Source organism: Onychomys torridus, chromosome X (genome assembly GCF_903995425.1).
Source record: "Onychomys torridus chromosome X, mOncTor1.1, whole genome shotgun sequence".
Lineage (NCBI taxonomy): Eukaryota > Metazoa > Chordata > Mammalia > Rodentia > Cricetidae > Onychomys > Onychomys torridus.
Window position 1 is genome coordinate 95,590,078 of NC_050466.1, and position 72,089 is coordinate 95,662,166.

A 72,089-nucleotide genomic window follows, 5' to 3' on the forward strand; every position below is an offset into this window, starting at 1 on the left:
GTAGACCTAAAGAAAATAATCGAACTATAAATACATGAACTGCCTCATGCTTCAAGTACCCTCAAACCACTTAGAAAACTTTCCTGTGGCCCTGTGAAACCATATAAGAAGTAACTTCATCACCTTCAAAGCCATATTCTGCTATAGTAATGGTAGGAGGAAGAAAGTGAGAGACAGACTTGTAAGAACATGTAGCTGTTTAAGCTTACATATTTTCTCAGTTTTTAAAGGATGTGGTCTGTGTGGAGGGGGGAAGGAGACTATATGGGCAAACTTTCTTGAACTTCACAGACCATTTCCTCAACAGAACTTCTTAGCTTTAACTATTATTTAATTTTGCCCAAGACCACATATTTCCTTACTGTTGTCTATATTAATTTCTTCTCACTCTTAACATCTGACCCATCTACAGGCACAACCCACATTTAAGTCCTGTACTTACCTTCTTGTGCACATTCAAAGAATAACTGAATAACATTTCCATTGGTAGACCTGTCTTTAGTCTTGGTCATCCAATTTCAATGGCTTTTCTTTTCTAAGAATCTTTTCAGTTTGATTTGGGAACATAATGATATGGTACAAGTTTTCAGACCTTTGCAATGTTTCATATCCAAAATTTATAAGAATACTAATAGTATTGAAAATAAATCAAGTAAGAGGAGCAAAAGTGAAAGTTTGAAAAAATTTTGTCCATGTTGTGAATTTAGGGAGTGTGAACATAAAATGGTTGTACTGTAAACTCCCCATTCTGTCTTTGAATAATGTAAAAGATATAATACTAGACAAAATGACCTGAGTCACACTACTGTCTACTTCATTTTACCATTCTGCTATGGAGAAGTTCAAACATGTTAAAAGAAGAATAGATATAATGAATCCCTATTATTCAGCTTCATAGAATATCCACACATGACACATATCTGTCACTGATTTTTATTCCCCAGATTTTGTTTACATTTCAGACATCACTAAATTCCATTTGACAACACTTAAATAAATAATAATAATACTTAAGTGAGCTATTTGATGTATTGCAAAAGGTAATGAATAGAAACTAATGTTAGATATTTCAGTAAGGATACCAAACACTAGATTCCAGCAAGTAAAATTCCCTTTTGAGGAATCCAAACCAACTCCAATGTATTAACCTGTTTCTGCCTAATTGATGTGGATCTTCTCTCTATTGCAGAAGTATGATGGAGACTATTGTTGAACCCAGTTCATGTATTCCTAGCTCCAAAAATATTATAATAGCAAACTATAGCCATCATGGGAAGTAGTATAATACTGTGAGGGTCATTGAATGTAAAAATACTGGTGTTGGCAGACTGTATTTCTACGTTTTAAGAAAAACTAAATGTTAGAATTTAGTTATGTAGATATACAACCTGCAATTTTTCTGAAACCTGTGGCATAGTTAGGTGAAATTTATGACCTCTTGCATTCCTCATAATCTATTCAGATAAAGGAGAATTAAGTATCTGTGGTTCAGAGAGTGTTAATAATTCTGTTACCTGAACTACACAAAAAAATAAATCTTGTTCATATAAAAGTCTTAATCAGTATGGTGGGAATTCAGACTTTTGTCTTGTGGCATTAATATTTTTTGACTGTTTCTCTAGCCTGAGTCATGCCAGATATTGTTCCCCCACAAATCATAGTTCTATACATTTATCTCTTCTCTCTGCCAATACTGCACTTCTACAGTTCTTTCCCTTATCTCAGTTTTTAAAGCACAGTGTTCAAGAAAGGTGATTAATCTTTGTCCCCATCAAAGGATAAAAAATAAAGAAAATGTAACATATACACACAATTGAATTATATTCAGTTACAAATAAAATTTCTACATCATTTGCAAGAAAATGATTGGGATTGGAGAGGCACTGGGACAAATAGCCAAATGAATGGAGGCACATGAATTATGAACCAAGGGCTGTGGAGCCCCCAGCTAGATCCGGCCCTCTGGATAAGTGAGACAATTGAATGACTTCAACTGTTTGGGAGGCACCCAGGCTGTGGGACCTGGACCTGTCCTTAGTGCATGAGCTTGCTGTTTGGAACCTTGGGCGTACATAGGGACACTTTGCTCAGCCTGGAAAGAGGGGACTGGACCTACCTGCACTGAATCCACCAGGTTTAAATGAATCCCCAGGGGAGTTTTGGCCCTGGAGGAGATGGGAATGGAGGGGAGGAGCTGGGCGGAAGGTGGGGGTGGGGAGGGGGAGGACAGGGGAACCCATGGCTGATGTGTAAAATTAAAACACAAATATAATAAAAAAAGTTAAAATAAAATGATTGGAATTAGAAATAATCATGCTGCCAGGCGGTGGTGGTGCAGGCATGTAATCCCAGCACTTGGGAGGCAGAGGCAGGTGGATCTCTGTGAGTTCGAGGCCAGCCTGGTCTACAGAGCAGGATCCAGGAAAGGCACAAAGCTGCACAGAGGAATCCTGCTTCAAAAGACAAAAACAAACAAACAAAAAAGGAATCATGCTAAGTAAACACTGCATGTTCTACCCTATGTGGGATTTAGAGAAAAAGGGAAATGAAAATGAAACAAAAACCATTAGGGATGTTGGATTGTAAGAGACAGGGGAAAAGGAACAGAAAAGACTAATATACAATAAATACTCTATATTGTGTAATAAATATTGTGTGTGTGTGTGTGTTATATGATAAAAACCATTTGTTTGTTTTTTCGAGACACCACCACCTCCTGGCCTATAAAAACCAATTTTTAAAATAAAAAGTAAAAGCTCTGACACAACATTATGAGTCAAGGAGCCATAATTGGATATTAGCCTTCTGATGGATTGTGGAGTTGGTAGAATTTTTTTTTCAATTTTGTAGGCTGCCACATTGTCCAAATGATATTGTCCTTTGACTTACAGAAGCTTTTCAGTTTGAAGAGGCTCCATTTATTAGTTGTTGATCTTAATGCCTATGCTAATGGTGTTCTGTTCAGAAGTCTTTTCCTGTGTTGATGAGTTCAAGGCTAATTCCCCACTTTCTCTTCTATAAGACTCAGTGTATCTGGTTTTATGTTCAAGTCTTTGATCCATTTGGAGTTGAGTTTTATAAAGGGTGATCAGTATGGATCTATATGAATTCTTCTGTACTCAGCTGTGCAGTTTTGACCAACACCATTTGTTGAAGATGCCTCCTTTTTTCCAGTGTATATTTCTGACTTCTTTATAGAAAAAAAATCAGGTGTCTGTAGTTGTGTGGATTTATGTCTGGGTCATCGATTTGATTCCATTGATCAATTTGTCTGTTTTTATGTCAATACCATGTTGTTTTTGTTACTTAGCTATGTAGTACAACTTGAAATTTTGGGTGGTGATACCTCCAGCACTTGTTTTATTAATCGGTATTGGTTTAGCTATTGTGGGATTTTTGGGTTTCCATATGAAGCTGAAAATTGTTCCTTCAAGATATGTGAAGAATTATGTTGGAATTTTGATGGAGAATGAATTGAATCAGTATAGTAAACCCATGAGCACAGGAGATCTTTCCATCTTCTGATATCTTCTTCAAGTTTTTCTTCAATGTCATAAAGTTTGCTCATCACTGCAAGGGGTGAACTAGCTAGCCAGGGCAATGCTTGAAAGCTCAATCTGGTAATAAGGACAAGGGAGAGCTGGAAGGCTGACCTTACAACTACTCAGGCCCAGAACTAGGGTTATGAGTTGGCCCACCCCAACATCTACCCCATCTATGATCTGCTGGAATGTGTGAAGGGGCCAGTCCTGCAGACCCAAAGCTGCAGGATCTCTATGACACTGAGCAACAACAGGATATCCAAGAGGAGTCCCAGTGAGAGCCCAGCAGAGATAGTGTAGCAGAAACCAGAGGCCTGAAACCAGACCAATGACTCTTTGCAGTGAACATTTGCAAGTAAAGCTATATAGTTAAAAGGGTTTTTAATCTCTGTGACTCATTGTATCACACTACAGCTTCCATGACTGGATTGAGTTTTCCGTTTTCTTCTTTTTTCTCTCATTTTATTTTATTTTGTTTGAGGGGAACGTTGCAAGGGCAGAGGGCAGAAATGAAGGGATGGGGAAATGGATGGGATGGAGATGCATGTTGTGAAAGACACAAAGGATAAATAAAAAAAAGTTTTAAAAAGATTTTCCAATTCAGTGGAGTACGGGCTTTTAAATTATCCTACGATTTTCTCAATTTTCTCGGTGTCTACTGTTTTATCCTCCTCTTAATTTTGACTTTTTTGAATATTCTCTGCCTTTTATTTATTTTAGATAAGGGTTTGTTAATCTTACTGATGTTCTCAAAAAATAACCTCTTTGTTTCATTGATTTTTTTTTGTGTTGTTTTTGTTGTTTTATTGATTTCAGGTCTTGCCATCTACTGCCTTTTGGGCTGTGATTTCTTCTTTTTAGTATAGATGTTTCAGGTGTGCAGGAATTTTAATATTATGGGATCTCTCCATTATTATTTTTTATGTAGGCACTTAATGCCATGAGCTTGTCTCTTAGAATGACCTTCATTGTGTTCCATACATTTGGATATGGTGTATATTCATTTTTTCATTCAATTCTAGAAAGGCCTTAATTTGTTTCTTAATTTTTGTCTTGATCCATTTTTTCATTCAGTAGTGAGTTATTCAGTTTCCATATGTTTGTTAGCTTTCTGTTGTTTTAATATCCAGTTTAACCTGTGGTGGGCAGATAGGATGCACAGTGTTATTTCAAATATCTTGTACCTGTTGAGAGTTGCTTTGCATTCTGAGCATGTAGTCAGTTTTGTAGAAAGTTCTATGAGGAGCCTAGAAGACAGTATATTCTTTGTGTTTAGGTAAAAAATTCTGTAAATACCTATTAGGTCCATTTGATTTATAACATCAGTTAGTTCCAGCATTTCTTTGTTTAGTTTTTGTCTGGATAATATGTCTATTGGTGAGAGTGAGGTATTGATGTCTCCCATTACCACTGTGTGAGAGTCAACATGTGATTTAAGCTATATGAACTTGGGTGCCCTTGTGTTCTGTGTACAGATGTTTGGAATTGTAATATCTTTTTTTAAAAATGAGTATGTAGTATCCTTCCTTAACTCTTCTGATTAGCTTTGGTTTGAAGTCTATTTTGTCAGATATTAAAATGGCTACATCAGCTTGGCTCAGGTCCATTTGCTTGAAGTATCGTTTCCTGTCTTTTTACTCTGAGGTGATGTCTATCCTTGATGTTAAAGCTTGTTTCTTGGATGCAGCAGAAGGATGCACCCTGTTTCCACACCCATTCCGTTAGTCTGTGTCTTTTTATTGTGGCATTAAGACTGTTGAGAGCTATCAATGATTCATGTTTGATGATTCTTTTTATATTGTTGTTGGTGGTGATGGTTGTGTTGGTGGTTGTGTTGTTGTTGTTGTTGTTGTTGGTGTGTGTATGTGTGTCTGTGTATCTGTGTGTTTCTCTTCTGATTTGCTGGTATGTGATCCTTGACATGATCATGTCCATGTCAAACAATACACATTCACTCAGGACTTCAATCACTTGCTACATGAACTTATGAAATTTGAATGTAAATGAGTAGAACTATAAAAAATTAAACTGAGTGTGGCAATACAGACCCAGAAAGATGAAAGCTACATGACCATTTTATATGTGGATCCTGGCTTCAAACACTGATCTTTATGTTTAACTTGAATGATATGTAGAAGCTAGGAAACTAGAAATGGTGCATTGGGGAAGACAATAGCATGCAAATGATATGAAAAAGTTAATAGCAAGCAAATGATATGAAAATAGAGAGAGAATGGGAATGGAGAGTTTAAGGAGGGATTGAGGAGGGTTAAGCAAAACCATGGGTACATGCCAAATTCATCTGGAGACATTCTATTTTGTAATTCAATTTAAAAATATAAGTTACAAAATAGTAATAAATTACAGTTAGAGGGAAATATCCTGCTTTACTGTATAATGCTGCTCTTAGAAACCATGGTCACTAAACAAAATTTCAGGCCCAGGTATAGAACAGCTCCTTAAAAGTTGTTGGTCAACTTCCTAAATGTAACACCAGTAGCACAGACACTGAGAGCAACAATTAATAAATAGCACCTCCTGAAACTGAGAAGCTTTTGTAGGGCAAAACAACAGCCTATAGAATGGGAAGACATCTTCACCAACACCATATCTGACAGAGAGCTGATCTCCAAAATATATAAAGAATTCAAGAAACTAGACATTAAAATACCAAACAGCCCAATTAAAAAACGGGCTACAGAGCTAAAAGAGAATTCTCAACAGAAGAATCTCAGATGGCTGAAAGACATTTAAGGAACTGCTCAACATTCTTAGTAATCAGGGAAATGCAAATCAAAACAAATCTGAGATACCATCTCACACCCGTCAGAATGTCTAAGATCAAAAACACTGAAGACAGCTAATGTTGGAGAGGATGTGGAGCAAGAGTAACACTCCTCCACTGTTGGTGGGAATGCAAACTTGTATAGCCACTATGGAAATCAGTATGGCGGTTTCTCAGAAAATTGGGAATAAGTCTTCCTCAAGACCCAGTTATACCACTTTGGGGCATATACCCAAGGAATGTTCAATCATACCACAAGGACATATGCTCAACTATATTCATAGTAGCATTATTTGTAATAGCCAGAACCTGGAAACGACCTAGATGCCCCTCAACATAAGAATGGATAAAGAAAATGTGGCACATATACACAATAGAGTACTACTCAGCAGAGAAAAACAATGATATCGTGAAATTTTCAGGCAAATGGATGGAACTAGAAAATATCATCCTGAGTGAGGTAACCCAGACTCAGAAAGACAAACATGGTATGTACTCACTCATAAGTGGATACTAGATGTAAAGCAAAGGATAACCAGACTACAACCCACAGCTCCAGAGAAGCTACCTAACAAGGAGAACCCTAAGAGGGACACATAGATAGCCCAGTAAGGAGAAATAGATGAGATCTACATGAGCAAACTGAGGGTGTAGTTGGAGTTTTTTCTGCCTGGCCCACAGTCAGGACAACTCTCTCTTACCCGCCAGTCCCACAGTTGCTCAGACCCAACAAAGAGACTTATATTGTTTGCAAACTGTATGGCCATGGCAGGCTTCTTGTTACCTACTTCTATCTTAAATTAACCCATTTCTATAAACTATACTTTGCCACATGGCTCGTGGCTTACCAGTACCTTATATCATGTCATGGCTGCGGCTGGCAGTATCACTCTCCCCAGACTTCCTGTTCCCATTTCTCTCCTCTTCCTTGTCCCGCCTACCTTATCCTTCCTGCCTGGCTATTGACCAATCAGCACTTTATTTATTTTAACCAATCAGAGCTACACATTTGACATACAGAACATCACACAGCACTTCCCCTTTTCTTTTCTTTTTTTAAAAAGCAAGGTTTTAACTTTTATATAGTAAAATTTCAGAAAATAAAAAAATTATCAAGAAGGAATTACAGTTACAATATTAAAGAGGATATCCTATCTGTCTTATATTTGTGAGTCTAAGGCTTTATATCTAACTTATCTTTTATCATAACTGAGGAAATTATAGCTATCTAGTCTTCAACCACATCAAAGACCTCAGAAGGATATAATATTACCTGAGAACCAGGAGAACGATGCAAGCAACTTTCAGGAGTCTTGCAGGGTAGACAGAAACAGCTGGCAGCCTGGACAGTCACCTAATGTTCCTTTGTAAAGTTGGGGCATTTGTCTTCAGCCCACAGGGCTAGAGTCTCTCGGTCACTTCTCTCAGTGTTCTGTAGAATGTCTGGCAGTTTCTTCTGCGAAGCAGGAATCTGAAGGACCATTTTGTCAAGCAAAGTTTAGTGGTCACCTTTCTGTGGGTCTTGCATGTCCAGTCGATCAAATAGTCCAGGCAAGGACAGTTTCTTGTCCAATGGCTATTTTTGATATGAAGTATCTTTAATGCCCATCCTCCTCTCTGAAGTAAATCGGTATTGCTAGGAGCAGACATGCCTCACTGTCCAGAAAGTGTAAATTTTAAAAGTATTTTAAATGCCATATTCTGTAGGTCTTTGAAATATTTGAAAATTACCTATCTATCTGAAATATCTCTGTGTATAACTTGAAGACTTAACGAACATGGCTATGAGCATGATTATCATAGATGACTAATTATTAATCTATTTTTAATTATCCATTACAATTCTAAGTGAGCTATACAAACATAATACCTTAAACAAGAGTAGAAATATACACAGTATAACAAAATTAACTTTAAGTTTGTATCAATAGACTAAAATCTATACCGATGTAAAACATTTTAAACAAGTTGCTGCTCTTTAGAAGTATGTTCCTTAATCTACCCTTTCATCCTACTATATCTATATCATATCCCCTTTTCTTCTTTAGAAAGAGATCGCATTTATAATCAACCTGTTTTAAATAAAAATATTGGTTTTTCTCTGTCCCACACCAGAGGGTTCTTCTGATTTGGGACACAAGAATATCTTAACCTTTTCTTCTAGCAATATGTCTGGGTTTAGAGAAGGAGTGAGCCAATTCCATCTCCAAAGCCAGCTGGGAATTTGGGCTTAGTTTTTCTTACTACTTCCTGCTGGAGGGGGGCGCTGTATCTTATGGGGACATAAAGAAAATTTTAGGATTATGGAGTGGTCCGTGAGGGTAAACTTCTGAGCCAGTTGCCTTGAAACCATTCTGGATGTTGGATCATCTGGGCCATGGTGTCATCGGAGACCTTTCAGGTGGTCTTGGCTGATCAAACCTGATGTATCTTAATCTGGAACAAATCCACTGCCTCTGGCTTTCTGTGGAAACAAAAGCAGAGACTCTTTTCCAAAGCAACATATCCTTATATCCAAATTTTGAAGTCAAGCTACCTTTAAAATTTACATATTTGTTTAACTCAACAGCTTTTATGATCAAATCTTTTTCTGTAGTTAAAAATCCCAAAGACAACGCAAACCAGATTCTCTGTGTAATATCCATATTTGTAAGACTGAAGCGCCACTGTGGCTGCTGGCTCCGCCCACCTCAGGTTCGCAAAGCAGCAGTGGTACAGTTTACTGCCAGCTCTGGGTCTGGAGCCATGTGTACCATCAACTATCAGAAGTAGTTCTATCAAAGTAGTGCATAGCCCAGAAACTTTTTTTTTAAACTAGCAAAGGCTAAATCCACCATGCAGCAGAGTAAAGTGCTGCTTGTAGATTCCTCATTCCCGCCACACTGCAGGTCAGATGAACCCGCCAGGAACCCTCCATAGTAGCTCAACATTGGGAGCCATTTGTAGTTAGAGTTTTCCCTGCCTGGCCCACAGTCAGGACAAATCTCTCTTACCCGCCAGTCCCACAGTTCCTCAGACTCAACAAAGAAAGCACACAGAGACTTATATTGTTTACAAACTGTATGGCCATAGCAGGCTTCTTGTTATCTACTTCTATCTTAAATTAACCCATTTCTATAAATCTATACTTTGCCATGTGGCTCGTGGCTTACCAGTACCTTACATATTGTCATGGCCACGGCTGGCAGTATCTCTCCAGCCTTCCTGTTCCCAGTCCTCTTCTCTTCCTTGTCCCGCCTACCTTATCCTTCCTGCCTGGCTATTGGCCAATCAGCACTTTATTTATTTTAACCAACCAGAGCAACACATTTGACATACAGAACATCCCACAGCATGAGGGTGAGGGGAGTAATGGAGGGCAAGGGATGGGGGATGAGAACATAATGTAATGGTAGGTTCAAGCTGGACAAGGAAAGAGTGGGAGAGCAAGGAGATACCATGATAAATGAAGACATCATGGGAATAGAGAGAAACAGGGTGCTAGGGAAGTTCCCAGGAATTCACAAGGATGACCCCACCTTAGACTACTAGCAATAGTTGAGAGGGTACCTGAACTGGCCTACTCTGGTAAACAGATTAGTGAATACCCTGTCATCATACAGCCTTCATTCAGTGACTGATGGAAGTAGATGCAGAGATCCATGGAGAGGTTCCAGGCCAAACTCCAGGAGTCCAATCAATGAGAGAGAGGAGGGATTCTATGAGCAAAGGACATAGAGATAGTGATGGGAAAATGTACAGAGACAGCCAGCCAAACTAGTGGAAACCCATGAACTGTGGACCAATAGCTGTGAGCCCCCATGGGACTGGACTGAGCTCTGTGGATAGGTGAGACAGTTGTTTAGCTTGAACTCTTTGGGGGGGGGGGGCAGGCAGTGGGATTGGGATCCATCCCTGGTGAATGAGAGGACTTTTTGGAGCCCAGTGCCTATGGTGGGACACCTTGAGCAGCCTTGGTGCAGAGGGGAGGGGCTTGACCTGCCACAACTGAATGTACCAGGCTCTGCTGACTCCTCATGGGAGATCTTGACGTGGAAGGGGTGGGAATGAGGGGTGGGTTGGGGGAGAAGGTTCGGGGGTGGGAGGAGGGAGGAGAGGGGGATTTGTGGTTGGTATGTAAAATGAATAGAAATTTTCTTTTAAAAAAGTCAAAAGTAAAGGAACAGAAAACTGAAAAAAAGGTTGTTGGTGAAGAAGGCCCTAGACATCACCAAACAATGAAGGTTCTTGGCATTCTTCTTGGTTACTTACCAGAACTAGGTACAAAGATCATATTACAGAAGTGAGCACACACCTAGGTTAACAATAAAGAGAAATCAGCCAGGCAGTGGTGGAGCACGCCTTTAATCCCAGCACTCAGGAGGCAGAGGCAGGTGGATCTCTCTGAGTTCAAGGCCAGCCTGGTCTCCAAAATGAGTTCCAGGAAAGGTGCAAAGCTATACAGAGAAACCTTGTCTCAAAAAACAAACAAAAAAAACCCAAAAAACAAAAGAGAGAGAAATCATGTTGGACCTAAGCTGGAAGCTCCTTTCATAATTAATGTCTAGCTTTCATAATTTTTGGAAGTACTTTTCAAGCTTCTGGAAAACAAAAGATATCAGCAATCTTACTTAGCTGAAAACACTACAAATTATAATGGCAGCTCATCAGGAAATGGGTGCCTATTTGTCCAATAGTGGCAAAACTGTTATGGGGGTTACCAATTTCTCACTGATTGTATTGAGGGCCATGCTACAGGAGGAAATTTTTGGCTGGTACTGTAAACACAGATCTAAAACCCCTGGCTAAGGAGGTCATAGGACTTAGGGAGCAACACAATCCTATCACTTAGTTAAATCAATATGCATTAAACTGCCTTCTAAACATACATGTTTATAACCATAGGCTACTTACAGCCTTAATCATAGAAGTTTTTCTTTACAATGAATCATGATGAATATAGAGAATTTTGGCTCCTCAGAGACTGTAGACTGCTCAGCTCTAAATAGGACACTTATAAGACCCCCTTTAAAGTCCAGATAATACAATGGAAGAAGTGACAAAAGATTATAAGCTCCAAAACATGGAAAGAAGGTCTGTGAAATGTCTTTTGGGCATGACACAGCCATTACAATCACAAACTCACAGCAAATATAGTTACCTATATCAAACTGTATAACACTGGGCTTGTCAATAGCTAGTCATAGATGGAGGGAAGGCTCATGGGGCCCTACTGTGGGGGGGCCAACCCCCACTTTTTCCCCCAGGGCACTCTTCAGTATGGAGAAGTGGGAAATATTTAGATAGAAATATAGAGGAGAGAGACAGCTAGAAACACAGGATAGCCTTGAGAGGGCCTGGGTCAAAACCCATCAGCCCCTTCTGTCTCTTCTAAAGGGCTACTAAAGGAATGCCAAGAGGTGGAGCAAAAGACCTCGCAGCACAGCCAAGTACAGACCCTTCCAAACACCTTATAACCATGCACATGATCAATCCATCCCTTTATGCAGCCCTGTTGTGTAAAGTAAGCTCATATTTCACTAGGAAACCTCTGTGTACCCCAACACCCTACCCTTCCCCACTGAGCTATTGGCTACTGATGAGTTCTGGATGTGGAGAGATAATGCCTTCAGATGTGTTCACACTGGTGACCCCACCAGGCTCAATTGCATAGTTCTATACCCCTGATTGTACAGATAGTCTTGGTTAAACTCACTGTTTAAAAAACAACAACAACAACAAAGGTAATGAACATGAGGGAAAGTTCTGTAGGAAGGAGGATTATGATAGGCATAGGAGGGGAATAAAGTTGAATGGGGAGTGAGAGAAATAAGGATGCATTATATTCACACATGAATTTAGGTGGAAATATCTCTCCCACTTGCCTGTTCCCAAATACTCAGCAGTCGCTTCCCAAATAATTGACTCAGAGGCTTAATATTATTTATAAATGTTGAACTGGTAGCTCAAGTTTATTACTAACTAGGTCTTACACTTAAATTAACCCATAATTCTTATCTATGTTTAGCCAAGTAGCTTGGTACTTTTCCTCAGTGTGTCATTCTTATCTTGCTTCCTCTGTGTCTGGCTGGTGACTCTTGACTCTGCTTTTCCTCTTCTCAGCATTCTTACTTTGGTCCCCTACACTTTCTTCCTGGCTACTGGCCTATCAGCACTTTATTAAACAAATTCAAGTGACAAATCTTCACAGTATACGAGAGAAATATTCCACAGAATTTCCCCTTTTTTGTCTAATTAAAAAGAAAGGTTTTAACTTTAACATAGTAAGATTATATACAACAAAAACAGTGATTAAGTAAGAATTACAGTAATACTATCTAACCTATTTGCATTTGACATAATTAGATAAAATACTTAATTATCTGTCTTATCTTAGTGAGTCTAAAGTTTTTTATCTAATTTATCTTCCATTATAACTAAAGAAAACTATAACTAGTCTTCAACTCTATCAAACACTCTAGAAGGATATAATTTTCCCTAATGACAAGGACATCAGGCTGCCTGGACAGTCACCCAAAGTTCCTCTGCAACATTGGGGTATCCATTTTTGGCTTACAAGCCTAGCATATCTGACAGACCTTTTTCAGAAATAGGAAATTTTGGAGGACTATCCTATTTTGTCTTGGCAAAGTTCACACTCACTTTCTTTTGTGTCCTACTTGTCTAATTTGTACAGCGTATTGTCAGCAGTTGAAGCAAGGACACTTTCTTTGGCCACATGGCTGGCTTTTGTCATAAAGAAAACAAACTTTGTGTAAAGTTTCTTCAATGCCCATCATCCTCTTTGAAGTAACTGGTGGTATCAGGGACAGATATGTCTCACTGTCAAGAAAGGTCTAAGTTAAAACATTTTAAATGCCATATTCTGTAGGTCTTTGAAGTGTTTGAAGATTGCTTATCTGTCTGAAATATATCTCTATTTAACCTTGAAAACAAACCTAACATTGACTGTAAGTTTGCTATTATAGATGACTATTAATCCATATTTCTTAACTATATATTACATTTTTAAATGAGCTGCATAAACATAATACTCTACACAAGAGTAGAAATATAAACATAGTATAACAAAATTAACTTTAAATTTGTATCAATAAACTAAAATCAATACTGATGTAAAATATGTAAAATTAACAGTTGCTGTTTTGGATTAAAGCAGACTTAATAATGTACTCCCTTTCCCCCAATATTTCTACATCATATTCCCCCTTTCCTTTTTTAGAAAGAGATTGACTATGACCAATAGCAATTTATAACCAAATACCCTAAACAAAGACAAACATCCATAATCCATTTTGGGGAAATGTGAGTATAGTTTTCTAGGCTACTTCCTGCTGATTGAGGTGCTGGTAATATTATGAGGATCTTGAGAAAATTATGGTCAAGTACTAACAGGAGTATTTTGTGTGCTTGGTCCATCTCAGCCAAAGGAAACTGCAACAGAGGTGCTCTGAAATGTTAGATCATCTGGGCCATCTGTCCCACTGGAGATGTCTTCCTCTATCAAATCTGAATTTTCTTAACAAAGAATGAGTCCACAGCCTCTCATTTCCTGTGGAAATAAAAACATAACCTCTTCTACAAAGTTTCGTATCTTTTGACTTAAATTTTCAAGTCAAGGCGTTTTCAAAATATATAGGTTGGATTAATCCAGCAACATTTATAACCAAATGTCTCTTAGCAGCTGTTGCTCATTCCTTGGCTGTCCAATAATTAAAAAACAGTACAATAACATTCAGTATACAGACTCTGTGTATTTTCTATCTTTATGTGGCTTTTTTATATTACTTTACTCCATTTTTAAGGACTTTACTTATTATTTTAAAACTATATATTTCCTTTTTATGACTGTGTATACCTTCATTTACTCTCCCAAGCCTACGTATATTTTAAAACGCACTGTAACCTGCTTAGAGGTTTTTGGTTTTTTTTAATATGTCTTTACTGTATATTTCTATCTTTTTCTAATGACATGAGCATTTAATCTGCTAAGCAGTTGTGGTTAGGATTAAAGCGACTGGCTCTACCCCATTCCTTAGGTTCTGAGAGTCTAGCTTCACCGCAGAGGTACTGGCAGGAGCCACTCGTATCACCTTCAACTCTGGGGAGGATTTAGGTCCATGCTGCCACCAAGTAGTTTGGTAGCAGGGCCTCTTAAAAGAGCCGCCTGGTTTTTGCCACTAACGCTGAGTTCAGAAACCATCTCTTAAAGAAGCTGCACCTCTGCTTTCTGCGAGGAAACAGAGCCAACTAGAGAAAAAGTGGTTACCAGGAAGCCGAGTTTGACTCTGTTTTTGTATGCTTAGAATCCCTTTTTATGCTTTCTCAGGTCTCATGTGGAAATTCTTGCCAAATGTTTGGGTACCACATGTAGTGAAATGGTTTTCTGTGTCCTGCCCTGTCCTGCAGCGGGTGTCCCAAATAATTGATTTGGAGGCTTATATTAATTATAAATACTTGGACAGTAGCTCAGGCTTATTACTAACTAGTTCTTACACTTAAATTAACCCATAATTCTTACCTACGCTTAGCCAAGTAGCTTGGTACCTTTTCTCAGTGTGGAATTTTCATCTTGCTTCCTCTACATCTGGCTGGTGACTCCTGACTCCACCCTTCCTCCTCCCAGCATTCTTACTTATTTTTATTAAGCCAATTTGGGTGACCAATCTTTACAGTGTACAAGAAAATTATTCCACAGCACATAAAATTTCCAAAGAACAAATTTAATTGATATAATGGAGCAACAACTTTGGAATAATCCTGAACTGGATTTTAACTTTGTTTTTGATGCTAAAGGTCTTCAGAAGCCTCATTTATGGAGGGAAAATGATACTAATTAAGTTTATTGTTTCCATATTGTTTCTTCCTCAGAGAGAAGGAGAGGGAGAGGGAGAGGGGGAGTGGGAGGGGGAGAGAGAGAAAGAGAGAGAGAGAGAGAGAGAGAGAGAGAGAGAGAGAGAGTCCTGATGAGTCTGTTTTGGTGTTTGTGTGCATTTGGTTTCAGGACTGACCACCCTTCTAATATTGTAAAACCAATAACAGGCCTTATCCATGGGAGAGACTAATTCTCTCTCTCTTTTTTTTAATGAATCATTAATTGCTTATTGTTCTTTGTCTATGGGTGGACTCCAAAAATTCTCCCATTCACATTATCATATCTGTTTATACTGCCATTGATCCAGTCTTGTTTATGCAATAATTTCTACAAGAAACTATTTCAGAGTGGCCTTTTTGATATTCTGGATGTTATGATCTTTCTACCTTCTCTTCCTAGATGTTTCCTGAGCAACAGATGTATGTGTGTATTTGTGTATTTGTGCATATATTGTTACATGTATATGATAATAATAATCAAAGAAAAAGAGACCATCATCAACTTGAGATCGGGTGAGGGTACAGGAAGAGTTCAAGGAAGGGTACATGGGAAGGGCTGGAGGAAAGGATAGGGAGAGGAGAAAGTGATATAATTCTACTTCGATTAAAAACATATTTAAAAATACTTAGCATCATTGACTCTGGTCGTGGTTAAAAGATTAATGAAAACAAGTAGGCTTTAGAGTACTAGAGAAATGGCTGCAGTGTTGAAAACACTTCTTCTCTTGCAGAGGACCTAGATTCAGTTCGCAGCACTCATAATGCAGTTTCAGGAAATCTGGTGCCCTTTCTTCACCTCCTTGAGCTCCTGCATGAGTAGGTGCACATAAATTGAGGCAGGCAAATTACAAATAAACATTAGATAAAAAGTAAATCTCCTTTTAATAAAAAATTATACTCTCTTGGTCTTGCTAACTCATCAAAGGCATTTTTACTCTCTGAAATTCACAAGCTTTCTGAATAGGCACTTCTCAAAAGAAAACTGCAAATCTCTAAGAAATACATGAAAAATGTCCACCATAATTATTGATCAGGAAACACAAAGTCCATAATGTGGTATCATCTTACTTGTGGTTGAATTTTGAAAATTTAAAACTAGCAGGGCGGTGGTGGTACACGCCTTTAATCCCAGCACTCGGGAGGTAGAGTCAGATAGACCTCTTGAGTCTGAGGCCAGCCTGGTGTACAGATCGAGGTCCAGGACAGGCACCAAAACTACATGGAAAAACCCTGTCTCAAAACCTCCCCACTCCTCAAAAAAAAAAGAAAGAAAGAAAGAAAAATTAAACTAATAGTGAAAATGCACCTTTTATATATTGTTAGTGGCAAAGTGGTTAAAGAGAATAGTATAGAAGTTCCTCAAAAGGATACAAATAATAGCTCTACCATAACATCCAATGATTAGACTGCTAGGTATATACATAAAGTTCATATATATATATATATATATATATATATATATATATATATATATATATAATAACTGTACCAAAAAGAATTATACATGCCTCTGCTTAATGCAACATGGTTTACAATTTCTAAGATATGGATAAGCTTAGGTGTACATCAACAGTTGGATGAATAAAGAAAACGTGGTACATGTGCATATGTGGTATTTTCTTTGAGAAGCCAACACTTATACTCTCAATTGCTCTTGCAGTCTTCTAAGAACCTATTTCTGGCTTAATTTGTGTTCTTAAGTGTATATTAGAATAACTTTGAACAATATTTCCAGCTCTGCTTATTATAACTGCAAGGCTTAAAATTCTTTTCAGTGTCAAAGCCATTCAATCACCCTTTGGCTTGAGTTTAAGTTCCTAAAAGTCTAAAGGAACTTCTTGGGCTGCCGAGGGTGGCAATGTGGAGCCATGTTTCTATCCCCTCAATACTGACATGTAGTTTAATTGAGATTAGGCATTGTGAAATTTCAGAGATTTTTCTTTCTGGTTATCATTGCAATGGATTATCAAGGTCTCCCCATGAATGCTAGGATTGTATTTTTTTAGTGTTTTTTGTTTTTTGTTTTTTTTTAAATGTCAGTGGAATTTTTGATGGTTGTTAGATAGACTATCTAGATCACTTTTGAAAATATAGCCATTTCACAATATAAATTCTAACATCAGCATTGGAGAGCTTTCTATCTTCTAGTGTTTGCTACAGTTTCTTCCTTCATTGTCCTAAAGAATTTGTTGAAGAGGCTTTTCATCTCACTGTTTAGATTTGTTTCTAGGTTTGTTTGTGGGGTTTTGGGCTATTGGCAATGTTAGAGAAAGAGGTAAAGACAATTAAATGAGCCCAGAAGAGACCTTCTCCACAGAGAAACAACCAGGATCATCTATCAACTGTCCTTCAACTGTACTGAATTTCTTATACCAAGCCAGGGTCACTGGTAACTGTCAAGAAAGTGCTCTCTCATATTGAACACATGACAAGAACATCCAGCTGGAGAATGACTTGGCTATATAGAATCAAATAGGGGGCGGTCACATCATGAGCATAGAGAAGGCCACAATAGTGCAGGTTGTGTAGATAGAAGAAGGAGGAAATCACAGGAGCCAGAAGCTCTTTCCCAGTCCTCTAGAGTGTGTAGCCTCAGAAAGAACCACATCAACCACTGCTAGGCTGGCAACGAGAATTGTGCCAAATGGTCTTTCTGAGGGCTGGGAGTAGATTTAGCAGTTGGGGAGAGACTATCCAAAGACTGATGTAAACACAAAATTTCAGTGAACATCAGTTGTAGAAATCCTTGTGTGGAAATTATGATCCCCCAAACACCAGAGATGAAGTTATAAGTGGAATTCTATTTTACTTGTCTCCTTTTTTTCTTTGGCTTTCTCTTATAGGAATACCATGTATTATTATATTTTTTAAGACTGGCTCTTTTTCTTCACCAGGTTGTGAATGGCCAGTTTCTAATCCATCAACTTATTCAAAATCTCTTTTTAATCATGTGCTTTGTTTTATATGTGCTTTAGAGGGCCTCACAGAATTCTTATTCATATAAATGAACTAGAAATTGAGGCAAACAACAAACACTTGCTCAGTTCCAAACTCTATATATCTCAGCGAAGCCCTGATTTATTATAAAATAACAACTAATTGGTTAAAATATGCCTGGGAGAACATGTATTCTTATCTCATATTCATATGTCTACTCCACAACTAATTTATAGATGTCAAACCTTTTTATTATTCCTACAATGCCCATTTTATATTCCTTTAACCATGTTCACTCATGTGACAATGAGAAATGAAGTGTGCTTCTCTACATTTTACATAGCTCAAACTAATGGCAAGGCAGTTTGAAGAATAGAGTCACACATACTGAATGTTTAATGACAATATCATCTGACATCATAGACTTGGTTAACTATAGGTCTTTGGTTTTGCTCATTTGCATAAAGAAGCTTGAGATATATGAGGGCAATTTATTGGAGATGGTAGAAATAATGAAAGGTAGTTGTAATTCTTGTTCACATTCCCTTACACAGTTATTAGCACCGTTTAATATATTCATGCATGGTTACTTTCATTTGGAAAGACCAGTAGATTGATCATAGCCAGTCATCTATATATTTCTGACAGTTAGGAAACATAAAAAGCAAAGGGAGGCAACAAGAAAAGAAATAGGCTATGGGTGATTCAGAACAGTTATCACTGAAAAGTAAATGCAACTATATTGTGTTAAAGCTAAGAAAAAAAGACATTCACTTTCTTAAGGGCATTTTTGTTCTAAGAGAGATTGATGTTCAACACACATTCATCACGTTCATAAGCAACTAGTGGTGATATTTTACCAAGAGCAAGTAAAATTGCTATGAACAGTTATAAATACTATATTTCTCAAATATCACCACAACATGCAGGGTATCCCATGCTTAATGTCACTGAAACCACATGATGATAAAGGCAGACTATGCTGCCCATATGTAGCTCCTTTTAGAGTTCTTTGACTTACATTCTTCTGAAGAAAGAGACAGAAGAACTTTTATGACAGAAAACCCACTATTCCTACAGATTGAGGCAACAACCAAAGCTGGATTCTCTTGCCTTCATTCAACCCGCATCATGGGGGCTGAAGATCTGAACTCAGGGCTTTACTCTTGCACAAGTGTTTTATTCACTCAGGCATCTTCCCAGTCCTTAGTTTTGTAAGTCTGAGAAAGAAAAGCAAATGAGATTTCAAATGCATTTCTTAAATTCTCAGCATCACTGCTTTCTTCACATAAGGGAGCTCTGGGTTTTTCTTTTTTGTGTGTCGTGGTTTGGGGGTGGGGTACATCCCTGCTATTCTTAGTTTTCGTGTTCTGTGTAATGCTCTCAGTCTTCGTTCCTTCCTTAGGAGTGGCTCCAAATCCAATTTAGGTCATTCTCTTTGTTTGTTTACTGTTTTCCTATCTCTATGATATAGTGCTTAACTCAGGGATGGACACATTAAAGCACTATTGTTAATTATAAAGATTGCTGGGGAAACGTTTTTCTAAACTTTAAGCTGGACAAACAGGAAACTGGAGTTTATGATTGAAACAATGGCAACTTGAAAGTGTAGAATGATAAAAAATGGCAATATGGTTAAGAAATTTCAAGCAAATTATAAATTTTATAATTCATATTTTCTCTACAGGTAAAATTTAAAGTATGTAAAGGGATGAATTCTGAACATGTTTTTTTAATGAGAAATATTCAAATGGGGCATGTATAACCACAAAAGTAGATACTCTTATGTGGAAAGAAAATATTAAATTCTCTATGTACATTTGTTTTTATTCTGTTTTACCTATATTTAAGAAAGGCATTTTACCTATATTTAACATACAAATTAACAATGCTGTGAGCTACAAATAAATATTTTTTAACTGACATCCAAGAAGCAGTCCTCCAAAACTCTGCTTCCTTACCCTCCCACTTCTGCCCCATTTCTGAAAATGCTCTGAGGATACAAAGCAGCATTTGCCATAGACATTAATGTGTTATATCCAGGAAGTGTTACTTCCATGTATCAGTCTAGGATATTTATATTCCCTCAACTAAAGCAATAATCATCTCAAACTCTTTTTGTGGGTTATTAAACATTTCACAATGGAAGATACTGAAAATTTAGTTGTTCTGGATATTCCAGTGTATATAAAAGGAGCATTAGCAGGGCTTGGAGGTTCTATTTGAGAGAGGACCTGGGTTTGATTCCCAGCACCTATATGTGAATGCACAACCATCTGTGACTCCAGTATCAGGGGCTATTTTACTGTCTTCTGGAGTCCCCTTGTACTGTGTATACATGGTGCTGATATACACATGCAGGAAAAATCCCCATACAAATAAAATCATAATACAGAAACATTTTTTTAAAAAAAAGTATTATCAAGCATACTCCTCTTTCAACCATAATAGAGTTTTCTTCAATAATCTGAACTTATAGAACAAAGTACAGTGACTTATTGGAAACTAATATTCTCTCAGGGATAATTGCCAGTATGGCTTCTGTTGTTAAATGCCCATGTTCCCATTTTAGTTACTGGTTTTAGTTGCCATGAAGAATGGATGAAGACCTTGTAGAGTTTCAGATCAAGTTTATCACTTTATGATGGAATAACAAACAGGAACTATCATTCTCTAACAACTGTAGAGATGTAGACAGTATACTAGTTTTCTACAGGCCGTAGTTTATGCTGTAAAATGACAATCCCACTACCTGCCATAACACAAAAACATGATAGACAAATAATCCTGACTGCTTTTCAATGAAATATTATTACAAAAAGAGCCTACCACAAAATAAGGCATTCCTTGAAGGCAGTCATTTGCCCACTCTTGCACTAGAGTCAGGAAAATTCTACTTCGTAAATATAATCCAGCTAATCATTTATTCAAATTGACCATCCTTTATTGAATATGAGGCCCTGAGCTCCAAATGAGCATTCGATAGTAATGTTAATATTAATTAATGATATGAAATGATAATAGTGAAAATACAATTTAAGTTTTATTTATTAGACAGAAAAGCAGAAGAAAAGATTCTGACTCAGCACAAAATACCTGGGAACTCTGTCCTTTTTACTTGATATTTACTTTAAACTTTCTCACCAGTTTATCCTGTTCTTACCCAAACAAGAAGGTTTTCATCCTCTGCTTTTCATTTAGCACTTGGGTCAAAGAGGGCAGAAGGAATGAGCAATGCAATAGTAATGGCGGGAAAGGCATGAACTTGGGAAATCTGTCTTTCTCTCTTTAATACCTGACATTGGATATTACAGAAAACAAAGCTGCCTTTGCATCTGTGAAATTGAAATGGAATTCCAGGTTCAAGGAGAAATATCACACTGACTGTAAACATCTCTGCTAGTGCCTTAACTGCACATGAGGGAGTCATTTTTTTCAGTTACCTGTTGTACTTGTTGTACACCCATAGATGGATTTGTATATGTATATGTTACCTGATGGAGAACCATGTTTTTTTTTTTCAAACCCATCAGAGTAACTGGTGTTACCAGTATATTTTGCTTCTTGTGAGAAGATCAGAGAGGACTTGAGGGATGAAATATGACCCAAAGTCTGGCTTCTTTTCGACTTTCCCACAGGCAATCCTGAGAAAAAGGCTCTAAAGTCATGCCTCTCAATCTGCCTCTCCTACTCAACAGTCTGCTAGCTGTCATATCTTCTGTGAACTGTGCAATTCCAACTGTGCCTATTCTGTTCTGCTTTTCATGCTTCTGTAATCAATTGCCCCACAAGCATTTGAGCTGAAGAACCATGAAAACTCTGTTCACGTCCACCTGGTGCTTCAGACCACCTGCCAGAGCAGAGATATGTACTGTGAGCTGTGTTATATTGCCAGCTGGGAATGAAAGCAAAGAGGCATAAAAGTTGTAATTCCATCAGAGTCTAGATACTTCAGTTGGTTAGAAGGTTCACTTTCCACTGGCACGTACACAACACCTGTGATGTCTAGCTTTCTGTTGAGCCAATAATGAAGGGAAAGTAGATTTTGAATGTTAAAAGCAAAATACTGGGAAACATAATGTTTTCTGCCTTAGAGGCACAAAAGCCACCCAGGGTTTTGTCATTGTCTTATTGGGTGGTTTTTTTTGCAAGTTCTTTCTCTTCTCTGAACCTCAGTGTTCCCAACTATAGCATGGAGATGTTGAAATATGTTTTCTCTGCAGCTCTGACAGTATCTGGTATTACATGTTCATTAAATTGAGATTGTGACATAATTTTATTTATCTTATAAAAGTTATTATGAAACATACAACTTAAGCAATTTAAACTTAATGTTTCCCATAATTTAAAGGCAAAGTCACCTTATTTATTCAGCCTAAGAAGTATGATAAGTAATGCTTTTGGGGGCCTTTACTCATAAATTTTCCATTCCTGCTGGACTCTACTGCTGTGGATATTGCTCTATATAAATAAAATGCTGATTGGCCAGTAGCCAGGCAGGAAGTATAGGTGGGACAAACAGAAAAGAGAATTCTGGGAAGAGGAAGGCTGAGTGAGGAGATGCCATCCTGCCATCCAGGGAACAGCATGTAACAGGCACACAGGTAAAGCCACAGAATATGTGGCAACATCTAAATTAATAGAAATGGGCTGAGTTTAAGTGTAAGAGCTAGTTAGTGGTAGGCCTGAGCTAATGGCCATAGAGTTTTAAATAATATTAGCCCATGTGTGTTTATTTGGGTCTGAGCAGGTGTGGAAACATAAGAATGCAGGAGCCGGGTGGACACAGGAAAACTTCAACTACACTCTACCACTATCTAGTTAAATATTTTGACACCCTGAATTTCTTTTCAATCTTTTGGCTTACTTTTTTCTTGGTAAAATATTATTGTGTCTCCTTTTTGAATTACTTGTGACCTTTCCCACCTTTATTCCCATCATCTCCTCTATGGATTGCCATCTTTATTCTCTTCATCTACTTTAATGGATCCACCCTCAGGAATAATACTGAAGTAAAGATTTTGGAATGCTTTCTTTTTCATAAAAGCAATTAAACAAACTGCAGATCTCTGAACATTAACAAAAAGATTTAAAATACCATAAGTGACGTTTTTTGTTATTTTTTATTTAATTTTTTTCAGACAATATATTCTGATCATGGTTTCTTCTCCCTCATTTCCTCCCAGATCTTCCTAATCTCCCCATCCATTTGACTCCCAATACAAATACTCTGTATTTTGACTTGATCTGTTTTCAGTGCTGTGTGCATTTCCTTGGTATGTTTCTTGAAAGTAGTAATTGTTTAACATTGCAGTGGCATGAGGTAACAATATCAGTTGAATGAAAAAGAAAAGCCTAATGAATGGGAACATCCAAAGAGTCCTTTAAAAATATTGTACTTATGTCTAAGAATTTATACTTCCATGTATATATGTAGTAGTGCTGTGTACCTGCTTGAGCTTGTGTTTATGCCCAATAAAGGCTATATGCTCTAGCATTTGGCAGATGTTCTGGCTATGCAAAAGCAGAAGGTAAAAACTAATACCAAAACCTAAGAAGTTTAATGAATCTACCTAGAGTAAGTTCAAAGATATCTAAACTGATACACATTATAATAAACTTACAAATGCCAAAGACAAAGAAAGAAACTTGCAAACATCAAGAAAAGTTGGTTCATCTTATACAGTGTCTCTTGAATAAGATTGTTAGCTAATAATTCATCAGAATCCAGAGACCAAAAAGCCAAAAGATTAGAAAATACTACGGAAAAAGTTCTGAAAGTAGAGACAAATAGCTATAATTAATATCAGATAAGATACATGTCAAGGCAAAAATTGTAATGACAAATAACAAATACAATTTATAGTGGTAAGACATGAAATCTACTGAAAACGTATAGAAAATTGAAACATAGTGTGCCTGTCAACACAGTTATACATAAAACTAAATTAAAGATTTGCAGGAAGAAATGTTCAAGTCCAGAATAAGTGTTAGTCATGTCACTAGCCCACATTCCAGCATGGGTAGAACAACTAGAGACACAGCAGACAAGAGAACTGAATAACCATTAAACCATATGTTTGCTATTTTCATAGTGAGGCTTGGGATCAAACTCTGGCCTTGCATATTCCAGACAGACAGTCATCACTGAACTAGACCACCAGCCATTTCAACAACACTGTCACTATAAGCAATTATAGAAAATTTCTGTCTAACAAGACAACATATGTATTTCTACATTTGTTATATTCTTCTCAAGGGATTTTTAAGTTTCTTCAGAATTTATTACAAATTAGACTTTTGAATGTTTTGTTATAAAATCAGATATAATATATTCTATGGCTCCATTGGGGTAAAATTATAAATTAATAACAGGGGGAAGCTAGTGTTCTTATGGGATTCCTGAGTGTGTGAACGATTAGGTCTCTGATTCTTGTGCCTTCTCTTGTTCTTTACTTTCTGTTGGCTTGTATTGTCCAACTTTGAGTTCATAGTCTTTTATCTTTTTGCATTTTATTTTGCTACATTTTTATATAATGAATGAATGAATGAAAGCTTAGCCACTAGGATAAAGGTTAATAGCTAACTGAACTGTCATTTATACCTGCTGGAAAATGGAAAACCACTTTCCTCCAGTACAGTGACACTGGGTATATCAACAACTCCAGGACAGGCCTCCATAGTTGACCAACATATATGGACTTCACAGGTTTGTTGTTGTTGTTTGTTTGTTTTGTGTGTGTGTTGTAGACTATTATTTCAAGGTGTGTTACTTTTGTTTATGCTCTGGAACGTTTGTTTAACGATGCAAAGAGGTGTTTGATTAAATAAAATTCACCTGCAGTCAGGAGGCTGAGTCAGCAACTAGCTGACAGGAAGTGGTAGGGAGGAGCCAGGTGAAAAAGGGTTTATAAGGAGGGGCGAGGAGATGTACAAGGGTTCTTTGGAAAACTAGAGCAAGGAGAGGAGGTGAGCTACTTGCTATTCAACCTCTCTGAAGAGCAGAATTCCACCTTGACCTTTGAATCGTGAGTTCTTTAGAGGGACAGAGGTTTAGTTAAGTTCCCTTGGTAGCTTTGCAAGAGTCGGAGCCAGAGGGAGCAGACTTCCCCCGGCCTAACTGCAGCTAGTAGCAATGGAGTTGCAGTTGCTGATTCAGACAGCTGTGGTTTAAAAGGCAGCAACAATTAAAAAAGGACGTGTGTATGCATTTATTTGAAGGGTTTTTTTTTCTTCTTGGGTGCTGTTTATTTTGGTTTTGGGGGGTGTTATATTGGGGTTTTGTTTGTACTTTGAGAAATAACTTAAAGTTGGATGGGTATGGAGTGGGGAAGATCTGGAAAGACTTGGGAGAGGGGAAGAACAAAGTTAAAATTGTTTAAAATAATAAAAATATAATAAAAAACAAAAGAGAAAAACAAACTAAAAAAAAAAAAAGATTCTCGGGGTTGGGGATTTAGCTCTGTGGTAGAGTGCTTGCCTAGCGAGTGCAAGGCCCTGGGTTCAATCCTCAGCTTAAAAAAAAAAAAAAAAGATTCTCTCCATCAGGTCACATGGCCACAGCTTCTATCTTGTCACATTACTTGGAAGTCAGTATCATATGATTTTTTTTTGAGCTGAGGACCGAACCCAGGGCCTTGCACTTGCTAGGCAAGCACTCTACCACTGAGCTAAATCCCCAACCCTATGATTTATTAATGCTTATCATCTGTTGGCCTAGAAACTCCATGAAAATAGGGATCAGTTTACTTGCTTTGTTTATCTTTTATTTTTTGACAGAGTTTAGCATCTTCAGTGTGCTAATAATTATTTGTGTATTAGGTTTGAGAAACTGAGGGGCTGGAGAGATGGCTTAGGGGGGGAATGGTGCTTGCCACTGAGCCTAGTGACCTGAGTTTAAGCCCCAGGCCCCAAATGGTAGAAGGAGTTGTCTTCTGATCCCTATATACATGCCATGGCATGTGTGAGTACACACGTGAACAAACAATAAGTGAATGTATTAAAATTTTTAAATAATTAACCATGATTCCAAGGTTAAAAGAAAGTCACAAATGTATGGAAAATAAACAATCTCTTACTGAATAGTCAATGGGTAAAAGAATGTATTACAAGGGAAATTTAAAAATTATTTGAAATGACTGAAAAAGCCATAAAATATACCTTTGAATTGAACATTGGAAATTTATAAGTAAGAATACATTTTAAAAGGAGTAGATTGCAATACTATCTTAACATTCATCCTTAAGAAATTATAAAAAGAACAAAAACTCTAATCAGCTAGAAAAATGAGAATAATATAATAAATATTGGACATAAATAATTTAAAAGAAGAATTGATAAAATGTTAATCAGAGTTAGTATATGGTGCAGCAGCAATCTTACTTGTAAGCATCTACCAAAAAGAATTGAAATTACATGTTCACAACACTTATAAATTAATGTTTATATCAGAATAATAATAGTCAAAAAAGTAGAAACACATCTATGATTCAGTATTTATTTCCATGTGGTTTATTTTATCATATTGTTGATCCCATAAATAAGATGTTTTCTTAGTTTCTTTTTCAGTTAGGCTGTATAAGATGCAACTATTTTTTTTTCACTTCTTTTACATACCAACCACAGTTTCCCCTCCCTCCACCCTCTATCTACCTTCCTTCCCATACACTCCTGCATCTCCATTCAGAAAGGGGTAGGCCCCGCATAGGTGTGAACAAAGCATGGCACATCAAGAAGATGCAACTATTTTTGTACATTGATTTTATAAAGCACAATTTCGCTGAATTTATTCATTTCTAATAAATTTTGTGAACTCAAGTTATCTTAAACATAGAATTAAGTAATTTGCAAATAGAAATAATCTTATTTCTTCCTTACTTTGGTATCGTTTGTTCTTCTGATGTAATTGCTCTTGCTAGTCTTATTTAGAAAGTGAGCATCCTGCCTTGTACTGGATATAAATGAAAGCACAAATATTATGCTGACTATTACCAAAAAGTCAAAACATGAGTGTTGTGTCTATGGAGAAAGAGGAATTCTTGAAGGCTTTTGATGTAAATGTATATTGGAATATGCATTATGAAAAAAGTAAAAAGTTTTACAAAGAAATTAAAAATAAGGCTGCAATACCCTATCTTGTTATATACACAAGACGAATATAATAATTACCTCATGGAAGCGAGGGTGGTTCATGAGGACCCACATCTGTCTTCGGGATTACTGACAGTTAATGGAGCTGAGAAGTGATATATTTTTTTTTCTTCAGTAGCATAATAAGTTACCCATGCCCTAGTAAATAACCTCCAACCCATGCTCACACAAGCATCCCGGATCTCCCTCTCTCTCTCTCTCTCTCATCCCGGATCTCTCTCTCTCTCTCTCTCTCTCTCTCTCTCTCTCTCTCTCTCTCTCTCTCTCACACACACACACACACACACACACACACACACACACACACTCACACACACAGAGCAGGAAAGTGTGTGTGGGGCACTTGATAACAAGAATGGTTTCATCAGAAGGAGGAGGAAAGGGTATGAGACAGTAATGGGAGGGGTGTAAAATGACTAAGCATCATTATAAACACATGGAACTGTAAATAATATATACTCAAATACCTGTAGACTCATGATTATTGTAATAGAATTCATAATGATGATATTGAAACAACATAACATTCATAAGTGGAGGAACTGATTAATAAACTGGTATGTGTATATACTAAGATCTTATTTAGCCCTTTAAAGTATAGAGATCCTGTCATTTGCCACAACATAGATGAATGTAGAATACAACAGTGCTGTTCTTAGTAGATTTTAGTTGCTATAGCCATAGAAAGTTAAAAATGTACATTGATGTGATGGTTTTGTTTAATCTTATATTTTATTTTCTTGTTATCTCTTAGAAGCCTGTTTGTTTTTTGTTTGTTTCTTTTTTTGTTTTTCAAGACAAGGTTTGTATGTTTAGTCCTTGCTGTCCTGGCTCTCACTTTGTAGACCAGGTTGACCTTGAACTCAGAGATCCACCTGCCTCTGCCTCCTGAGTGCTGGGATTAAAGGCATGCACTACCATGGCACAGCGTCCTGTTCTTTTCTGTTGAGAGTAGATCCAGATGGGAATGGAGGAGTAGAGGGAGTGTAACCTATAATCAGGATAAATAGAAAAAGAATATAAATATAAAAGCAAAACAGTATAGAATAGATAGCTTCCTTAATAAGTGGTACTGAGTATATTGGATATTCATATGTAGAGGGGCTTAAACCTGCTTCCTGCCCTATCAGCTAAACTGCATTAATATAATTTATATATTATTTATTTATTTTTATATATTATATATAACATAATTAATATAATATATAAATAATATATATAATATATATAAATCCTTAATATAAACCCTGAAACAGAATCAACCACAAGAGAACAGAAGAACCACTTTAAGAATCAGGTATATGGGGATATGCAATAAATTTCTGAACAGCGCTGTGGTAGTTTGAATGTAATTATCCCCTATAAGCTCATAAGGAGTAACACTATTAGGAGGTATGGCTTTGTTGGAGTAAGTATGACTTTGTTGAAGGAAGTGTGTCATTGTGGAGGAGGGCTTTGAGGTTTCCTATGCTCAAGATACCATCCAGTGTGTCAGACCACTTCCCGTTGCCTGCAAGATATAGGACTCTCACTACCTCTCCAGCACCATGTCTGCTTGCATGCTGCCATGTCCTGTCATAATAATAATATACTAAACCTCTGAACTGTAAGCCAGCCCCCATAAGATGTCATGGTGTCTCTTCACAGCAGTAGAAATCCTAAGACAAGCATACAAAGTAAATATGTTCCTCAAAAAAAAAAAAAAAAAAAACACTCAAAATTTGTACCAGGTTTGTTGTCCTGTCAAGACCATCTTTTTCTTCAGGCATTGCTTTTTTGATGTGTCCTCTCAAACACAGATATAAAAAGAAAGCTGGTTGCATTCTTTTCATTTAACAGCACATGGCAGAAAAAAAATCCATGGCCTCTTTCCATCTTCTGTAATAAATTTATCCTTTGACAACTTCATACAAGTATATAATGCATTCTGATTTCTTCTCAGTCCCACCCTCTTTTATCTCCATCTCTCTCTTGCCAAGCCCTTCTTCTCCTTCCAAGTCCCTTTCTTTTTCTTTTCTTTTTTTTTTCTTGGTTTTTTGAGACAGGGTTTCTCTGCATAGCTTTGCGCCTTTCCTGGATCTCGCTTGGTAGCCCAGGCTGGCCTCGAACTCACAAAGATCCACCTGCCTCTGCCTCCTGAGTGCTGGGATTAAAGGCATGCACCACCACCACCCGGCTCCAAGTCCCTTTCTTATGCACATAAGTTTTTATTTTGTTTTGCTACTCACTTAAATTAACCAGGGCCTCTCATACATGAGCATGGGTATTGAACTGTCCTTTGCATTATGGTACACTCAATAGAGGGTACACAATTGAAGATAATGAATGAGCCTTCCCCAGCATGCATCAATAACTAATAGTACTCCAGGGAGGCATATGGCCCCATAGGTCCCTTCCCCATCCATGACTGACTGTTGATAAGCCCAGTCTTGGGTAGACCCTTAGAAGGCAACTAGCTGCTATTGAGTTCATGATTACAGTGGTAATGTTATGCCCAGATAAAAAGTATTTCAGAGCCTTCCTTCCTATCATCTTCCCTTTTTAGTCTTGGCTCTCTCTTCCAAAATGTTCCCCAAGCTTTAGAGAAAGAAATACAGATGGCCTGTTTAGGACTGATCACTCAGTAGGCACTTATTCTTAGTATCTTGAGCAGTCAAGAGTCCCTTCATTACCCACTCTTTTCTGCAAAACAAACAAACAAACAAACAGTTTTTTTTTTTTTTTATCAGAGCTGACAATACTATTCTAAGGGTACAAATGCAAATATTTAGAAGGCATTTGACTACTTACCCATTTACATAACTGTGGTGATATATTGTGTACCCTAATAAATTTATCTGGGCATCAGAAGACAGAGCCAGCCACTAGATTAGACATGACATAGAGGCAAGACAGTTGTGGCACACACCCTTAATCCTATCACTGGGGAGACAGAGATAGATCCTCTGGATCTCTGTGAGTTCAAGGCCACACTAGAAACAGAACCAGGCATGGTGGCACACACCTTTAATCCCAGCACTTGAGATCTCATGCCTTTGCTACCAAGTATTTGGGAAGCACACATGCCTTTAATCCCAACAGCAGGAAGGAAGGAAGATGGCAGGATAAAGACAGGTATATAAGGCATGAGTAAACAGGAAGTCTCACTCTGGAGGCTGAGGAGTTGGTAAGATGAGGTTGGCTGTGGCTTGTTCTGTTTCTCTGATCTTTCAGCTTTCACCCCAATATCTGGCTCTGGGTTTTTTTTATTATAAGACCTTTTAAGATTTGAGTTACACATACTATCAATAGTAAGCTCTTTTCCAGGGCCTATAAGTGGTCCAGCCATTGTTTATTTTTCCCCTCAGGTTTAAGACCAGGTATGTATTCCTTCCTATGAAATGGGCTTATACAATCAAATAAACTGGTTACTCCAAAAATTGCCATGCCATTATTGTACCAGGGGGCACAATCTGGAAAGTTTGTGTTATATCACTCAGTGTTCACAGTTGGTCAAAACTACTGCTGAATTTCCTCTCCCAGGAGACAAATTTTCTGACACTTTGTGTGCTAGACAGCAGGGAAGGAACGTCCTGTTCAGTTCCAGCCTGATTTCCCTATGTCCTGCAACCAAGATGTGCGGCATCTCTAACAACAGGGATTTACCATTTAGTTATTGTGGGAAAGGAAAAACATTGGTAATAGGCTGTGTTGTTTTGGGAGCTTCTGGGCTTTCTTGACCACAACTCATAGGGTGGCATCCCACAACTGACATGGCTTAAGGGCTTTGTATTATGAACTAAGGCAGAACATTCTAGTTGTGTGTGTGTGTGTGTGTGTGTGTGTGTGTGTGTGTGTGTGTGTGTTTTATTATATATATATATATATATATATATATATATATATATATATATAAATAAATAATATATTAGAATACTAAGTTTTCATATGATTCCTCTTAATTTTAGCTAACCATCCTCCACATCCTCTTTTCCATACCCCCCAACTTCTCCATTTAAACCTAAATACCCCTTGTTTTTTTTGTATTTTCCTGTACCCCTCTTCAGGCTTATTCCCTCTAGCACCCCCCCTTTTTTTTATAATGGCAATACTTTTTATCATTGGGGGCATTATTTATTTTATTTTTTATTTCAAATTTTATTTTTTATATGGATATTTGTGTTTCAATTTTACATATCAGCCATGGGTTCCCCTGTCCTCCCCTCCTGCCCCCGCTCCTGCCTTCCCCCCAGCCCCTACCCCCCATTCCCATCTCCTCCAGGGCCAAGACTCCCCTGGGGATTCAGCTCAACCTGGTGGATTCAGTACAGGCAGGTCCAGTCCCCTCCTTTCAGGCTGAGCAAAGTGTCCCTGTATAAGCCCAAGGTTCCAAACAGCCAGCTCATGCACTAAGGATAGGTCCGGGTCCCACTGCCTGGATGCCTCCCAAACAGTTCAAGCTATTCAATTGTCTCATTTATCCAGAAGGCCTGATCCAGTTGGGGGCTCCACAGCTTTTGGTTCATAATTCATGTGTTTCCATTAGTTTAGCTATTTGTCCCTGTGCTTTTTCCAATCTTGGTCTCAACAATTCACACTCTTACAATCCCTCCTCTTTCTGGACAATTGGACTCCTGGAGCTCCACCTGGGGCCTGGCTGAGGATCTCTGCATCCACTTCCATCAGTTATTAGATGAGAGTTCTAGGGTGTTTGGCCATCCAATCACCAGACTAGGTGGGGACTTTTTTTTTTTTTAAGCTCAATTTCTTCTCTATGACTCCATCTCTACATACCATCACATTAGAGACTAAGACTAAATTTATGAATTCGGAGGGCACACAAACATTAAATCCACGGAAAAGGGCAAGGCGTTAACAGGGACCACATTTTCTTTGACATTAGTATGGGCTTTTCCAGCTGTTTTTAAATGATAACAACTCCTGCCCAATCATTGATATGTGTATGTGCAAAGTGAGGGAGTATATTTACCTCATCCATCATTCTCTAAAAATTTACAGGCTGTTTCCATTGGAAATGCAAGGCATTTAATTTCTTCTGAAGGCTGAAATATTCTTTAGTAGCAAATGAAGTATCCTTTGTGTGTGTAGAGAATGTTTCTACCCTCACAAATGTTACACACAAGTCTTATTGTTAGCTATGAGTTTTTATATTTTATCTTGAGTAACTTCTATGACTGAGAATAATTGCTGTGACCTCTAGAGGAGCATTTCAGATAAAATTCCTTATCATAGTCATTGTTCTATTGCTGTGAAAATACACCTTGACCATGGCAACTTGGGAAGAAAGGGTTTATAAAGGCTTACTCTTCTACATCAGACTTCATCCTTAAAGGATGTCAGGACATGAAAGCAAATAGGGCAGGAACCTGGAGGCAGGAGCTGATGCAGCGGCCATGGAGGAGTGCTGCTTACTGTCTTGCCCAGCCTGCTTTCTTATAAAACCCAGTACCACCCAAGAATGGCACCATGCACAATGGACTGGGCCCTCCCCCACGAAAAACTAATTAAGAAAATGCCTTACAACCTGATCCTGTGGAGGCATTTTCTCAATCGAGGTTCCCTCCTTCCAAATAACTCTATCTTGTGTCAAGTTAACATGAAACTATCCAGCACACTACTTTTTGACCCAGAGCTTTCTATAGGACTATAGGGTATAGCTATTGGCCTCCTCTTCTGGCAAGGTACAAAGAGATGGAGCTCCAAAACACATATACAAGTAACATTACACAGACTGAACAGGTTATATAGGGATATATATCCTCATACATAAGGCAGGTAACAGCATTTAATGAATAAAGAATCCATAAATTTGAACAGGAGTAAGAAGAGGTATACAGGAGGGCTAGGGGCTAGGAGAAAGTATCAGGAAGAAAGAAATTGTGTAATTACATTATAATTTAAAAAAATAAAATAAAGAAGTAATAGGAAGTGTTACCTAGCTCTAGAACTTTGGCCACACAATTCTATGTATGGTTCTGTGATTAATCCTGAGGATGATGGGTAGAATTTTTGTTTCTTTGAACAATTGAAGATTCCTTTGCATTGCAACAGCAGAACTGACCTGATCTTCTGAGAGCATCACTAAACTTAGTGAGTTTAAAATAATTGGAGAAGAAATTCCATTAATACAGATGACTTGAACTTATTTACTCAGACATGGCTGGGGAAGAGTGTTGTGGGTTTTTGTACTAGACTTTACATCATCCCACAAAAGCTTCCACAACTTTGTAATCACCAATAAGCATTTATTTTCACCCTTTAGTTCTTATGGCACTTTAGAGGCAGCCAGGTTCACTGAAGTCAGTATATTTTGGAATTTTTTTGCAATGAGACGACAGCCGTGGGACTATTTGATATTTAAAATCTTATTATCTTGCTTTGGACCAAGAATATATCATAATTCATTAAATTCCCACATGGCTACATAAGATAGCTGGTCTGCTGTTATAATAATTTTATGAAAGAAAAAAAATGATATAAAAAGGAAGTTACATGAATTTTCTAGCACACTGCTTATTTGTATGCATAACTACTAGTGATCAGAGCTGGAATTAAGATCCTAGGGAGTCTGCCTCTCACTGACTGAGGTACCACATTAGTTAGTGCTAATATTTAGCTAAGCCAGAACTCAAGAATAAGTTTTTAACTATAATGCTCATGGGTTTTTTTTGTTTTGTTTGTTTGTTTGTTTTTGCCTCTCCAGAAGTTTTCTTATACTATGAAGGAACTTTAGTGACTACTCTTAACGGTTTATGAGCAAAGCTACTACATTTTTGTGGAGATAGGTGGGTTGCTGCTGGCTGCAGTCAGCAAAATCTGTTTTTAACACTGAATCCTCAGAACCACACAAGTCAGTCAAGGGAAAAGCAGTAGATCAAGCAGTGAAGTCTGCTGGGGGAGAGCTTAACGGCGGCAAGTTTTTAGTCAGAATGACTACTCGACACACACAAAGAGTTGTCGTTTATCATTGCAGGAGGAAACCAGAGTTAGAACACCTCTTTACGAGTTGGTTTCTCTATGTCTCATCTCAAAATCACTTAAGCGGCTGTTTCCAAAGACACCCACACTTCAGTTTCCCAGCTTAACCGCATTCAAACAAGGTTGTAGGTCTTGCTTGCAGCAGCTGCGAGCTCTTTCACCGAGTGTCTAACAGGCATGGCTTATCTGCCTTCTATGTGTGCAGCAGGATGGAGGGGTTTTCAAAAAACAACAACCACCAAAAACTGTAATGAGACATTACCTGAAAGACTCCTAGGAGTTACAAATCTAAACACACACACACACACACACACACACACACACATACACACACACACATACACACACACACACACACACACACACACACGGAGTGATCCACATGGGCTATTGGGTGGGGGTGGTGCTTCCTTCCACAAGTGCAAAATGAAAGCACGTGCTTTTTTTTTTTTATTTTTTATTCTCTGGCTGAGACAGAGCTTTGGGTCTCTGGGGACCCACAGGGGAAGGTGGTAAGTATTGTGTGGGTGTCTGTGAATATACTGAAATACACTGAAAGAAGCCTTAAAAAGTTAATGAAATTTTCAGCCAGGAAACTTTTCCATTTTGAAGTTGTAACTAACAACAATCAATTTAAGTTTTAATCAAGTATGGGGTAAAATTACTTGCCTACTGAAAATTTGTGATGATGTTAGTGTCTATGTTTTCAGATATAGAAAACTGGTAACAATCATCTAAAGGTTTCTATTGTGAAAATATACTCTGTGTGTTAGTCTCTCTGTCTGTCTCTCTTCCCTTCCCCCTCCCCTCTCTTCCCTATCTACCTTCCTGTGCACTCTATGCCTCTGTGCCTCTGTGCCTACCCAGAATGGAAAACATGATGAATTGTGCACACCCCAGTGAACACAACAAATACACAAGTGTGGAAGGATCGCTCTAATTTCAATGCAACCAACCAAACAAATAAAACAATATCCCCGACTCAGATGAAATCTGGATTCATGATGAAAAATTTTGTGCCTTAGAATGATACAATCATTAACAAACTTCTGAGTAAGGGTCTATCATTACATTTTGCAGATAAAGAAATGGAGGCATAAAGGCATTGAATGACTTGACCAAGTCACAACTAGAATTTGAAGCCATTTTTCATTCCAGACAATCTGGTACCAAAGTTGGGGCTTTTGACCACTACAACTCATGATGGCTCTGAGTCCAGGAAAAAAAAATGAGTGCTCATATATCTTAAGGCTTTCTTTTCCTCTACTGAATGTGTAGAGCTATTTTTAAAGATCCTGTTATTTGTGTGTGGGTAGGTAAGTAGGATTTTAGTTGGTGGAAATATTTCATGTTTTAAATAGTGTATATAGGTATCTTAAAAAGTAATCACTATTTGATGAGACAGTGAAACATTTGTATTAAACTCAGCAGAGACTATTCCTCTGGCTTAGCCACCCACCACTGTTAAAGCAATGCATGGTCTAGATCATACCACAGCCAAACACTAGGTGGAGCCAGGGGAATTCTACAGAAGAGGGGGCGGGGGGGGGATTGCAGGAGCCAGAGGGGTTGATTACACCTTGAGAACATGGCAGCAGAATCACCTAAACAGAGTTCACAGGGGCTCACAGACCCTGTATGAGTCTGAGCTAGGTCCTCAGCACAGACATTATGGTTTTGTAGCTTGGTGTTCTTGTGGGACTCCTTGTAGGACAATGGGAATTGGGGAAGGTGTGTTTCTGAGTCTTTTGCCTGCTCTTGGAACCCTTTTCCTCCTACTGGGTTGCCTCCTCCAATCATGATATGAGGGTTTGTACCTGGTCTTATCATAACTTGTTATGGCATGTTATGGTTGACATCTCTGGGAAGCCTGCTCTTTTTCTTTAAAGGGAAACAAAAGGAAGAGTGGATCTGGGGGAGAGAGGGAGGACTGGGAAGAGTAGAGGGAGGAGAAACTGAGGTCAAGATGTATTATATGACAGAAGAATAAAAAGTAAAATGAAGCCAGGCGGTGGTGGCACATGCCTGTAATCCTAGCACTTGGGAGGCAAAGGCAGGTGGATCTCTGTGAGTTCGAGGCCAGCCTGGGCTACCAAGTTCCAGGAAAGGCGCAAAGCTACACAGGGAAACCCTGTCTTGAAACACCAAAAAAATAAAAAAGAAAATAAATTTTAAAAATAAATAAATAAATTTTAAAAAGTAAAATGAAGTAAATAAGTAGATGATAACTTGGAATGTACTTCTTCAAACTTAGAAAAGTGAGGTTCAGGATACTTTTTGGATACTACTACTTCAACCAAGTCTTCAGAATTTGCTTTCCCTTAGTTATTTTTTCCTGGATCATGGAAAGAGACACCACTATCTTATACAAATAGCTGGAACAAAGTTTTGATTGCAATATTTGTATTCCATGAGTGTGCCAGTTGGTGGATTACAATTTGCTATAGACAGAATAAAATGTTGTTTTACTTTTATAATTTTATGCTTGAGTAATGTATTTACATCATTTGCACCCTCTACTTTCCCTTTCCAACTTTGCATACAGCCCCTCAAGTCCTCATATCTGTAATTTCTTGTTTGGTTATTAGTCTGTTATGCCCAAGGAAACCTTCCTCAGCCAGTGGAACCTCTACAAATTGGCATGCCCACTTTTTAAAGTATAACTCTTGTCAAGCAAAAAGTTGTCACTTTCTACTAAACCCTTCTTCAGAAAATACACTCAAGGAGATTAGAAACGTGTGAATTAAGCACACTTACATTTTCATTTTAATACTTCAACAATTACAGTAAAATTACAGATGAAATAAAAACCTAGACTACTCTAGAGAAAGACAATTCATTTTTTGCCAACTTAATTATAACTGCAATGCACAAAATAGTTATGGTACATTGCCTTTGTCAGCTTCGTTATTATAATTATTATTAACCATTTTTCTTATGTGTTGTATTTGATCACAACAATATAACTGTGGAATGACTAAGGCATTTCTTATTTTTAATGTATATTTTAGTCACTAATGACACTTGAATTGAAACCCAAAGAAGGGATAAATGGGCATATTTTAAAAGTTGTATGATTTAAATGTCAATCAAACATAAGAGGTTGATAACAGAGATATCCAAGAGAATGGAGTGTGGTCATAGCTTCAGTGTAGGGCCAAATGAACACATCTTGCTCTAAGGCAGAGCCCTCCACCACATCTTATGGGATAGCTATGAGACTTGTTAAAAAAATGTTGAGCTCTTAATGAGTTGAGCCTATTTAAGAACCTGACAGTCACTGAGGAGTTATAGTATTTAGATATGTGGAAGAATTGTTGCAAAATTTAGGACAAATTGTGTACAGTTGGTTAAAAGTGTAAAAATAACAAAAATACTGAGCCTTTGAGTATCAAGTGAATTTTGACAAGCAGGTTCTTATAAATTGTATTAATAGTGATGTCAAACACACATTTTGTTTTAATTTTATTTAGTTGCTTGTTTATTTTGAGATGGAGTTTCCATTCTGTAGCCCAGGATGGCCTATTACTTGCTCTGTAGCCCAGGCTGTCCTTGAAGTTGCTGCAGTCCTCTTGTCTTGGCTGAAATTACACAGATGAGCCATCACATCCATCTCCGCATATACAGTTTTAATGAAGAAAAAGCCATGAAATGCCTGGAGACTCAACTTACAAAACTCAAGCTAAACTGAAGTCCAGCTCTCCATGAATGCTTTACATTCTCACATGCTACCCATTGCTGTTGATGAAATGTGACCTGATCAACTGCCCAGGCCACTCCAAGTTGAAAGATTCCATGTCTTCATATTTCAGTCACACTTACGAAAGGAATGGGAACTGGCAGACATTGAAAGCCTAGGATTCATCTCAGGGATTAAGACTGCAAGAGAAGTCAGGAAAATGCAAGGAAGGGAAAGGGGAAGATGTGACATGGGAGGGAACTTGATAACTTGCCAACAGTGTTAGTCAGACTTTCCCTGGTTCCTCACACAAATGAGTTACTATTTTAAGATCCCCATCACTGAGCACTGCATAGAGAGGCTGCTATGGAAATATTTAGAAAATAATAAATAGGGTGCATGCACTGTACTTGTACAGCCCTGCAAAGGAATAGAGTAACAAAGTAATTTAAAGTGTTAGGTCCCAGTTGGAAATTGCTGTGTCTATGGACATCAGCCACCTTAGCACTTATCCATGTCTTTCTCTGGACCACCTGTTTTCACTGAAACTTAAAAACATAGGCAGGTAGAAGGTTTGTAAGAAGTGACAGAAATAGCTATAATATTGAGAGATGTTTAAAAATGTGTACTATGAGATGTATGAAAATATTTTTCCAAAAGTCAAGCAACAGTGAGTGGCACTATTCACTCTTAGTGGAAACTGAGAGGAGAGGAGTATTAGCATACATAGTTGCCTTAAAGTGCCAATGAGCTCATTTCTTTTTTTCCTCCTAGGCTACAAATAATGCAAAAAAAGCATGCCTATAGGTGGCTTAACCAGACAGATATGAACTACATCGACTACATTGTGTCTTTTAACTATTATTCTCTTTATTTTAAGAAGCATTTGTACATCATGAAGTATGGTAAAATTCTTTTTTTATAGAAGTTACCGTTATGTATTTCTCACTTTTTCCATGCCCAGACTTCTACAAATGACCTTTATGTATTGCACCCACATCTTTATCTCCCACTCTTTCCTAAAAAGTTTTCACATTTTTCTAAAGAAAATACTCCGTTGAGGGTCTCCAGAGACTTCTAAATTAATATGTAAAGTGATATTTAAGTACTTATCATCCTTGATCTCTTTAAATGCTTGGCACTACTGTCTGCCATCTTTAGAAATTTTGTTCCTTGGTTTTCTTGACTAAACAGCCATCGTGATTACCTTCCAGAGTCTGTATCTATTTCCTTTTGTTCTCCTTACTATATATCTCTACCTTTGCCAGCTACTAAACATTATTTTTCTCCAGGCTACATTCTGGGATCATTTCTCTTCTCATGCTACCAATTCACACCAAGGTAGCACATTATATGGCTTCAGCTACTACCAATAGACTAATGACTCCCAAGTCAGTGCTTATGGTCTGGTCTTATTAGTTTTTTTTTTTTTGTCTTGTAATGATATTCTCAAATCTGTTATGACCAGAGACAAAGGGATAACTGAAAATAGGTCATTCTTAGCTCCCCTGACTTTATCAATGTGGAGGGAACTTATGGTATATTTCAGGAGATTGAAAGTGAAAAGTCTAAGGTTTAGTTACCTGAAAATAGAAGAAAAGTTTGTATTTGATATTCTGTTCATGCATCTTCTCAGCACTGGCAGACAAATTTTTCTGTGGTTGTATAAATCCCAGATGACTTCCTTCCACAACTTTATACCCAGGGCAGCAGAACAGCTTCTTTTATAGGTGCTCATCTCTCAAGGTAGGCTGTAAGTATGAGTTTTTAAGAAGCCATTAAAGGGATGAATGAATATTGACAGTTGAGGTCAGGACCTTACCATTCTGTTTGCCTCATGCTTTAATATTCTAACCCACTGCTACTTACAGTGACACTGACAGTGAAACCCTAATTCATACAGAACCTCACAAGAGGAAAAAGGGCCTTGGTTCTATAGTTATGTTACCTTCTCTGCTACTAATGGACAACATAATTTAGAAGTGTCTTCCCTGCTAGTTCTCAACTCAACTTCCTGTTATCTAAGATGGAGATAATCTAAATCTGCTTTGTCTGCATTACTGTATTGTGTTGGGTCAAGTTGTTAGGAGATTGTGCATGATATTCATATACAGGAGACTTCATTAATAGGCCAAAGCCCAAAGTGATATCAAAAATGTATGTTAGTATGGGTTGAAACTCATAGGTTCCCAGGCATGTTATAGTGTTAAAGGGTTCTATTCACTAACCTCTAATGGGCCTTTTAAATACCTAATCTCATTATACTGCTTTTTAAAAATAACATTAAAACTACCTTTCCATGATAGCTACTACTGCTCTTTTGCTTGGGACTTGGGTTTATGTTTGTTTTATTCTAAGTTGAAATGTTGAAGTAGTTCTTTGACATTTTTGATAAGCATGCCCTGTGAAGTAAGGCATCTGTATCTTAGCCTTATAAAAGAAGCATGAACAAAGTCTACACTACTACTTGATGCTTGCTTTTACCATCATTCATAGATGACATTTTGATGAACATTCAGAATGAAATGAGTATGCTTGTCTTGTCTTTCTTGCTGTTTTGGCACCTTTTGAAAAGCATGCATGCTTATCAATGTGTCGCAGCAATTTCTGAGAAGAGCAATATAACCATGTGGTAAGATAGTCTTTCATCTGAGACACAGGAGTTCACGCCTTGAGAACAAATATTCACTCAGCAGATTAAGCACATGGCATAGAGTGGTGGAAAGAGAATAGAAAGTTGGAGAAAAAAATGATTTCATGATTTAATCTTTTACTTAGTAACCATTGGTGAAATCACAAAGTCTAAGAACTGATGACAACCTTGAGGTTATCTGGTTCTGTGCTTTTTCAAATATTTTTACTTGTGGCATACTTTTGCTATAACTACTTATCATTGCTTAATTGTCTGTATATCTCTCTTTGGTATACTAAAATTAAGTTTTATTAAAGTAATTTACTTCTTTGAAAAGGAAATAATTTTATTACCATGTGTTTGAAATATTAATTACTGACAGGAAGATCTTGTTTTTGTAAAAGTTATCAATTAATTCTACTATATGTAATATATTAAGTATTAAACAGGATTTTGGCCAATATTTTTCTTGTAATAATCTCATAATCAAGTTGTGAGAAATGAGTTCAATTCTAAATTTCCTTTATATACCTGAAATATATAGAAAACCACTTTTTCTATTCTAAAAGGGCTGGCTCCTGCTTGATGTCAAACATCAATGCTACAACAAAATGAGATTCATTTGTTAACAAAAAAGTTTACTATCTTATCTGAGAAAGATTCCATATTTCGTACACCGCACACATTAAGCTGCCATTTTAAATATTTATTCCCTGAAATTTTGCTTCCTCAATTTCCTGGCAAACTTAGATCTGTGACCTAGTTATGAGATGTGTTGATATAACTGTAAAAAGCTTAAAGGTGAGAATTAAAATGTAAGATACAGAATCAATAGAGTTTGGGCAGAAAAAAATGATATTAATGTTCACAAATGCAAGCTTTCAGTTCTTATAAACAGAAGGAAAACCTAGACACTGATCCTATCCCTAACAGCTGCATAAATCTCAGGGATCTATGAAAGAGATAGCACTAGAGACATAAGGCTTAATTATAACCTTGGTGACCTAAGAGGAGTGTAGAGTATGGCAAAAAAACCAAAAACAAAACCCTCTAGTTAATGCCAGCGACATATCAAAATCAAATAAACAAATATTTCCAGGATAGCTTTTCTAGACTTTGAAAATAGGTCAGTCATCAGCATTTTTTTAAACCTCTGAACATAGGAAATAAAAAGAGGCACTGAACTTAATGCTTCCAAATGAAGCATACCTCCTAGTTAGTATCAAGGTAATTACAATCATAGTAGGAAACTCTAAAGTTAGTAATAATATACTGTTGTGCCATAATTGGCTTTATTAATTAAAACAAGAAAATTTGCAATAGCTAGTTCCTGTAGTTGGACGTTTTTCTGTGTCCTGCCTATGCCACAGTCAGGACAAATCTCTCAACCACAGTAAATTTTCCTGTGTCCCACCCAGTCAACAGCTGCTCAGACCCAAGTAAACACACAGAGGCTTATATTAATTATAACTGCTTGGCCATTAGCTCAGGCCTGCCACTGACTAGCTCTTACACTTAAACTCAGCCCATTTCTGTTAATTTTTATGTTTCTACATGGTCTATGGCTTTACCTGTGTGCCTGTTACATGCTGCTCCCTGGATGGCAGGATGGCATCTCCTCACTCAGCCTTCCTCTTCCCAGAATTCTTCTTGTGTGCTTATCCTGCCTATACTTCCTGCCTGGCTACTTGCCAATCAGCATCTTATTAAACCAGTGTACAAAAACATTATCCCACAGCAAGTTCCTGGTACTATTTAGGTGTTTTTTTAAATAATATATATTAATTTATTTTTGAAATTATAATATAATTACGTTTCTCCATTCTCTTTACTCCATTCAAACCCTCCCATACACCCCACCCTTCTCTCCTCTTTGTTCATTAATTCTTTTCACATGTACATATGTATATTTACATACATATACATTCCAAAGTATAACCTTTTGAATCTACATTAGCTCACTTTTATGTATGTTTTCAGGGCTGACCATTTGTCACTAGACAGTGGGTGCACTCTTCTCAGGAGAAGATCATCTCTCTTACTCTCCGCTTTCCTCAGTTGCCTGTAGTTCTTTGTGTAGTATTGGTGGGGCCTTGTGACTTTCTCCATCCACATTTTTAGAGCCAGAGGATCAGGGAATTTGCTGTGAGACTGGATCTCCTAGTAATATCAATAGCTATACCCATAAAGTCTCACCAACATGACTGCCCAAATGTGAGCTGAACAAGAATGACACCAGTGGACATTCCAAAGTATTTTGATGTTTATATCCTTTCTCTTAAAATTAAAATTATAGTGGTTTGCCAGGTAGTGATGGGGCAGGCCTTTAATCCCAGCACTTGGGAGGTAGAAGCAGGCAGATCTCTGTGAGTTTGAGGCCAGCCTATCTGCAGAGTGAGTTCCAGGGTAGGCTCCAAAGCTTTTATTGATCAAAAGCAAAAACAAAAAAAATACAGTAGTTTATTAAAGAAGTTGAGTTTTTATTCAAAATAAAACTTACTCAAGTTTTTCAATATCATTTTGCCTTTTATACAGCTTCATATTTGGGCTCTATTCCTCCATATCAACTTCAGGCCACAAATAGTTAACCTGATGTTAACCCAGATTTGAGATCTAGCTCTCTTTTTGTGTACCTGGTTTGTGCATTTGGACATGTTTACATCTTTTACACAAGCTAGATTTTCTAAAATCTTCCTGCTCCCTATGACTTTTACTTTACAGTAGCTGTTTTTTTTTTCCTTAAAATATTTTCAAAAGGTCAGTTGTTTGTCCAGAAGCTTCTTCCAAGGAGAGAAGGAGGGAACTATTGTATGTCAGTGCTCAGGTCCAACAAGTTAGTGCCTTGTTTGCTAAATGTCTCAAGAAATAGAAATGTGATCTTAGAAAAATGTAAAGATTGATAAACAAAACAAAAAAATTAAGGAAAAGAAAGGAAACCCAGTTTCTTTCAAATGTAATGCCATTTGGGCTGTATTACCTAATATCTTAGATTAAAGGTAAAAGATACGTCGTAATTTATGAGCTTGCAACTGTCATTTTCCTATCTGACTTTCTGAAGCAAAAAAGCAGTTTCAAAAATAATTTGAGAAGCACGATCTTCTCCCAATTCTGAATTTTAAGCCCTGTGGGATTTTTTTGCTTATTAAATAATTTGTCTTTCATGCTTTTGAGAAGGGCATCATCTGTTAGCATTTTGCAACATGCATTGTTAGCTGTCATGTCTGTTACACAATGGTAACGCCCACATATGACTCTTGAATGTAAGTGTGTAAAAAGTATGTAATCTTTCGGGAAAAGCAATCTTTTTTTTTCTCTGTAATCAGATTCTCAATCTCCATTCTCTAGATCTGACAATTAGGATTTTGTGTCTGTATAAGTAGATATTACTTAAGTGCCAATAAATCAGTTTTTATGTTCCTTAAGTTTCAATTCTTATTTGCTATTTATTCCTTTAAAATTTTAAATTTTATTTATTATTCTAAGTGTGTGGGGGGATTGTGTGTGTACATATATGATGTTTTGTGCTGTGTAAGTGTAGGCATTTGTGAATGCCACAGGATAACTTTTGTTAGTCAGTTCTTGTCACTTTGTGAGGCAGGGTCACTCTGCTTGTTTCTGATGATCTGCATATTCCAGCTTCTAGGTGAGTCTCCTGTTTCTACCTGCCATCTTGCCTTAGGAGTGCGGGATAACAAATTTGGTCTCTGAATTCAGCTTTTTGTGGGGCTTGGGGATCTAATTCTGGTACTACAGTTTGCATGGAGCTTTAATTCATAGAACTATCATGCTGCCCAATAGATTGCTTTTCAAATTGACTGGTTCTCCTTGGTAAGAAAAATGTTTATGCAGAAATGATCAAATTGCTTTGGAAATATACCTCCAAATCAATTCCATGCCCAAATTGTATGAGAACTATGTCACTTAAACTCTGTTAGTTTTGCTAAAACAACTTGGAGAAATGAATAGATGCAATGTGGTATAAATTCAATCATAATTCTCTTAGAAATTAAATCCATGTAAGCACATGACAGTATACAGTTTTGGAAATGAATATATTGTTATTAACAAGTACCTATTTATAACACTTTCATTGGTATTATATCATTAGAGAAAATCTTGATCATACTCATCACGATGGTCCTTTAAAATCTATAAATTTTACAATCTCCATGTCATGGTATAATTTCTTATTATACAACCTCAATTCAACATGTTTCTCAGAAAATATTCTTCACTATGGAAGTGGTTTAATATGCACAAAAGTAGGATAGCAGGATGAACCCCAATATATCCATTTCTCAGCTTTACTCATTGAGACGATATTGCAGATTTTGTATCTATCTTTCCTTTTAATTTCTTCCATTTTTCTTTATTAGGAAATTTATTTCTTCTATTTTTATTGAGTTATTAAAGCAAATCCTGGATAAAATGTCTTTTATATCTACACATCATCATTTAATGAGACTATTTAACTCACACAGTATTGTACCTGGACACAGTCATTGTTATATTATAGGGTACAGCACAAAACCCTGGAAATCTTGGCCTTTCAGTCCAACATACCCTGTCAACATTCAAGTGTGTGACTCTGGGCCCTCAACTTCTCTTTGTTTCAAATGAAAGAGTTAGATATAATTTCTAAATCCCAATTAATCAAGATATTCTGAATTTATATAGCAAAATAACTAAGTCTGTCTTATGTTACATCTCTATTAACTAGACGGAAAAAAAAAAAAAAAGATTAGAACCCGGTATCTTTAAACACTATGTGTGCTGCGATTTTTGAGTTGGAGGTAGAAACTTAAAAGTTAGTAAGTTTTGAACACGATTATTTTTATCATCTTAAGAAATTTTTCCTGTAACTGCCTACCAGGGAACACCCGATAATTATTTGAAAACAAAAATAGTGTGATTTCATCATTCTGACTACCTTTCTGATTAAAGGGCTAGCACCAACTTGATAGAAATGCCTGAAAGCCTGCGCCTGCGGCGCCCTCTTCTGACCTCTCACCCCAAGGATAAATCAGGCTGTCATTTCTGACTTGCCCTGGGGCTTTAAACTTTCTGCTACCTCATCTGGTACAGCTTTGTTTAGAAATTGTAAGCATGTAAAAGGCACAAATACTGTGAAAAGAAACTGTGAAGACACAGTTTTCTGTGAGCACAAATAATACTTTATATTTTCTTCTAAGCTTCCATTTTGAAATTTGGGGATTTTTACAAAGGGAGAAACAACTGAAATTTGAAAGGTGGTGAAAGTGTTGGTCAAGCAAGCAGCAGGCTTGTGTAAGAAAATTATATGAAAATACAAAGTGAAAAATTGCTGCTAAAACTTTCAGATGAGTTAAGGTGGAATGATTAGCATATTGAAATTCAAACCCATGTTTTAAACTCTCTGCCTTATAGTAGGAAAGTAAGAAAGGACATCCTATACCTTTCAAAATCACCCAAAAATTCTATATTAAGAGACAAGTGTTCTCTGAAAAAAAATTCTAATACCTCACCGTGACTCATTCCCACTCATGCTACATTCCTTTCTACCCCAGAGCTTTTCTTACAAAATGGCTTCCCTTCTCCTTACTTTTCATGCAAGCAATTGCTACTGCATTCTTTTTTTTGTTGTTGTTGTTGTTCTTTTTTGTTATCCTTTTTATATTATTTTATTTCAATTTTTCCATTTTACATACCAACCACAGTTCCCTCCCCTCCTCCCACTCCCTTCCACCCCAGACCTTCCTCTACCCCATCCTCACCCCCCCACCCCCATCCACTCCTCAGAGTAAGGCCTCCCACAGGGAGTCAATAAGGTCTGGCACTTCAAGTTGAGGCAGGCCCCTCCCCCCTGCATCAAGGCTGAGCAAGGCAACCCAGCATGAGGAATAGGTTCCCCAAAACCAGCTCAAGCACCAGTGACAGATCCTGATCCCACTGCTAGGAGCCCCACAAACAGACCAAGTTACACAACTGTTACCCACATTCAGAGGGCCTGGTTCAGTCCCCTGCAGTGTTCCCAGGCATCCAGAGTCTGTGAACTCTGACTACCTCTGGTCAGCTGTCTCTGGGTTTCTCCATCATGATCTTGATTTCCCTCTGCTGATACAATTCCTCCTCCCTCTCTTCACATGGACTCCAGGTCCTAGTCCTAGGACCCAGTGCCTGACTGTGGATCTCTGCATCTGCTTCCATTAGTCACTGGATTAAGGCTCTACGATGACAGTTAGGGTAGTCACCATTCTGATTACAGGGGAAGGCCAGTTCAGGCACTCTTTCCACCATTACTAAGAGTCTAAGCTGGGGTCATCCTTGTGGATTCCTGGGAATTTCCCTAGCACCAGGTTTCTCCCTAACCCCATAATGGCTCCTTCTATCAAGATATCTCTTTCATTGATCTCCCTCTCTGTCCCTCCCCCTACTCGACCATTCTATTCCCTCATGTTCTCATCCTCCATCCTCTACCTCTACCCACACCCCAGTTTACCCAGGAGATCTCATCTATTTTCCCTTCCCCAGGATGATCCATGTGTGCTGTGGATATCGCTCTGTGTAAATAAAGTTCTGATTGGCCAGTGGCCAGGCAGGAAGTATAGGCGGGACAAGAGAGAAGAGAATTCTGGGAAGTAGAAGACTGGAGAGAGACACCGCCAGCCGCCGCCATGAAAAGCAACATGTAAAGACACTGGTAAGCCACAAGCCATGTGGCAAAGTATAGACTAACAGAAATGGGTTAATTTAAGATAGAAGAAACAGATAACAAGAAGCCTGCCACAGCCATACAGTTTGTAAACAATGTAAGTTTCTGTGTGCTTTCTTGGTTGGGTCTGAATGAGTGTGGGACTGGCGGGTAAGAGAGATTTGTCCTGACTGGGCCAGGCAGGAAAACTCTAACTACAAATGGCGTCCAACGTGTTGGCAAAAGTTTCCACCTAAAACCTGAAAAAAAAAGATTCTAAGACGGAGCTAAAAACAGCTTCCTAATTGCCTTTCTCAAGTTAGCGGCAGCTTGCAGGTTTGAACTACTGTGGCGGGTTTCTGGCGTGTGTCTGACCTGCAGTGTGGCGGGAATGAGGAATCTACAAGCGACACTTTACTCTGCTGCGTGGTGGATTTAGCCTTTGCTACTTAAAAAAAAAGGGGGGGGGGGTTTCTGGGCTATGCGCTGCTTTGATAGAACTGCTTCTGATAGTTGTTGGTACACATGGCTCCAGACCAAGAGCTGGCGGTAAATTGTACCACCACCATGTTGGGAAACTGAGGTGGGTGGAGCCAGCAGCCACAGTGACATTTCAGTCTTACAAAGATGGATATTACACAAAAAATCTGGTTTGTCTTGTCTTTGCGATTTTTAACCACAAAAAAAGATTTGATCATAAAAGCTGTTGAGTTAAACAAATATGTAAATTTTAAAGGTACCTTGACTTTAAAATTTGGATATAAGGATATGTTCCTTTGGAAAGGAGTCTCTGCTTTTGTTTCCACAGAAAGCCAGAGGCTATGGATTTGTTCCAGATTAAAATATATCAGGTTTGATCAGCCAAGACCACCTAAAAGGTCTCCGATGACACCATGGCCCAGATGATCTGACATCCAGAATGGTTTCAAGGCAACTGGCTCAGAGGTTCACCCTAAAGGACTACTCCATAATCCTAAAATTTTCTTTGTGTCCCCATAAGATACAGCGCTCCCCTCCAACAAAAAGTAGTAAGAAAAACTAAGCCCAAATTCCCAGCTGGCTTTTGAGATGAAATTGGCTCACTCCTTCTCTAAACCCAGACATATTGCTAAAAAAAGGTTAAGAGATTCTTATATCCCAAATCAAAAGAGCCCTCTAATGTGGGACAGAGAAAAACCACTATTTTATTTAAAACAGATTGATTATAAATACAATCTCTTTCTAAAGATAAAAAGGGGATATGATATAGATATGATAGGATGAAAGGGTAGATTAATGAACTTCTAAAGAGCAACAACTCATTTAAAATGTTTTACATTGGTATAGATTTTAGTCTATTGATACAAACTTAGTTAATTTTGTTATATTGTGTGTATATTTCTACTCTTGTTTAAGGTATTATGTTTATATAGCTCATTTAAAATTGTAATGGATAATTAAAAATAGATTAATAATTAGTCATCTATGATAATCATACTCGTAGCCATGTTAGTTAAGTCTTCTAGATATACATAGACATATTTCAGATAGGTAGGTAATCTTCAAATACTTCAAAGACCTACAGAATATGGCATTTAAAATACTTTTAAAATTTAGACTTTCTGGACAGTGAGACATATCTGCTCCTGGCAGCACCAATTTACTTCAGAGAGAGGAGGATGGGCATTGTTTTCAGTCACCCTGTTGAGAAGCCTTGTCCTCTTGTCATCTAGGTTGATGCTGTTTCTGCTTCTTGAACAATCTGCATATTTTATTGGTGGTTTCTTTAGCACTTCTGTTCATTAAACCCAGTCTTTAAGCTGATGATCTAGAAATTTCCAAAATATCTCAATTGTGACCAAAAAAAAGCCTGATAAAACAAAAATCCACAAAGAAACTACTGATAAATTTATGGAGGTGTTACATTTTCTTAGCAAACAAACAAACAAACAAAAAACAAAACAAGGCATATATACTATGTATAGTAGACTGTTGACATGTGTAAACCATTTTCCATGAGGCCAAAGATACTTACTTTTTATAGTCACAAACATATTTATGATTGAACACATTTTTGTGCTTTTCTTGTTATATTTGTTTGCTTTTTTCTGTTTTTTTCATGTTCTGTTACACACACACACACACACACACACACACACACACACACACACCAAAATATATTTTGGGTGAGGTTTTACTCCATAACTCAGGCTGCTCTAAAACTGTTCTCAAACTATAGGACAATTCTCTGGGCTCTGACCTCAGTTTTCTAGGCTCTAGGATTATAGATATAAATACCATCATGAACCATTTAAGTATTTTTTATGAATTAAATACTATTTTGAGCAACTACAGTACAATAGTAAATAAAGTATGAGTCTTCACATCATGGACTATAGTCTATTGACAGAATGCAATTTATATAAACTCCAGTGAGATGCATTGAACTAGTTAACATTAGTTTTGGGGGTACCAGAGGGTCCCCTGCTCATAATTTAAATAGCACTACTTTATCTCATTCCAAATGTATGTAAATATCACCAACAATTTTAAATATTTTAATAAAATCCCAAAAGACCTTAAAATATAGTTATTTTTAAATATTTACTGTTTTAGATTATAACAGAATGAAATGATTTCCTTCTTCCTTTTCCTCCCTCAAAATCCTCCTATGGACCTCATCTTGCTTTCTTTCAAATTCATAGCTTCATTTTTCTTTAACTGCTGATTTTATAACCTGCTAAGTCTGTATGGTGTTACTTGTGTGTATATGTTTTCATTTATTAACATTTTTAGTTAGCTTCCTTTCTCTCAGGTGTCTAACCACAATTGTTTTGCCACCTATCTGTTTCTAGTGTCTTTTAGTCACAAACTACTACAACCTAGGCATAATAATTCTGGACACCAAATACAAGGATTTCCATAATCTCTTCTAAATAAAGGAGAGTTTCTTCCACCATGACATCAGTGTCATGCAGAACAAACTGGTGGAAGATATGAGGATTTGATACACTGAGGACCAGAAGGAGGAGCTTTGTGTGGCATCCTCTAGATCAAGCACTGCAATGATAAGATGAGCTTTCTCTTTCATCTGGTATTATCACAGCTCCTGGGAGTCCATCAAAGACTTTCAGTTTCAGAACAGATGGTACCATCATCCCTACTAGGGAGGTATTCATTATAACACCAATATGAGTGTAGATAAGTAAAAGTATTGACCTCTCTGATGAATTATAAGAATGCAGTGTTTAAATATGCTATTTGGCAGTGTAAATACCAGTGTTAACAATAAATTCCAAGAACTATGTGGGCAATAAGTTGGGAAAGATCTCAAAGAGGTTCATCATGCAGCTAGAAAAGAAGAGTATTGATGAATTGGATGGAGTAATATGGAATCCAGACGGAATTGACCCAAAGAACCAGACAATTTCGAATTGTAATATTGATCAGTTCTGGGCTCCACCAAGTCAAAGGTTTATGAAAGAAGCATCTTGGAGGCTGACTGTGACACACGGATCCTTCTCTTCAAATCCAATGCATCCACAGGCAAAGTCAAGGTCATTGTTGAAGGTGCCAATGGATCAACCACTGCAGAAACTAATGAAATTTTCCTGAAAAGGAACATCATGCCATGGTTATTCCAGATCTCCATTTAAATGCTGGAGGAATAACAGTGCCTTATTTTGAGCATCTAAAGAATCTAAATCATGCCAGCCATGGCTGAATGACTTTCAAATATTAAAGGGATTCTAACTAGCACTCATGTCTGTTCAAGAGAGCTTAGAAAGAAAATTTGGAAAGCATGGTGGAACTATGCCTGTTACACCCACTTGAGTGTTCCAGTACTCAATTTATATCCCATCAATGGAGAAAGACATTGTACACCCTGCTTTAACCTACATGATGAAACATTTTGCCAGGTACATTGTGGAAATAGCCATGAAGTACATAATCTTGGCATCTGGACCCGAGAATGGCTTTCTATATTGACACATGGGGAAAGTTTTCATTGTAACTCACTTCTTAACTTCCCTCTTCTCCTGTGCCTTCTGTTGACCTCTCACTAGTTTACATGTAAACACCAAAATCTTGTCTTTGTGCCTTATTGAATAAGTCACTGTTCTCAATGGGTTCATCTGAATCAGTCCCTTAAGAAGAAAGGAATTATAATATCACACATACCTAGACAAGTTTAAAAGTACAATTTGGTTTTAAAATAAAATATCACTCTTCCTCTTGGCTGTGCTGCCTTGCTCCAGGGCTCTTCCCAACAGGGTCAGGGAAGATGCCAGAGAAAATGTTCAAAAGCACTTTTGCTCTGAATAATTCTGGGATATGCTATAAATTTAACAAATGTAGGAAATAAGTGTGTAGCCTTTTCAGAAGGTGGCATGGTCCTCAAGTGAGTTATTGGTATTTTATATGAGCAAACATTCTCAACTTTAGCTGGGCGTAGTGGCGCATGCCTTTAATCCCAGCACTCTGGAGGCAGATGCAGGCGGATCTCTATGAGTTCAAGCCCAACCTGGGCTACAGAGTGAGTTCCAGGAAAGGCACAAAGCTACACAGAGAAACCCTGTCTCAACAACAACAACAAAATTCTCAACTTTTTAACTTCAAACAAAATATAAGGTATGTTTCTCATGCATTTTATTCTTCCAGAGTAAAATAAACACATGCTACTATAACAAAATTACCTTTAATCACTGAACCAGCCTAACCATGACTCCATCTATAAGTGCCTATAGACATAAATAAATGAAAAATCTAATATTTTTAGAAAAATATTATTTATAGCTTATATACTATGTGTTGTTGACCAGTAAAATAATGAACTTTATGGAGAACTATTCAAAAAAATCTTTGCTGAGCATGATATCCACCAGAAAGGAATGAGGCCGTAGAAGTAATCCATCAATTAGCTTGAGTTAACTCTCTGAAAAGATTTTAGGTAATTAAAAAGCAACAGAATACACACACACACACACATACATATGTATGAAGCAACAGTATGAAACAGAAGGCGCATGAATTTGAAAAATAGCAAGTATCTTAGAGGGAGGAAATGGAAAGGAGGAATGTTATAATTCTATTATAATCTCAAGAAATAAAAGAATTTTTAAAAAGGCAACAGAAAGTCATCCAAATGCTTTAAGAAACATACTGGTCATGTCACACTAATTACTTTTTCTGAGATTAAATAATATGATCTTCAGATAGAAAAATATTTTAATATGTGAAATAAGTCATGATGTTACAATTTTGGACAAATCCTACAAAAATGTAGCTATATAACCAGCAACTGTGCAAACATGCTTAAGTAATGATGTTGTTAAACACTCGCACACAATGCATACACATAAGCATATATGTGTCTACACATCACTTCTGTTTTAGACAGCTGCTTTGTAAACTTATAGGCTCTAAATTAATTGAGACCATCAGTAGTTTTCCCAGGTCTATTAATTAACACGGATATTTGTAAGAAGTCAATTGAAATACTCAAGATCATTCTTTCTTTGTGTTGGTAAACTTAAACCTCTTACTAATAATATATTATTTTATTTTAATACTTCAAAATTTTTTTTGAGACAGGGTTTCTTTGTATAGCTTTGCGCTTTTCCTGGAACTCACTTTGTAGACCAGGCTGGCCTTGAACTCACAGAGATCCACCTGCCTCTGCCTCCCAAGTGCTAGGATTAAAGGCGTGCGCCACCACTGCCAAATATGTTTTATAATTTAAAGTATTTCTTAAAAATAGTGCTTGAGATCCAATACAGGCACCAAAACTACACAGAAAAACCCTGTCTTGAAAAAAAAAAAAAACATAGTGCTTGCTTTGGGATTGAATGGTGACAGAGAATGACAAAGAAGATATCTTATTATTTTGTCATGTTATTTTCTAGACTGAATCTGTTTGTATGAATAAAACACAAATTCAAGCATACTCTTCATGGCTTTATAACCATCATCATTCGGCATTCTATTATCAGCATATTTATACATCAAGAAAGACATTGGCCCAGTTATACACTAACAGTCCAAATGCCATAGACTATGCCTAATAGGAATTAAATATTGAATGGCAGTATTGGATTAATTTAATGTTTTAGTACAGAAATGTGATATTATGCTGGACATAGTGCAACTCTGTGACTTGAGCATTTGGACGCTGGCTGAGGAGGAATTGTGGGTTATAGATCAGCCTGAGCTAGATAAAGAAAGTGTTCCTAAAACAACCAAACAACAATAATCTGTGACATCCGCTGAAACAAACTGGTTTAAATGAACATGAATAATTTTAACTTTGCTTCCAGTGCTGTCCTTAATATTTTTCTTTCCCTTTTCATTTGAAAGAGCTTTTTTTTTTCACCTATATTAACTATTTACACATAGAACATATTAACATACTTTATCTGAAGGTCATTTGCCTCCAAGTTTTTTACAGCATTTTGCTGTATGGTACTTGAAAATTATGCCACTATCAAATCTACCAGGTTCTAGTTTTGTATCTCTGGTCTCTACCTTCTACCACCCCCACCAACACCACCTGTTTCTTTTATGTTAGAACCTGTTGGGACAAACTTTCTGCTGCCAAGGTCAGATAAATATTAACTGCGATTTCTTCTACTAGTCCATAGTTTCACTCTTAGGAGATTGATTAGTGCTTTGGTTTACACAGGGATTTATATTAATTTTCTTTTGCAAATTAATGGTGAAACTGAACAGCATAACACTTTGGCCAGCAAGAGATTATATACCTTTAATCAATCTCATATTGGTAAAGTTATTAGAATCATAATTCCAAATTTTTTCTTTCTGGAAAACATTTATATAAAGAAGCACCTAAAATACTCAGGCAATATGTGTTTTCGGTATTTTATTTCCTTCTAGTTTTTAGTAGTTTATAACATTTTATAACACGTTCAAGTTCACAATGACAGACACAATAGATTTTGAAACTTGGCATAAAATGATTCAGAAATGATTCTGGACAACAGTATGCACAAATACTGAAAGTTTGGGATACTGGGGTATAATTTGTTAATAACATTAGTTCAAAACCAGAGCACTCAAACTCCTTATGGTAAATGACCTTGCTTAATTTAATTATAATTCCCTGCTTATTGAATACAATAAGCAGGTGTTTAATATTAAAAGACATTCTTGTGTGTCCAGGTAAAGGTGCTTGCCATGCAAGTCTTGTGACCTTAGCTTGATCCTCAGAACCCACATAAAAGTGGAAAGAGAGAACAGACTACTGAAAGTTCTCTGACCTCTGCATGCACACCCTGGTACATATGCGCTTCATAATAACAGTAATAAATACAAATTAAAATTTTGTTTTGGCATAATGTACATGAGAGAGAACTTGAAATGTTCCCATAGTAAATGTACTAATAAAGATAGAGTCAGTATGTTTATTAACCTATACAGAAAAATCTAATTTTAACATTGATAGTATCTTAAATAATTCTTCCATAGATTTTATTAACAGAAAATAAATGGTAACCCATATAAGTAAAGTATATTTAAGAAAGTCAATTAAAATAGTTGGTTCTGGTCATTAATGTTCATGCTGAGCATATTACACACATACTAAATTGAAAACTGATCAGATTGATTTCATCCATAAGTTCCTTACGTTCAGTGTTTAGAAGTAGTATTTTTCTCTTCTTTTCTTTCTCTCCTTCCCTGCCACCTCCCTTTCCTTGTCTCTCCCTACTCCCTTTCCTTCATTTTTTGAGACAAGATTTCTAAGTCAAGCTGACCTCAGACTCCCTATGTAACCAAGACTGACTTTGAATTTCTGGTTCTCCTGCCGCTACTTCCCAAAGCTACTTCCTAAATGTTGAGATTGCAGGCATGTTTGTACAGTGCTGGATGCCTCAACATGGAACTCCGGCCTTTGTGGGTACTGGAGGAGGAAGCAACTTACTAACTGAGATACACTCATAGCTCTGAGTTTCCTTAATTACATATACTCATACATGCAAAAGCTTCTTCAGAGATACCTCTGTTAATCTCTAAATGGCATATCCCCATTCATTATCCTAAAAGTTGTCATTTGGACAAATGACCTTTGAATATACAGTAAGAAATTCACTTTGAAAATAGTAAATAAAAGTGAAATGACAGAATTAATGTATTTGGAGACATTCATATTTTGTTTAGACATTACAGAAGTATAAGTTTGTTTGTTTGGTTAATCCCATTCTTTCAAGGCATGGATTTGTTTTTAAATTAAAAACCAATTATCTTTAATATCTACTTTCTGCCTTGCTTCTAAAGCAAATGCTTGCTCACTGACAAAGTAAGTTAAAAATTTCTAAGGTACAGGACAATTTTCCAAATATGTCCCTTCTATGATATCTAGACAATTATTTTTAAGCAGGAAGAAAAAGCAAGTACCCATGCCTCACTTTCTCATATTCCAAGACACTGTATTACAAAATTACATCCAGTAATGGAGCCATTTTCTTATACTAAATAAAGGGTGGTGGAGGGCACTTAATTTTCTTCTCTCAGAATTAAAATTAAACCCCTTTCTTAATATCTCTTCTGGACTATGTCCTACTGGATTATATGTAAGATCCCATGACTTTGACAGGTCTATTATGGATTTTGAAAGGTGAATACACTAAGGATATCTAAACCATAAAAGCAAAATACATTCCTACTAATAAAATGATGCTTTATTTTTAGTGTTGTGCAGCTAAACCCAGGGGAAATTCTATCTAAATCCAAGTTTAAGATACAAATTTTTTTTCTTTTTATATACTGTTTGTGGGAACTCTTTAAATATTAGGGCTATTAAGTTTTTATGTAACTTACAGTTTTATAACTTTGTTTTTTCATTAATTTCACAAGTCTCATTACTCCCTGACATATACACACACGTGTGCATATGTACATACAATCGTATATATTTCTAGCATAACTCTATTCTTATAGCTTTTAAAATACAAACGTACTATTATATGTCAATAAAGTAGCATTTATTGATGGAGCTGGGCAGCGGTGGCACACGCCTTTAATCCCAGCACCTGGGAGGCAGAGCCAGGCAGATCTCTGTGAGTTTGAGGCCAGCCTGGTCTACAGAGTGAGAACCAGGACAGGCTCCAAAACTACATAGAGAAACCCTGTCTCAAAAGACCAAACAAACAAACAAACAAATAATAAAAAAGAATTTATTGATAAGATTTGTAAGATGAAGATTTAACATGTTTTTAAAATGTGTTCTGTCTTCTCTTTTGAGGCTTATTTTTTAGTTTGGCATGGAGTTTCCTAACCAACTCAATGACTACCTTTTTAAACTTTCTTTAAAATTAAAATGTGATTACAGCATTTCCCTCTTGTCCTTCTTCCCATCAAACCTTCCCAGGTCCCTCTCTCACTCCCACTTCCTCTAGAATTAACTTTTGATAATACCATTATTTTTAACATTTTACTCAGTCTTTACTTGTAATCTTTAATTTTGCTTCAAGGTCTACCTAATTTAAGTTAAACTCCTAGAGTGTGGTGAGTTATATTTCTGAAAATCTTTTATTTTCTCTTACATGTGCTTAGCAGTTTCCCACCATGGAAGGTTTAGCTATGATCTCTTTTCCCAGGAATTTTTGTTTAGTTTATTCTATGTCTATCTTAGATAAACATTACTTAGGACACTCTTGCAAAAGTGGGATTACTACATTAAAGGAGATAAGCATTTTAAGACTTTTTATGACATCCTGGAGAGAAATATTTGTTGTACCAACTTAGTTACACCAAAAGTATACTAGTATGTGATCCTGATGACATTTTTTATTAATGTTAGTTCTTTGATTGTAGTTGAGATTTTTCATAGTTTTTTTCCCATGGCTATCTTTACTTTTAAAAGTTTCTCTTTAGTCAACTTTAGTAATTTTTATTTCCCCCATTATTTATTTCACCAATGTTTAAATTTTTAGCCCAGTACTATGTACATGGTTCTCTAACATATTTCCAGAATAATCCATCTTTATTGTTAAATCCATTTTGTGATTCTTTCTGTGCATTTTTTTCTCTTTAACCATCTCATGATTGTTTTCTTTTTCTCTAGTTGTCTACTTTGTTAAACTGGCCTATTCTTTGATTTTGTAGCCTCTTCAGCTTTGATTCCTGATTTTGGATTAGCTCTCTCTTCCTGAATGCCTTAGAATTACTTTGTGTTTTGTTTATAACTCTTTGAGGAATTTGTTTTTACTTCTCATTAACAATGAAATGTTATTAATTAAAACATGAGACGGCTTTCAAGTTGCTACTGATTGTGGTTTTGTTTTTACCTTTGGTTTAAAATACACAGTTTTGTTCTTACTGATGGAATACTGATCACAGTTTTTACCTTTTCTTTGATCTAAGAATAACTTGGTGTTTTTAAACCAGGTTATTTTCTAGTTACAATTAATTTTCACCTAGACAGCTATCTATAAATGTCTTAGATCTGTGATCCAGTTGCCAGTTTTTATTAAGATATAACACTAATCAGTCTTTGAAAGTGCTCCATTAGTGCTTGGCAAAAGCTATATATTATCCTTCATTTTTGTATTATTCAGAATAAAATTCACATGTAACTTACATATTTGTATAAATAAGTCATTGATGATTAAAGTACATCATTTAATCACTGAATTTAAATATTTGAAGATACCCAGTCTACTTCATTTTCTAATATAATGAATTAACAAGAAAACTGAAAGAAAGATATGTATAAAATATGCATACATCCAGACCTATAGTTCTTTTTGTTTAGCAATGTTTCAGACAGTTCACATTCCATTGAATAATCTTAAAGTTAAAATATTTTTTTCATTTTTATTTTTACTTCGTATATATTAACAGCTAGTTCCTGGTTCTATTTTAGACTCATATAGTAATCTAACATATGAGCCTATAATTATTGTTTTGTTACTTGATTATCTCCATTGTTTTCAAAATTATTTTTGGGTTTCAGCCCTCATTGTAAGTTACAATATGTTACCACAGCACAACTTCTAATTCATAAGGTTTTATTTTTGTTATTTTTTATTTATTTTTCTGTCATATATTACATGCTACTACAGTTTCCCCTCCTTCCACTTCTCCCAGTACTTTCCCCAACCTCCCTTCTCCCCTAGATCCACTCCTCCTCTGTTTCCATTTAGAAAAGAGCAAGCCTCCTCAGGGATATCAACCAAACATGCTATATCCAGTTACAATAAGACTAGGCACCTTCCCTCATATCAAGGCTGGATGAGGCAACTGAGTAGGAGGAAAAGGATCCCAAGAGAAGACGAAAAATAATTTCCTATTCCATCAGGTGGTACACATTTTCTCTTTTGTTTTTTAATGATGTTTATTAGTTTTAGGATCTGTAAGAGAAATTATGTGTATGGAAAACAGTGACACATATTTTAGAGTGAATCTATATATCAGCTTTATCCTGTCTGGCAGATACTGGTAAGGGTCACAAAGAGAACTCATTTTTTTTTTCTCCTAAGTTGGAATCCAAGTGGAAAATAAGCAGGAACAATTTATAAAAGCTGGTGACAATGACAAAATCACAGATGCTTAAGACAAGTGGTTATGCTTGGGGACATACACTTTGTTAAATGAAGCACAAAAGAGCATCTCACAGGAAGATATTTGGAAACTTGGGACATGGTAAAGTAACTGTGTGAACAAAAGAATTTAGAAACTCATGCACATGCCCTGACAAAACGCATTCTCAGTCAGATAAGACCTAAGACCTTAACCTTTCACAACAGGGTAGAAAGCTAAGCTCAGAGCAAGTCTAGTTAAGTGTTTAAGGAATGCTACAGGACAGACACAGTCTGAAAATACTCCAGCAAATCTCCATCAAACATTAATTAAGCATGAAGTAAAAGAACAGAAATTGTGGTACTCACTCACACATCAGAGAAAATATAGTCTTTCCCAAAACTATTTTGAAAGTCTCAATAAAAATATGACCCAGTATTATCTTGAATTATAGAAAGCAAACCTTGAGGGTAGGAAATAATTTTATTTCATGACTTACCCTATTTTGATAGTTAAAAGCTAATTGTCAACACAGAAACAGGAAACAGAAAACAAAGAAGCAATATAAATTGACAAGCACCGACCTGAGGAAAGCCCAGCATTGGAATTATTATGAAAAGCCTTTAGAGCAGCCATCACAAGTATTTTAAAAAAAAAATAAAGGAAAAAATATTTTCAAAAAACTGAAAGGCATGACTGGAGAGATGACTCAATGGTTAAGAGCGCTTGCTGTTCTTACAGAGACCCAAATTCAGTCCTCAGCACCCACAATGTATAGTGGCATTTTGAGATAAGTGACCATGACAAAATTGTGGCAATTAGCAAAAGATTCAGGGCAACAATAATGGCATTAGCAGGACAAACAAAATACCCAGACATGGATTAACAGCTTGGAATCTGCATGGTAAACTTGCATAGCCCCATCTTTAAGAGTCCACAGGTTATACACTGCACTTATTTGGAGAGTAGCTCCCTTGTGAACCTGACGTGGCCCAGCAGAGTGCCCTATGACCTATGACCCCTAGATACCCTGCACTATAAAGGATGGTTGCTTTAACATGAAAAAGAATGAAGGGCACCACCTGAAAACCAAAAGATGATGGAAGTTGGGTCTATCTAAAACCAAGGATGTGGTAAGCCCTCTGTGGGCACTGCAGGGCATTAAAATGGCTTCTGTTGCCTCACTCCCTAAAACTATCCTCAGACACCTGTTATTAGCGTGATGAGGCAGAAACAAACACCATAGGCCCTGTTCCTGCTAGGGCATAATGAAATAGTCTTGAACAAAAGTGTGACTCCAGGTATTGAACCCTCTTGTATACTTATGGCTGAAAGAAACTGATTACAACTTTGGCCAGGTCCAGCTTAAGTCCTGATCCTAGGCAAGTGTTACCACAAAAGCAGTAGATGGTTCCTGCTGCTGCCACCACACTTCTGCAGTTCTCTGGAGTCAAATCTGTTGTGACCTATCCGCAGGAGTCTGGTGAGGAACTCCTAAGCAAACCTGAGGCTCTGGCTGTTGCCCTTCACCTCAGATGCTGAAGGATGTCTAGCAGGTGTTAGAAAGCACAGCTTCAGCTCCAACTAGTCTGTCAGGTCTGTGTGTAACTGATGAGAATGTCAAAAGAAATTTTATTTGGTACCATGCTATGTCTGCTTTCTAGATTCCAGGTCTGTACAAAGATTCTAAGTTAAACAAACAAACAAAAAATCTTTTAAAAAATCAAAGCCAGGATTCACATATGGAATAAGACATGTAGAGTTTGACTTTATGGAACTGAGTTATCTTTCTCAGTATATTTTTTTTCCAATTCCATACATTTACCTGAAAAATTCATGATTTTCTTTTCCTTAGTGCTTATTATACAATAAAATTCCATTGTATATTTATGCACATTTTCTTGATCTATTTATCAGTTGACAGATGTTTTGGTTGACTACATACATCCTGGCTCTTGTGAAGTGAGTCACAATGAACATGGATGTGCAAATATCTCTTTAGTATAAGTCCTTTTAGTATATGTTCAAGAGGAACACAGCTGGGTCATCTGGTAGTTTTACTTTTGTGTTTTTCAGAAACCCCTGGACTGATTTCCACAGCAGCTGAACCATTTTACATTCCCACCAAGTATGTATAAGGGTTCCCTTTTCCCTACATCAATGTCTGTCTTTTTGTTCTTTGTTTGCTTGACGATATAACCATTCTGACCAGGATGAGGTGAACACATTTCAAAGCACTTTTATTTGCATTTCGCAAAATAGCTAAGGGTGAAATACTTTCAAGCTCTTTCTACAAAGACATTATTATTCTGATGCCAATACCAGATAAAGATACAAAAAAGTGCATATTGATCTCTGTGACAAAAAGAAAACTTTCAATAAAATATTTGCATTTATTGTATTGTATATATTAAACTACCCTTCTTTGCCTGGGATTCAACCAAATTGGTCATGGTGAGTGATCCTCTTAAAAGTTCATGAATTAAGTTTTCAAAAAATTTATTGAAAAGTTTTTCATTAGTTTTTTTTTTTTTTTTTTTTTTTTTTTTTTGTGTGTGTGTGTGTGTGTGTGTGTGTGTGTGTCCTTATTCAGTTTCAGTATTGGGGTATTATGGGCTTCTTGCAATGAATTTGATAGTGGTTCCTCCTTTTCTACTTTGTGGAATCTCTCAGAGCTTTGTTGAGTCATACAGTGAATCCCTCCATCCAATCCTGGGCCTTTTCACTGCTTGTTTGTGGGTCTGTTACACCTTCTTGGTTTAATTTTGTTGGAGCATATATATTTAATAACTTATTTCAGATCTTCTAGTTTTGGGAGTATAAGCTTTCAAAATATTACCAAGTGATCCTCCGAATTTCATTGCAATCTTTTGAAGCAGCCTCCTTTTCGTACCCAATTTTATCACTTTTGACCTTTATACTCTTTCTTTCAGTCAGGTTGTCTAAGGATTTGCTAATCTTATTTGTCTACTTGGAAAGTTTGCTTTTGTTTGATTAACTCTATCAGTTCTATCTACTGTGTTTTAGTTCCCATTTCATTGATTTTCTGCCCTGATATTATTTCTTGCCACCTACTGCTTTTAGGGTTGTCTTGTTTCTGTTATTATAAAAATCTTGAGGTGTACCATTAGATTTTCTTAAAAATCTAAGTTTTTAATGCAAGCCCCCATATGTGTAAGCTTTACTCTTAATTCTGCCTTAACTGTATTCAAATGGGTCTCATAATTTGAATTTGTTAATTTTCATTTGATTCTATTAATTTTTCAGTTTCACTACTGATGCTTTAAGTGACACACTAATCATTCAAAAGTTCAGACCCTCAGTATTTGTGTATTTTTTTTTTTTGCTATTTAGTTCTTTATACAACATTATCTGATAAGATACAAAGAAATTTTTTTTTGCATTGAGAGTTGCTTTGTGACCTAAAATGCACTCTATTTTAGAGAATATTACATAAGCTAGTGCAAAGAATATGTAGTCTATACTAGATGGATAGACTATCCACTAGATATCTTTTAAGTCCAATTAATGTACATTATTTAACTGTGTATTTTTTGTTAATTTTCAGTTTGGATGATGCCTCTATCGATGAGACTTGGGTATTAAAATCCCCTACTGTTATTGTATCAAACCCTTTGTGACATTTTAGGCCCGCTAGTGTTTATTTTATAAAGTTGAGAGCCACAATATTTGGCCTATATCTTTATATTTTCATGTATGTGTGTGTGTTGGAATTAGGTGAGTGGTTTATGTGCATACGTGTGTGTACATACATGTACCTGTGTATGTGTAAAGAAGCCAAAGGAGGACATAGAACAGGGCTCCACAAAGCTCTGCTTTATTTCTTTGATAGAGGGTCTATTATAGAACTTGGAGGTAGGCTGGCTGCCAGCAAATCCAATTGATCTTCCTATCTCCACCTGCTCAGTGCTCTGGTTACAGCAAGTATGTGGGACCATATCCAGATTTTTACATGGATGCTAGTAATTCAAACTCAGATCAAGTATCAAACATTCTTACTCATTGAGCCATCTCTCCAGCCTCTTGCTGTATTTCTGAATAAATTGCTGTTCCTATTAATATGAGTGGCCTTTTTATCTTCTATGACTACTTTTAGTTGTAGTTTTACTTTAACAGATATCAGAGTACATGTTTATTTTCAGCTTCCGTTTGTTTGATATATTGATCTCAATTCTTTGACTCTTAGTCTAGTCCTCATTTCCAAAGATGTGTGTTTCTTGGAGACAACAAAGAGTTGGATATTGTTTTGAAACATACTCAGCTAATCTGTGTCTCCTTGTTGGTAACTTGAGGCTATGCACATTTAATATTATTACTGAGATTTGTTGACTAATTCCTGTAATTTTATTGACTGTTTTCAGGTTATTATTATCTGTACTAGCTGGATTATTGTATTGAACAAGAATACTTTCTTCATCCTAGCACTCCTTTGTTCCAGATGAAATATACTCTTTTTGAGGATCTCATGATTGACACCTTTTCTTCCACTTCTGGGCATAGTATTCCTTTGTCTTCTTCAGTGCTGGCTTAATGTTCATAAAATTCCTTCTTTTGTGATTGTCTTTATTTCTCTATAAATTTAAAAAAAACTGGCTATTCTAGCTATAGTTATCTTGTTTGTCGGTTACTTTCATATCTTAAATATATCAATCCATGCTTTTCTGTCTTTTAGGTTTGCTGATGAGAGATCTGATGTTTTTGCCAAGTGCTTGCCTTTGTATCAGAGTAGGCATGTTTCCATTACAGTTTTAATAGTGATTATTTTATTTGTGTTTTTGACATAGTAACTATAATGTGTCACAGAGAATTTCTTCTCCAGTCATGTCTGTTTGGAGCTTTAAATACTCTTTTTGTTTAGATGTAATTTTCTTTCTTTGAATTTGAGGAATGTTCTGCTATACTTTTACTGAATAGATTTCCCTATGTCTTTAGTTTATAATCTCTGCCTTGTCTTCTATTCCATAGCTGCTTAGCTGTGATCTTTTGATTGTGTGCATCCCAGACTTTTTGGATATTCTTTCCATGTTATTTTATTTTTATTGAGATTTCAGTGTAATATTACCTCAAACTTATCCTGAATCCTTGGTAATTCATTTCTTCTGCATTTTCAAGTATTTTCAGTGATACTTATAACTCTGCTAATTTTTCAAACTATTGAGATTTTAATATCTAATATTTCTATTTTTTTAAATCTTAATTTCCTTGGTGAAGTTTTTTTCTATGCTGATGACTTTTTTATTTATATTGCAGATTTTTGTCACTCACATTTTTTTAACCTTCACCTCTATGTTGCTAACTTTTCTCTCCAGATCGTTGACTGAATTCATCTGCTTGTATGTTTAATGTTGGAAGTCATTTTTGAATTTTATAAGTAGACTTTTGAATTATTTATCCAGCATGTCCTCTTCATACATATTGTTGGTTTTAATAATTGGAGAATTATTATCTTATAGAAGCATCATGCTGTCTAGCTTGTTTTGTATGTTTCATGTATGTATTTGTGTGAGTGTATATATGTATTCATGTGGAGGCCAAAAATTGATTCATATATCTTCTTTGGTTTCTGTACACTTTATTTTGATACAGGAACTTGAACCTGGAACTGTTGAGGAATATTATTTTAAAATGTGTTACATTCATTATTCTGTGGAATATTTGTTTAATGATGTACAGATGTGTTGCATTCTTTTAAGTTGCATTTGTTTAACTCTGTGAAGCTATGTTATTTTTCCTGTCCAAAACACCTGATTGGTCTAATAAAGAGCTGAACAGCCAATAGCAAGGCAGGAGAAGGGATAGGTGGGGCTGCCAGGCAGAGAGAATAAATAGGTGGATAAATCTGGGCTCAAGAGAGAAGGGTGAGGAACAAGAAAAGGAGGAGAGGAAGACACAAGCAGCTAGCCACCCAGACAGCCATGGAGTAAGAAGAACAGAAAGATATGTAGAATAAAGAAATGTAAAAAAGGCCAGAGGCAAAACATAGTTAAAGGGAAATTTTATTTAAGTTAGAAAAGCTGGCTAAAAATAACCCAAGCTAAGGCTGGACATTCATAAGTAAGAATAAGTCTCTGTGTGTTTATTTGGGAGCTGGGTGGTGGGCCCCCAAAGACTAAAAAAGCCCAACTACGCGTAACAGGGATAGATCTGTCTGTCTACTCCCCAGTGTTGGGTTACAGACATGCACCACTACACCCAGGTTTTTATGTGGCTCCTTGGAATCTGAACTTAATTATGAGGTTGTAGATTCAATCCACAGTACTGAAACACACACACACACACAAACACACACACACACACACACACACACACACACGATATATACATATATATAAAACACACACACATATACATATATATGTATATATATACATATATATATAATAAAGGAAGCAGTAGAAGAAAAAGAAATTTTAAAAATAAATTAAAAGGCAGAAAAAGAAGTATTAGATTGGTTTCTTTCTAGGCCCTCAGAACTTGAAGATTGCTGGTGATATGAATGAGGATAGGGGCTGATTAATTGAACTTGTGGACTCTTCCTTTTCCTATTAGCTATGCTGCTATTTATCCTGTACTAGACAAGCATTTAATGTCTTCTCTGGTTATTTGCCTCTTTAATAAATTCCTTTTTTTGTGTACCTGGGCCTTTTCTGGCCACACTACCTTTGCTGTCTATGAGCTGGACAGCTTCTCTCTCACTCCCAAGTCTCCCCAGATAATATTCCCTGGGGTGGCCGATGTTCTAGCAGGGCATATCTCTAAAATACTTTTGGAATGTGGGAGAAGCAACCACAGCACTGAGATCTGTCAGACGAAGGCTCTGTCTTTGTACTTTCAAGACCTTCTGAGTATTAATCACCATCTGTGATGGATATATTTTAGAGTTCTCAGACTCCATAGCAGTGAAAAGCAGATAAATGGGTCTAGAGATTGTTCCACCTGCTGACCTCAGGCAGAGGCTCCCAAATTCCAGTGTTATTCTCAGTTGATGAGATCTGCTCCCTGAAATTCAGGGATATGCATTTCACTGCCTAAATAAAGAATCCTGCAGCCTGCACTTTTTAGCTTGTCAATGTCTGGCTCTCCCACTCTCTACAACTGCTTCCCATAACTGTCTCTTGCTCACTCTGAGGTTGTGCCAAGTTAAATTCAATCTCCTTGATTTGTGGTGGTGCACAATTCTCAGCTCCCAGGATAGCTCAGTTTTGAGCAATAGATCCCACTCAAAATGGCACCTGTTCACTATCCTCCATGTCTTATACAGTAACCAGAGAGAATTCCTCTCTGCTGCTGACCAGAAAAATCATTGTTGCACCAAAACTGGACTTCTCCTGAGAGTAGAAATTCCAGCACCCTCAATCAGAAAACCTACCTTATCTTTTGGAAAAGACTTCTGCTTCCCATCCCCCTTCTGGGGAGCCATGTTAGAGCTAGCTCTGTTCCATTTGGCTTACTCCTTTTTGATGCAGTGCCCTCCTTTTCTCTAGAATTTTCAGTTATCCTATTATTATTCCCTATTATTATTATGAATTTCAGAAGTTTGTTCCCTTCTTTATTTTTTTCTGGTACTGATTCCTTTTAATTAGCAGCTTCAAGTCTACCAATTTACCAGAAAAATCCCTCCCTTGCTGTTATTTCTTATATATTCACTGCACATAGCTTCTCTCTTGTCTGGTTCTTCTTCTTTACTTCCATTGCAGATACACCTTGCTTTTTTATTATTTACGAATACTTTAAACTTCAATAACTTTCTAATCCAGCTTTATTATGTTACTATTCTAGAATCTTACTTTTCTAATGTCATTTATTGATATAGTTTATATTTTCAGGTGTTTTTTGTTTGTTTTTTATTTACTGTGCTTTTAATGCCTGAATTATTTTGCAATTGTTTTGGTTACTGCTGCCTACACTAAGATGTAGTGTTTAGTATTTGTTTCTTTATTCATGCACAAATGTAAAATGACATTGGCTCCATCCTTGACATGTTTTCTTTTGCTTCCGATACTCTATTGATGATACTTTCTACAGTGTCTTGTTTGCTGATATTCTCATTTGGAAAGGTTTTTACTTTTGCAAAATCTCAAATTCCTTTTTGAATTTCTAATCCATGTAGATAACATTTTCTGCTTCTGTGGTACTGTATCCAGATTCCAAATTATTTTCCTTAATGTTTTTACTTGCTTGTTTGTATCCCTTTGAAGTCATACATTGACAAGTAAATTCCATACCATTAGATTTAGTAACTGAGGAGTTATAATCATTTGGAAGCATCATGTTACCTTCCTTTTCCACAGTTCTTGTGTGCCTGTTTTATAATTTACATATCTGTTGGTATGGACATCTCTTCCAATTTTTATTTTGGAATCTCAGTGAGCAACCTGCTCCTGAGGACTCAATATCTAGTACCACTCAAACAAGAAAAATAGAAACTGCCCTAACAGCTACACCAAGCAAAACCAGAAATGCACTTAAAATTAACTAAAGTCCAAATACTATACCATCAGTGACCTTCCAACAGGAAATGCTAATAATAATTTAAAGTAAGCTAGGAAGTTAAAAATTATTTAGGATTAAAATGTTACCTAAAAGGGGAAGAAAAGCAAGAGATGAAAATATGGCTGTGTAGTAAACAAATTGCATTAATAAACTAAGATAAATGTGAGAAGAGAAATAAATAATAAAAACTAAAGTCTTAAAAATAAACAAAACCAATACCAAAATATAGGGAGGAAACTGTAAACATAGGGGACATCAAAAAATGAAAAACATATATAAGATTAGAAAAAAAGAAAAAGTATTGAAGTGATTTCTTTCTGGGCCTTTAATCTTGGAGTCTGACAGCTGGAGCTGGTGGTCAGTTGCAGCAGAATTATTTTCTTTTCCTACCATTTAGGCTGGTCAGGCAGGACAAAGATCTGATAGGGCCCTATTCACTTTGAGAATATCTCTCTGTCTCTCTCTGTCTGTCTTTCTCTTTCTCTCTCTCCCTCCCCCCTCTCTCTCTTCTTTGCATCTCAGCAGCCTCTTGGGGCCACACTCAGCTGTACAGCATGTGGGAGTAACAAGTTCTCTCAGGCTCCACAGACTCCTAAGTTTGTACACCCTGGTGTGGCTAATATCCAAGCCAAGGAATGTCTCCCTAGTGTATTGGCTATGGCAGGCAAGACATAGTATGGAGATCTGAAGGACCAGTCTTAGTGCTTTGAAATCTTCCCTCAGCATTAACTACCCTGTGGGAAAAAGGAAGCTGGGGAAGTTGAGGAATCTGGTGGACCTGAGTTTAGAGGTCTCATCCTTCCAGCAGTGAACAGCAGATAGGTACCTCTGCACGTTGAAAATATACTAAATTCAGGCTTAGGGCTTTCAATCTGCATAGTTAACCCTCAGAGTGTGAGATTGCCTTCTAGCTACAAAGCCGGCACTGCCAACCAAATTCTCCCTTAGTATCCATACCTGTATTCATCTCTTGCTGCATGAACTCAGAGTTGTTTTTTTTTTTTTTTAAATAAAAAGTGTTTCCTGTTTACTGGACTTATGATAGTTCATTGTTTGGCCTCCACAGAAGCTTAGTCTAAAACAATTAGCCCCTTCTAGTCATCTTCTAAAAGTTATAGTCTGAGTTATAGTCCTTGAAGCTATGGGAAGTGACAAAGTCAGCCTCCTCTTGACTGAGGACCCATCTCAAAGAAATCACTTTCTCACCAAATCCTCCCACTGCCTCTGAGATTTTCACAAACTGCAGGCTTCCTAGAATCTTGAGAATGTTTACCATAAAGAGAGGTTGGATTCTGTCAAAGGCTTTTTCTGTATATAAGGAGATTATCATGTGGTATGTGTCCTTGAGTTTGTTTATGTAGTGGATTACATTTACTGCCTTATGTATGTTGACTCATCCCTGCATATCTGGTATGAAGCTGCCTTGATCATAGTGGTTAACTTTTTGATGTGTTCTTAATTTTTGTTTGCAAGTATTTGCTTGAGAATTTTTACATTTATGTTCATTAGAGAGGGTGACCCATAATTTTGTACTTTTGTTAGATCTTTTCCTGGTTTTGGAATCAGGGTGATAGTGATTTCATAAAAAGAAATTGCAGATTTTCTTTCTTTTCAATTTTATGGGATAATTTGGTAAGTATTGGTGTAGTTCTTTGAAGATGTGGTAGAATTCTGCCTGTGTCTGTTTGGTCCTAGGATTCTTTTAGTTGGGAGATTTTTATAACGGCTTCTTTACAGATTTTTCCAGTTTAGCAGAATGTAGATTTTTAAATTATGCATTATGATTCTCTAAATTTCCTTAGTATCTGTGGTAATGTTTTCATTTTTCATACCTGATTAGTTCAGTCCTCTTTTATGCCAATTTGATTAAAAGATTGTCTATCTTAATTTTTTAAAAGAATTTTGTTTATTTTTTCTAATTTTTTGTTTGTTTCTACTTAATTAACGTCAGCCTGATTTTGATTGTCTCTTCTGGTTGACTCTCTTTGTGTATTGTTTGTTCCTGCTTTTCCAGGGCTTTCAGATATATCATTATGTTCCCATTTTATGCTGTAAATGCTTACTATTATAAACTCTCTTTTTAGGACTGATTTCATTGTGTCCCATAGATTTTGGAGTGTTGTGTTTTTCATTTTTATTCAATTCTAGGAATTTTTAATTTGATTTCTCAATTTCTCTCTTGGCCTGATTTTTTGTCTGTTGTATGTTGTTTTGTTTCCATGCACTTGTGCACTTTCTGCCATTTCTATTGTTGTTGATATCCAGCTTTATTTCATGGTAGCCCCATAAAGCGCAGTATATTATTTCAGTTCTCCTAAATTTTCTTTGTGTCCTTATAGGCCATCTATTTTGGAGAAAGTTCCATGGACTTCTGAGAATAAAATGTATTCTTTCATGTTTGGGTGAAATGTTCTGTAAATATCTATTACATCCATTTGATTAATGATGTCACTTAACTGCAGGGTTTCTTTATTTAGTTTTTTGCTGAATGACTTTTCTTTTGGGGTATTTAAGTCATACACTATCACTGTTTTTGAGTCAGCCTGTGGTTTTTGATCTAATGTTTCTTTTATGAAATTGAATGCCTCTGGTTTTTTTTTGGCATATAAATGTTTACAATTGCAGTATCCTGTGGTGGATTTTTCCTTTAACAATTATGAAATGTCCTTCTCTATCTCTTGTGACTAGTTTTGGTTTGAAGTGTATTTTTGTCAGATACTAGAATAGCTAGAGCCATGCTGTCTAGCTCTCAATCTGCATCGAAGAAGCTTCTTCTAGTAGTAGATGGCAATTAACACCAAAACCCACAATGAATCATTATGCAGAAGAAAAAGAGTTATTGTCATGAAAGAATATTTACTCTTTCAAATGTCTTCACAGTATGTAATAAAATGATCATGTGGTTTTTATCCATCATTCAATTATTAAATGTCACATTAATTGATTTCAATATTTCTCTCTGTCTCTGTCTGTCCCTCTGTCTCTCTGTCATCTGTCTCTCCCTGCCCCCCCCACTGTGTGTGTGTGTGTGTGTGTGTGTGTGTGTGTGTGTGTGTGTATGTGTGTCCCTCTCTCTTATCTTCTCTTTTAACTATCTGTAAGCAAGAGATCACTATGTATCTTAGGCTAACCTGGAACTCATTTTTCTCCTGCTTCAGCTTCTAGAGTTTTGGGATTACAGGTGTGCATCACCAAACTTGATTCCCTTTTCCTAATGTAGAAAATTACTGCTTATAAACTTTTTTTTTATTAGATATGGTTTTGGTGTATCTCATACATTTTTTATGTATTATCATCCTGTTTTCCATGCCCCAATATGTTTTGTAATTTTACTTTAAACTTTATGTTCAATTAATTTATATGTATTTGTGAGTTTTCCAGCTTACTTCCTGGTGTTGATTTCTGGTTTAATCCTATTAAAGTCATTGTCTTAGTGTTTCTATTGCTGTGATAAAACACCATTACAAAAAGCAAGTTGGAGGGGAATGAGTTTATTTCATCCCATAGTTCTACATCACAGACCCTCATCAAAGAAAGTTAGGGCAGGAACTTAAGCAGAACCCATAAAGACACACTGATTTCTGGCTTGCTTAGCCTCCTTTTTTTTTTTTTTTAAACCAGTCAGGACCATTTGCCCAGAGGTGGAATTTCACGTTGAGCTGGGCCTTCCCACATCAATCATTAATCTGGAAAGTGCCCTACTGAGTTGCTTATAGGCAATTAGGACGGAAGCATTTTCCCAAATGACGTGTCTCTTCCCAGATAACACTAGCTGTGTTAAATTGGCAAAACAACAACAGCAAATCCCAAGCAGGACAGTCAGATAACAATTGTCTTACTGTATTCATGAATTTATCCTTTTATTTTTACATAGCAACTTTGTTGGTTTCCTGTGATTGTTGGAAACTTTTTTTTTATCAGTTGGAATATATGTTCCTTTTCTTCCCTGGTATGCAAGGCTTCTGCTAAGAAATCTGTGTAGACTTATGGAGGCATTCCTTTGTGTGATAAGTGGATTTTCTGTTGCGACATTCAAATGCTGCCTTTGACTTTCGGGAAAGCTGATTATATACTAAAGCCTGGCGAAGAGCCTATGATGATCAAGTGATTTGGGAGTTCTTTGATCTTCTTGAGATTGGATGTTCATTTCCTTCTCAAGATTTGGTAAATTTTTTGTTTCCTTATATGTTTATCTCTTTCTCTTTATTTGCTCTTTCTATGACTTTTATAACACCCATATGTTATTTTTAATTGAGGCATATTTTTATTCTTTGAAAATATCATACATGTATGCAAACCATCTGGACCATATACAAGCCTCATTCCCCACATTCAACTCCCAATAGGACTCTATATCACATATCCCTACCAACTTCATGACCTTCTTTTATAATTATTTAGTTGGTTGGTTGGTTGGTTTTTGTGGCTTGGTTTTACTTGAGAATTTTATATATGAGTACTGCATTTACATGATTCCCCCCTTCCCTCCTCTCCTTCCTCCAATTCCTCCCATTTGCCTTCAACTCCCTCTCATATTCATGACCCCTTATTCTTTAATTATATTTGTTTTAGATATATATATATAAAACTTGCTTCACCCATTTAGTGTTTCTCATATGTATATGGTTTTAGTGCTGATCACTTGGTATTAGGGAGCTCATCCCAGAAGACTAATTTTCCTTCTCTTGTGGCCATTTCTTGCCTATAGCTCTTCATTTAGGGCAGTTGTTCTTAACCTGTGGGTTGTGACCCCTTTTGAAGGTTGCATATCAGATATACTGCATTCAGATATTTACATTATTATCCATAAC